The sequence below is a fragment of the Durio zibethinus genome, chromosome 5 (genome assembly GCF_047325235.1).
Source record: "Durio zibethinus cultivar Kanyao isolate XHJ-2024 chromosome 5, ASM4732523v1, whole genome shotgun sequence".
Taxonomy (NCBI): domain Eukaryota; kingdom Viridiplantae; phylum Streptophyta; class Magnoliopsida; order Malvales; family Malvaceae; genus Durio; species Durio zibethinus.
The window spans coordinates 20,611,485-20,683,573 of NC_143166.1; the positions used below are offsets into that span (position 1 = coordinate 20,611,485).

Genomic DNA, 72,089 nt, shown 5'->3' on the forward strand with positions numbered 1-72,089 from the left:
AAATTGATCTTAAAATTACTCTAATCATTTGATAGCAATTTAAGATAATTTCCTCACCTTAGGAGTATTCATAAAAATTAGCATCCCAATCTGAAGAAGCTTTGTCGTCAGATTCATTAACATATTTTTTAAGAAATTAATTATTAGAAAATAATTAATAAAATTTTCCAATAATTTGGTAATATTTTATTTTAATATATATCTCCCAATAGTTTGGTGGGATTTTTATTTGAAAACCTTTCCATGAAAAAAAAAAAAAAGAGAGTTACTAAATCTTCCAATCATTTGATAATACTTAATTTGAGATTTGAATCCTCTAATCATTTGGTAGGATTAAAAATTTATTTTTGACAAAATTTCATTAAGTCCTCCAATTGTTTGGTAGTATTTAATCCGATAGTTAAATCTTTGAATCATTTGGCAGGATTAAAAAGAAATTGCATTTCACTAAAATTCATTATGAAATTCTTCAATAATTTAGTAGAATTCATAATTTAAAATTTCTAAACCCATGAAAATCTTCCAATAATTTGGTAACAATCATGAGTTTATTTTGAAAAATTCTTTCTTTAGAAAAAATTTTAAATAGATAAAATTTAAACAAATAAATTAAATAAAAAAGGACCAATTAAAATCAATTAAAACAAGCAAATTTTAAATAAATAAAATAGAACAAAACAAAACAAAAATATCAAAAAAAGGATGGCTCAACTCAACTTGCTTGATGGCTTGACTATAAGAATGGAAACCGACTAGATCGACTTATAAAGTGGCTTGGCTCAACTTGTGGGATGATTGCTGAAACAAGTTGTAAATTGAGTTGAGTGACACAGGTTGGATCTACTTTTAGGGCAATGAGCAAATCTTTTAATTTATTTATGCTCGAAACGACACCATTTTATAAGGGTATAAAACTTCAAAACTTGATTTTTCTTTAGAATTCTGTTGGACTTTCTTTCTCTAAGCTTTTTTTTTTCTTGTATTTCACTCTCTAAATGAGTATGAACACCGGTTGAATCTTCGTTGGATTTTGGAAAAACACATCAAAATCTAGTGATTTTCACTAGAAACTTCAAAGTTGGCCAAAAAACTCAAATGAAAATCTAGAATTTTCAAAAAATTTCCAAAAGTTTTCAAAAACACACCAAAAACACCAATTAGGCTCCTTGGATCTTCCAATTGCCAAATCAAACTTACTACTTCCTAAAATTTCTTAAAAAACTTTTCTACCAAAATGTTTTTCTTTTATTTACTTTTTTTTGCTTTTCTTCTCTCAAATTTTTTTAACTACTCTAATTGCTCTGTACTTGTTATGTTGTGTGAATTGCAAGCCCATTTATAAGACCTTACTCTAGCTTAATCAGTATTCTACATGAAATTAATTTCTTCACAAATCCTACCTTATCACCAAATTGAGATGGTTTTTATCACCAAGAAAAATCCTTTATTAAATTCCAAGTTTAAAAGCACGAATTATCACTTAAGGATAAAATTCAATCCAACGTCATCACCGGCCAATACTCCTTCAATTAAGTTTTGGCCATTTACAATTTCCTTTTCGTTTTTTTTTCTTTTTTTATTAAGGTTATCTCTTTTTTTTTTTTAAATAACTAAACAGATAAAATATGATAAAAATATTTAAAGATAAATGAAATTAAAATTAAAGATAAACCATAATAAAATTTTTTTAAAAATATATAAAGAAAAGACTAAAAATAAATAAATAAATAAATAAGCAAGATAAATAAGATATATATACATGTGGATAAATAATGGTACAATCATAAAATAATAAAAACAAAAAAATGTAAAAAATTAAAATTTTGGATAATTGGGCTTAGATCAGGTCTGAGCCCAATTGTTTTGGTTTCAATTGGTTTGGGCCTCAGACCAGATAGGGTGTCTAGAGCACATCCAATGCAACCATAGAAAAGTTTGTTGCTAGAATTGAAATGAATATGATTCAAGAGAAGGAAGCATGGTGGATTGGTTTTGAAGCTATAACACGTGCATAAACAAAGCCTTATTCATGTCTTACCAAAAGGAAGAAATAGGCAAAGTGCTTTATGTTGGAAACTTTTTAACAACTAAAATCAAAGGCAATGGGACTATAGATTTAGAATTTACTTTCAGTAAAGTTTTAACTCTTACAAATATATTGTATGTATCCAACATTAGAAAGAATCTTGGGTCTACTAGCATGCTAAATAAATTTGTTTTGAAGTTAGCATATGATGGCAAGAAATTTGTATTCTCAAAAGGTGGCACATTTGTGGGAAAATGATTATGCCAATGATGAAATGTTGAAGCTTAGTGTATCCTAAATTACTTTTAATTATAATAAGAATAATGATTCTAGTTATATGGTTGAGATTATTTATTTATGACATTTTAGATTAGGACATGTACATTATAAAAGAATGTTAGAAATGTCTAAAACTAAGTTGGTACCATTTGTGAAAATACATAGTGAAAAATGTCATACATGACTGCTTACCAAAATAACTAGAATTTCATTTCCTAATGTAGAAAGGAGTACTAAGTTACTAGAATTAATTCATATTAATGTATGTGAACTGCATGGTACTCTATCTATAAGAGGAAATAAATATTTTATCATTTTCATAGATGATTTCTCAAGATTTTGTTATGCAAACTTAATGCATATAGAAGATGAACCATTATATATATTCAAAATCTATAAAAATGAGGTTGAATTACATTGTAGTGCTAAGATTAAAGTCTTGAAAACTGATAGAGAAGGTCAATACTATGATCCAAGTTACTTTGAATTAATCGGCATGATTCACCAAGTGATTGTGCCATATTGTCCATAATCTAATGGTGTGGCTAAACGAAAGACTAGGGTACTAACCAAAATGGTAAATGCCATGTTGTGCTACTATGGTTTAAGATAAGGTTTTGGGGGAGAGGTATTGCTAACAGCATGTCATATACAAAATAGAACTCTAAATAAAAGGAATAGGGCTAACCCATATGAATTATGGAAGAAAAGAAAACCAAATTTAAGCTATTTTAAAGTTTAGGGTCGTAAAGCAATTATAAAGGTTCCCAAACCTAAAAGAAATAAATTATGAGAAAAGGGAATATAGTGTATTTTTATTGGTTATGCGCAAAATAGCAAAGCATATAGGTTCATGGTAATGGAACCTAATGATTTAATACCAATTATTACGGTAATAGAATCAAAAGATACTATGTTTGACTATTTTACTTTTAAAATAAAAGATAAATCTAATAACATTGCTCAAGATAGTTCAAATTAAGTATTAAATTCATCCATAATTGAAGAATAAGAAAACCATATGCCTAGAATAAGTAAAAAAGCAAAGAAAGCTAAAGCCTATGGCTTGGATTTCTATATGTTTCTAGTTGAAGGAACAAAAGAAATACTTAATAGCTATATTGAATACTACTTCAATATAGAAGCGAATCCTAGAACATTTAACAAGTCTATGAAATCTCAAGATGTAGCTTTTTGAAAAAAAGCTATAAATGATGAAATGGATTCTATTATGGGTAGCAATACTTGGATTCTAATGGACTTAACTTCATGATGCAAACCAATTGGTTGCAAATGGATTTTGAAAAAGAAAGTGAAAGTGGATGGTACTATAGAAAAATTCAAAGCTAGGTTGGTTACTAAAAGGATTATACAAAGGCATAGAATAGACTATTTTGATACCTATGTACTTGTAGCAAGAATAGCTATAATCAGAATGCTTATTGTATTAGCCTTAATCTGCAAGTTAGAAATTCACCAAATGGATGCCAATACAGTATTTTTAAGTGGTGAATTGGATGAGAAAGTGTACATGGAATAACAGAAATGGTCTATTTTCTGAGACAAGAAAATAAAGTGTGTAAATTTATGAAGTCATTATATGTGCTTAAATAAGCACCTAAACAATTGCATCAAAAGTTTGATGAGGTTGTCCCAGCTAAAGGTTTTAAGATACATGAATAAGATAAATGTGTTCATAGTAAGTTTGAAAATGGCAAAAGTTTCATCATATGTCTATATGTTGATGACATGTTGATCTTTGGTACAAACTTAGAACAAGTTGAAAATACCAACAGATTCTTGTCAAACAATTTTGCCATGAAAGATACAAGTGTAGTAGATGTGATTTTGGGAATAAGGATTATAAAAAAAATAGTTTAGTCCTTATTAAATCAAGTTCCATTGAAAAAATCTTCAAAAAGTTTAATTATTATGGGAATAAGGATTATAAAAAAAATAGTTTAGTCCTTATAAAATCAAGTTCCATTGAAAAAATCTTCAAAAAGTTTAATTATTATGATGGTGCAACAATCACTACACCTTATAATTCTAACTTAAAGTTGATTCTAAATAAAGGAATGTCTATTGCACAATTACAATAAGCGAAAATCATAGGTTGTTTGATTTATGCTATGACATGCACTAGACCGGACATAGCTTTTGCAATTGGAAAGCTTAGTAGGTATACAAGTAACTTAAGTAACTTGCATTGGAATTCTATTTCAAAGGTTTTGAAATATCTAAAGAAAACCTTAGATTATGGTCTTGTCTATAGTAGAGAACTTTCGGTTCTAAAAGGTTACTCAGATGCAAGTTGGATAGCAAACATGGAGGATCATTTATCCATAAGTGGATGGATATTAATGTTTGGTGGGAGTGTGGTTTCTTAGGGATCTAAGAAACAAACTTGTATAATGGTTTCTACTGTGGCATCAGTGTTTGTAGCTTTGACTTTAACTTGTAAATAGGTGGTATGATTAAGGAACTTATTGTATAAAGTTCCATTGTGGCCAAAACCAATGTCCCAATATCAATACATTGTGATAGAGGAGCTACGTTATCAAAAGTATATAGCCCGGTCTATAATGGGAAGTCAAGACGCACTAGTTTGAAATAGTTATGTCAAAGAACTTATCAAAGAAAAGGTGATCACCATATACTTTGTCAAGACGAGTAGGAACTTGGCGGATCCCTTGATAAAGGGACTTTCAAAAGAAAAAGTGTCTAAATCTTCCAAAGGGATGGGACTCAAGTCCATTAACTAAAGTCACACATGATGGAACCTCAAATCAACACTTAGGTAGACATTTAGTGTTGAGTTTTAATGAGTCCAAGTATATCACCTAAATGTAACTACAAGTACTTAAATTAAAACTACCATCCCAACGAAAACAAGTACCCATAACTCATAAATTAAGAGTTGAAATGCTTTTATATAGTGGCATTTCTGATGGAGTTCATTTATATGAGTGGAAGTGATGCCGTTTCTAAGAACTAAGGGCTTGGTTCTAAAGCATTCAGGAAAAGATATAAGAGACATGGCCATAAATGTGTCAAGCATTGCTAAACTACTTTTGTTGAGACATGGTTCTAAAGCTTATGTGTGTTTTGGTGCATGACTAATCACATAGAATTGTTGGTTTAAGGACATAGTTCTACCAAACAATTCCTATTAAGCTCAACAACAACATATCACTAAGGGGAAGGTTTTAAATTAGGATTGATACCTACTCTTATGTATAAGATTTTCAAAAATTTTGAAAATAGTAGGGGACTGTTAAAATTGTTTTCAAAATAAGTGAAAGATCAAATGAAAGAATAACTTAATCAAACTATAAAATGATTTAAATAAAATTCCATTATATAAAGAACTTGAGAAAGAAGACTTGTATAAATAGCAGTCGATTGGTATGCTTAGTGGAACCGACTACTATAAGCTGGCCATAAGGAGCAGTGGACTACCAATGCCAAAACAGTTAACAACCACGCACTTCAAATATGTACTAAAGTCTCAGTATATTTTGATTTTAAAATTACAAAAAAGAAGTCAATTCCTAACCCTAGGGCAATTGATTGCTAAGGGTAGAGACAAATGAATGGTTGAAACATGAAGGTCTTCTGTTTTAGGAAAACACAAAAGCAATTAACTACTGTAAGCTGGAATATACTGTTCTCATGGCTGAAATGTTATGTATTTTCATAGAAGCTGATTGCCTTGAAAAAAGTCGATTTCTTTCGAGTCAGTAGCATTATGGAATTTAGGAAAGTCTACTACCTAAAGGTGGAGTCGACTATCCTACTATGACTAACATTTTGGGATTTAAAGAGGTGTCGATTACCTTACAAGGGAATCAACTACCCAAATGAACGAAACATATTGGAACTGGTAATTACAAAAGAGCAATTGATTGCCCAATAGGAGGAGTCAACACCCTACTGCTAATAGTTATATATTTTGGAAATGAAACACATTGTTTCATTTCAAATGGCAAATGATCTTTCATCAAGTAATTATTCAATTGAATAATTTCCATAATTATACAGAAGGGTGTGTTTCTAATAAAGTAACATAATTTTTGGATTAAATAATACAAATTAAAGAGACATGTCACTTGAACTAAATTTTTATAAATAGATAAGTGTAGAACACATTTGATATACCAATTCATATCTTCAAAATTATTCTCTCTCTTTCAAATTAGAAACAAATTACTTAGACTTCGTTTGCTATAGAAAACTTAGCGTAAGGCTAATATTTTCGATCCTCTACAAAGGTGTTTAGTTATTAGAATCTCACTAGTGCAAAATGATTTCTAATATGATCTTAATTGTATCTCTTAGACAATTGACTACTCCTGTTGCATCTCTCGTATTGGTCGCGGCAAATAAATCTAAAGGAAATTGACTTGTAAAACATGCCTTGAAGGACTCATCTCTCAAGTTTGGTACTCCATTCTTAAAGTTCACCGAATAGGGATCAACATAAGAAGATACATCAACAATTGTATCAATAACACCCATTATGCAGGTCAAGTTACGAATAATTTTTTTTATTTCAATAAATATTAGAAGATGAAAAATATTACATAAAAATTTGTTGGTTTCTACGGTAGTCAAGCAACAATCAAGGAAGTAGTTGGCCCTTAATTACAAACTAGGACAAAGCCACCTTGCCATAATAATTTGTTGATCTTCTTAGTATTTCGTCTCTGCAATTATATCAGTACTGTACGAGGATTTTCTTGGAGTCCAGATTTGTTGACTCTGCGAAATTTTCCACCGTGTCGTCCTTCTATCGCCTAGAGAAGCATTTGTGGAGAATGAAAACAAAAACAACTAGGGGAGCAAGGATGAATCTAAAAAAAATTATCAAACCTACAAAGCAGAGATATATGAATGATGTTTAGTTCAACTGTTAAAGGAAATAAAGCAGTTAAAATTGCAAGAACTGGAAGGAATTTAACTGGGAATCATACCAAATAGGAAGATCGAAAAAAGATAAATGATAGCCCGCCGAATTTGAGTAGCGGAATCTGCAAAAATTCACAATCAATTGAAATTAAACGGTCAACAGATATCGAAAAATTTAGCAAGCAAAGTTTTCGATGGTGTTCGAAAATTAGACTCAGAGATAAGATAAAGCAAATTAAACCAACCTTCTTCCTTTTTACATTGAAACGCCCTTGATTTATCAGTGGGAAACTGGCAGTAACCACCACGTGCCGTGCAATCCCTACACTCAACTGTCCAATTCAGATCAAACCCCAATTGCAGTATCTGCCGGATTGCTTCATAATTGGAAGGGAAGTTAAGCTTATCATCCGGATGATCTGTCAGGACCATGGAAATGATGTTGCAAGAACTTGGAATATCAGGATAATACAATCTGTAGTCAGTGTAATTAACGTAAATTTGAGACGTATTCCCACTCAAACAGGGTACTCTGCTGCTAGCCATATTATTGATTTCCTCGGAACATCTGACAAAAGTGGCATGGGGGTGAAGATACTCACTATTATACCGTCCATCACCCATCACTTCGTCGATTCCCAGAGACCTATAAGGAAGACTGCAGCTTCCGCTGGCTAAGTTAATGTCAACAAGGCGGATTATGCGTTCATCATAGGAAATTCTCTTCACGTAGTATAATCCTGCATGGAAATTCAGGATGGTTTTATTGTTCTCACAATACAGTTCATAGTCTGGATCACCGCAGTCAGCTGGATCTCCCTTGAGGCGAAAGGGATAGCTGATATTTTTTATATCTCCACATGAAGAAGAACATATTTGTGGAGTTTTTCTTGCTTGGATTGGAAAAATGAATAGGAAGATGAAAAGAGAAAACTTTAAAGCTATTGAGAAAGAAAGCAGTTGTGGGTTTCTCATATCTTCTACTGATTAAGAGTAAGCAAAGGGAAAGCTGGCTGAGGCGGTTGCAACATTTGGAGTGTGGAGGCCTGGAATGCTGAAAGCTTAGTTATATGCAGTTAATTCGGTTGACCTTTCAACACGCCGTGTGTCGATAGCTTGAATTTTCTTTCAAGGAAAAGTCCATGTAGTCAGGCCTTTGACAACAAATTTTTGCTATATCCAAACGCGTACATATCATGTAAGGTCTTTTTCATGGTGTAAAGATGTAAAGAAGTAGTCAAATCTGGGGGACTCCGCTGAATTCTGATTTCATCCTCTGTCCAACTCATCCTCACCGATCACATTATTTGCTTTTTATAAGTAAAAGGATACTGTTCAAATTAATTTGAACTTTAAAAAACAAAGGATAAATATTTATTTTTTATTTCAGGAAATTAAAACTATGAATCATTATTTTACTATACTTACAATAAAAAAAATAAATGAATAAAGTCCAATTTCAAGAATTATTTCAATAGCATTCTAACATGTATTTTACTTCCAAATAATTTTAATAAAGCTTTGTTCTTTTAATAAATTATATCAATTAATCAACAAAGTTTTAACAGAATATTTATATTTTGCAAGGTAAGTTTGTCATTGTAATAAAATAAAAATTCAAAATCGTAAAGAGTTTAGTTATTTTTATTTTTTTTACTGAATTTCAATAGTTTCTTTGAATATTACCAAAACAAACATACTAAGTTGGATTTTGTTACACCTAACTTTGTTTTCTTTTCTCTGTTCGTTATTTTCCTTTGCTCCTTTTAGCTTTTATTTTTACATTTTCTATTTATTTTTCTTCTCCTTTTGTTTTAAATTTTCCGTTTTTCATATTTTTACATTTGCTTGTTGCATATTCTACCACTTCATCCAGTCAATCATTATTATTTTATAGAAATTTATCCAGTAAATAATTAGAAAATAATAGAGTGGTTCAAATTTATCACATTACTACATTAAAAGCTTCATAGTTACCATTCTACCTTTTATTTTGGTCCAATGTTATCAATCAATTTTGTTTTTAGGCACAATCTTTCCATTTAACGCTTAAAAAATGGATAGTAATAGTTAAGACGATGACATGACATTTGTTAAAAAATTTTAAAAAAATAAAATAAAAAATTAACGGGTTAGACAATTAAACAAAAAATAGTGACATTTTAAAAAGGAAAAAAGTGAAGAAATTATTTTTCATGTTTTCCTATAAAATATTTTATCTACAAATGTAAGTTTTATTGTTAAAATATAAGAATATTTATAAATTTTTTAGAAATATAACGTACATATTCTGAAAAAAGATATAGGGGGTGATGTTTTCATTTTATAAGAAAAAATCCAATTATTTTATTTTTTTTACATTACAAAAAGAACGAAATAATTGAGATTTTTAACGAAATATTCCTTTTTCATTCTAGTAATAATAAAATTGCATAAAAATAGAGTAGAATAGTAATTATTTGGCACTAAAAGAAGTATAGTGAAAATTTTGGAGCTCCCAAATTAATAGAATGGTAAATTTGACTATTATCACTAAGAAAATATTATTCCTTATAATGAATTTAAGAATAGTACAATTAAATTAGTACTTTTATTATTGTTTTAAAAATACCTTTAAACACTTGTTCTTTTGATCCATGTTTAATTTACACTTTTAAATAAAGGTGACAATAAAAGGAGTTAGGATCATATATAATTCAAGTCATTTGGTTTTGATGTTTTGAGTTATCCGATTTGAATTTTTTTTTTATCTGTGTTAACTTAAAATAAAATAGAATTGGATTTTGATGGTAAATCTATAGTTATCAATTGTAATTAAATTATTTAAAATCATATTTTTGGCAACTTGTGGCATGTATTCATTTTTTTATTTTTGATATAAAAAATAAAATTTTCAAAATTCTTGAATAGTATAAAATGAAAACAAGTGAATTATTACTATTTTATAATTATTTTATGCAAAAATTAATAATTTGCTCTTGAAAAAAAATAGTAATTATTTTTTATTGATAGATATTTAATTTTTGTTTCATTTCAGTGACTATTGCTGGTGATCCTCCATGATTATTGTTACGAAGACTTGCACAGTCAATCATAATCTAAAAGTCAGAAGCGATGTTAATTAGTTTCTCGAATATTAGAATTTTATTGATCAGAAGAAAAAATATATATCGTTTCATTTAATTGTAATAAAAAAATAATTTAATTTGTTTCACTCTTGTGTGAAATGAATTAAATATCAAGATAATGTATCCAAAGTTACATAAAAATGTAAAAGGAAAAAGAGAATTTAAAGTTATTAAATATTAATAGATTCATAGTTTGTATTATATTTATTATTTTTAATTAGATTAATATTTTAAAAAATAAAACTGTAATCATGTTTAAGCTCGTGTTGGGTTATAATTGTAGTTTTGTTTGATTTGTTTATTAATGTAAGAATTAAATAGAGGTAGAGTCTACCCATAATGGGTAACGCGAACATCTCATTAGTGGAAACTGCTTAGAGAGAAGAGTCACAAAAAGGAAGCGAAAACGAGAGACCATTCGAGATAGGCAGAAATGTAATTTTGAGGGAAAATTTTTTGTTTTAGGTGTGAATGATTTAAGTTGTGTAAATGAATAATTTTCATATAATGATTTTATTTAATGATCAGTAATTCAAGTCAAATTTTTGTTTTTGCAAATCAAGTAAGTTTTTCACATTTATTATATATGATCATGTCCATATAGATTATCTTTCATTATTATCAGAGTAGGTTGACTTGAGTTTTAATATGTTTCGTGTGTTCTTATAAAACACGAAAAAAATGTTGATAAGCTCTTGTATGCTTGTGAATATTCATACAAGTTGACACAATTTGTGTGTTCTTAATAAAAATTAATATTGTTGTGATCATTTTTAGACAATTTGAGAAATATCATTATTGTTTATGTCATTTGGAATTTTTTTTTTTTTTTTTGTCTTCGAGATAAGGCATCCGAATGCTCAACTTAGGGTATTTGAATGTCCTAAGCAAATTTTTAAAAATTAATGGTTTTTTTTTTAACAAAAAGAAAGCATTTGAATGCCCCTCTTTTTTTCTTGAAAATATACTTCAATTTAAAAAAAAAAATTTTCTTTTTGAAATTTTTCTGTCCTTAATTAAATTTGAGAGGACATATCACATAAGAATGATTGAGATAAGTGTTAATTATTTTAAGAACTATGTTGACTCATGGATTCATGAATTTTTATCGTATTCATTACAAAAAATCAGACATTTGCTTGAAGACTCTTATCATTATGATGGTAAAAACACAATTTCTAAGTGTAATAAGGCTATTGATGGAATTGATGCAATACCGAATGGGTCCAAATGTTGATATTGATAAGCATATCATCAAGGTTAATAGCATGATCCAAGAATCAATTTGGTGTGATTGCATATGCAGATTAAATATGAAATGTTGAAGGGTACAATTTTAACTCCTAAATAAAAGAATATTTTTCAAGATATATGGATGTTTATGAAGAGCGATCAGAAGTATAAAATATTATTCAAGAATTTGGTGAAGGAACATGTGAGAAATGGGCAAAGAGGAGTCCAACTTGTCTCCATAATGGGAAACATAAAATTCATGAACCTCCATTGATGGGAAATATGAATGCAAAGCTATCAAAAAAAATTTTGAATTCCATCCCTATACTTAAACAAGTCATTCATAAATCACTTAGGGCATAGTTTAATTAACATTTAGTATATATTTTTTATAAACATGTTTATGGATGCAGTATATGCTTTGTAAGATTTGTTTATGCAAAAATCTATATATATGTTGGTAAGCCTATGGTTAGTGGGAGTTCTAAGATAATTTAATTGTGCTATCTTAGAATGATTTATTTTACACAATGAAATAAATTAGTGATAATTAAACACATTAAAAATGAAACTTGATTACAAAACTAGTGACCTTTTGGTTTTTTTTTTTTTTGTGAATGATTGTCATTATTTATTTGTGACAAAATGAGAAGTGTGCAATGCTAGGCATTGATTAGTATATATGTCTCTCGAATATAGAATTATAGATTAAAATAACTTCTACTTTTGAGAATATGATTGTTGAATTAAACAAGAGTGAGAAGTTGAATAGGGATAATTATGAGATCTAGATTATGAGAATTCAGCATATACATGAAGAACAATAGGTTTTTTATGTTCTAAAAAATGTACTTGATAAGCCCGAGAAATGTAATACATCATAACATTGGACCGAAATACTTTTAAGAGTTGAAAAAAAAAAAAAACTCCACTGCCTGCATTACATTACTTAGTAGTATAGATAATGATATTATACGTAAGTTTCAGTCTTATGAAATAGTTAAAGAAATATGGAGTGCCTTGAAAGCAAAGTTCAGTGTAATTACTGAACTAAGGTAGCTTACTATTAAGTTGGACATCTATAAGAGGTGACCTAATTATAATATAAGGTAACATGCCAGATAGATGTCAAAGATGGTAAGCTAGCTGAATAAGACTGGTCACACTCTAATAGATGAACAATAGTTTCAAGCAATAATCTATTCTTTACCACATAGCTGGATGCAAAAATGTGTACCTAACCCACAATGAGAGTAAAAGGACTCTCAGTGACATTTCCCACCATCTTTAATTGGAGAAAGATCGTATGGAAGCATCTAAGCCTAGTGTGCTAATGTTTATATGTAATCATCTAGTTTAAAAGAAGTTTTGGCTTCAAAAGCAAGCCATATGGTGCGAACAAAGAGAACGCTATTAAGATGCCAAAGAGTGTCCAAACTAGCGAAGAATAAAACCCCAAGGCTTTTTTAAGTAGAATAAATTGAGAGTAAAGTACTTTAACTATGGCAAAATGGGTCATTTTACTCATGAATGTAATGGGTCATTTTACTCATGACTGTAATGAGTCAAAGAAGGTACAAACCTTTAAAGTATATTTACGTAATACTGATAGTATTGTCTTTGTTTTTAATACTATTATAATGACTGAATCACATCCCTTATTGATTATAAACTCTAGAGCTACGGGCCATGTAGCACAAGATAAGAATATGTTTGTGGATTTTTGTTAGATTCCATACAGAACAAAATGGATCTATGTAAGAAACATTTATGGATTGAAATAAAGGGGAATTGGCATTTACATATTGTGCATGCATGGTATAAAAACCTTTATCCTACAAGACGTATTGTTTGCTCTTACCATTTGATGAAATTTAGTTTCAGTCACTATTTTTTTTAGTTTAGGATTTGTTTTCAATTTCAACAACATTGGTGTGAATTTATATTTGAATACTAATTATTATGGATTTGGATATCTATTAGATGATTTTATGATATTATATATTATTCTGTATAATAATCTAAGCTTTTCCCTTATAATTGATTATTATGCAAATATTAATGTGAATATTTGGCATGCTAGACTTGACCATATAAGTCAATAAATAATGGATAAATTAGCAAAAGAGGGATTATTACACCCTATTGAAAAGGTTAAACTACCATTGTATAAAATTATTTAGTACGAAAAATGTTAAGAAAACCATTTGATAAAGAAACTAGAACTGAAATTCAATTGCAATTAATACATTTTGACATTTGTGGCTCAATGAATGTAAGGTAATGGAAAGAAGGTTACTATTCATCACATTCATTGGTGATTTTACACACTTCAGGTTTGTTTATTTAATAGTTTGAAGCATTAGAATACTTTAGAAAATATGTGACTTTGGTAAAGAATCAATTAGATAAAAAAAAACGTTAAGGTCTTAAGAACATATCAAGTAGGTGAGTATTTGTCTGATCAATTCAAAAAATTATGTGATGAAAAGGGAATTAATAGGTAGTTGACCATTTCAAAGACTCTACAACAAAACGGTGTTGCAGAGAGAAAAAATAGAACTTTTTTGGAAATGGTCAAGTAACTATGCCATGAGGTCAAAACCTCTAGAATTTCTCTCCCAAATCTCAAAATTTCCTATTTTTCAATATGTTATCCTTTCCTATGAAATCTATTTCAAGTTGTCTTATAAAGTTTGAGAAGTCTACTACTATAGGTTCATCATCCTCCTCACCAAAATCTTTCATCCCAATATCTCTAAAAGAATAAATTGAATTACATCCCTCATTACTGGTAATTATTAGCAGCCATCTCTTCTATGAGCTCATTTGTTTCCTCAGAAATCTTGCTAATAATAACCCTTTCAGTATCTAAATCTAAAGTGGTTCTCATGGCTGGTGTGAGACCATTATAAAATATCTGGATCTAGAGCCACTAGGGTAGACCATCATAGAGGCATTTTTATAGCTGCTTTTTAAATCTGTCTCATCTCTCATACAATGTTTCACCATCAATTTATGAAAATATAGTGATCTTATTCTTTAGCTTTTCTATTTTTACTGGTGGGAAAAACTTTGCTAAGAACTTTTAGAGCAAGTCATCCTAAGTGATGATTGAACTAGATGGTAAAGAAGACAACTAATTTTTTACCTTGTAATTGAAAGAAAAAAGAATTAATCTTAGTCTAATAGCTTCATCAGAAACGATATTATAGTAAAGAGTTTCACATAATTCAAGAAAGTTAAAAGGTGGAGATTTGGATCATCGCTTGGTAACCCTCCAAACTATACAAAAATTTAGACCATTTGTATCATTAAAGCCTTAATTTCAAAATTGTTGGCTTGAATAGCTGGCCTTCTAATAGATGGTTAAAAACCATTTACATTAAGAACTGCATTGTCCCTTAATGTTATTTGCCCCTCATTATTTGCATTAGCCATTAGAGTTGGTGTACGTAGTATTGATTACTTTTTTTTTCTTCTTCTAAAAGTTATTTCAATTTCTTGATCAATAAGAGCCAGTCAATACTTTTGAATTTGCATATGCAAACAAGAAAAGATAAAAAAAAAAAAAGCAAAAGAAAAGTAAATAAACAAAAAAAAAAAAGTTTAGATTATAAGAGTTTAAGAAATCTATATTGGTATTACGAACACTACTATAATCATAGGCAACGGTGTTAAAAACTTGATTGCTACATTTTGTATAACTTGCAAGTACATAGATCAAGTTATAAAAAGAAGTATTCCAATATCATCTCCTTAGGGATTATAGAATGTAATGTTGGGTTGTTTACAAGTACCAAAGGTGAAACCTTTATCTTATATCTAAACAAATAGGAGTTTAGGGTTTGGTTACAAGGAAAAGTATAGATTAAATATGACGTATAGGCAGAGATCTTAACTTCACTAACTGTCACTTGGGAAGTAAAAAAATATTACTAAAAACTAGATCTAAAAAAACAAGATTTAAAAAACTAAAAAGTAAAGAAATTAATTACTAATTGCTTGAAGTCTCGAAACAATGCTTGCATGAAAACAACTTAAAGAACAACAAAGAACATAATGGTTGAATCTTGCAAGAAATAAAGAAAACTTGGATTGATCTCGAAAAGAAAATAAGGCTTGTCGAATTTAAAGAAAACAAACAAGATTTGCAGCTTGAAAACAAGAAAAGAAAGATCTTGAAAATAATCCTTCTTAAGTAAAAGAAATTAAAGAAAACAAAAACTTTGTGCTTATTGGCAAATTTGTTACCTCGGCTAATAACTCACCAAAAGAACTAAAGAAAGGAACTAAAGAAAGAAGAGAGAGATAGAATGAAATAAGATGATGAAAATGAGTAAATGGCTTCCTTGTTTATTGTGGAAGGTTCAACCAAAGAGGGTTAGGCTTTACAAAAGTTTGTTTCTAATTCAAACACAAATGGATAAACTTAATCTTGATCTCCAAAGCTTCATGGCCGAATGGGACTATTCATTCTTAGAGATTTTTGTCGAATAAGGGGTTTGATGGTGCAATCTTGGATCTTGATCAAATCTTGGATAATCTCCTCCATTAGATTCAATTAAGGTTTGGTAATTCAAAAGTAGTTTGATTTTTTTCAAGTCTTGAAATTCAAATGGATAAAATCCTACTCCAAGTCAAATTCTTCAAGGCTAAGCAACAAGTTCCATGGTCGACTTTAAATTCCACTTGGCCAAATGCACCTAGCCTTCATTATGAAAAAAGTACATGGTGGCTCTCTTGAATTGCCTTGGTCGAGCATGATTATGCTTGTAGAATCCATGATCTAGCAAATTGAGCTTCTGCCTTGCATGGTCAAATGAATAGAGTCTTTGTGCAACATATTTTCTTCATGGCTAGGCAAATGAGTCATGCTTAGATCAAACTTCTTTTTTGGCCGAACATGATGGAGTACCAATGCTTGCAAAACTTGATCAAATGTATTGCTTCTTGAAATTGAAATGGTCGAGTATGATGGGGTTGGAGTAATCTTATGCAGTTCAAACACTTGTTTTGCCACATGGATGGATAATGGAAAGCTATAAGGTTTAGCTACTACCTTGCATTGCATGGCCGAATATGCATCTTCATGTATGGATTGCATGAAAATCAAGTCCACAAGCATTAACCCTAAAATCATGAAAATAACATTAAAAGTATCAAAATCCATCAAAATTTTAAATTTAGCACCAATTTTAACATATAAAAACTCTACATAGGAGCTATCAATCCTAATTAAGCATTTTAGTATAAAGTATGCTAAAATTTTATCATAATCATAGGAATACATTAGGATTCAAGGAATAACAGAAAAAAGTTTCAAAGGTCGACAATGTACCTTTATTGCTTATAAATATCTAAGTGGAGAGACTTAATTACTTGTAATTAGTAGGTTAAAAGATTGACTTTATGCTTTGATATAATTTAATTATTTCTTAGAGTGCAATTATAATTTCATACTAGTAAAAATTATAATTAACAAGTTTTTTAAATTTATTTATGAGATAAATAAAAATTATAGAAACTTTGTTAGAGCTAAGATTTAACATCCCCTATTGTGCCTCTTTTATAAATATCTAGCTTAATCAAAATACTATATATATATATATGTTTTACAAGATCTCATCCCTCGTATTATTGAGAGTATTTATATATATATAAATATTCACAAGATCTCATCCCGCGTATTGTTGCGAGTGTTTATATATATTATTTTTCAAATAGTTTTACCTTATTTTGGAAAACTCTATCTTATGACATGTAAGCCAATGCTATACCCAAAGATTTTGGAATCTGTTACAACATTCAATAAAGGGCAATGCATGAAAATTTCAAAGGCAACCATTAGCATTGGCATAATATACAGTTTGCTTAGGAGTATAGGCATTTTCAAAAAAAATAAAAAACTTGTAAATTAGAATAAAAGATAACCAATAATAATGGTTTGAAAATTAAAAATAGCTTATCTTTTGAACAAAATTCCTCAGACAAACATAACAATAATGGTATCAAGATCGTTTACAATGAAAACGACTGCAAAGTGGAATACAAATGCAAGAATATGTGCATAAGAAAAAAGCATGATATTGTTATATGACAAATAAATATTAGTAAATAGCAACTTTTCTATTTATCCTAAGAGTCTGATATCTCTAATTTTACAATCAAATTCTTTCATTCATATTAACAACTCATTGAAGTTAAATTTTAAAATATATAAATGTGAAGAACAAAATATTAAAATATATAAATGAGAAGAATAAAATATCTCATTTACTATTAATTTTATAAAGCATGATTTATCTTTATCCTTGTAGATATCTATCGAGTCTTTTTTTTTTTTTTTTTTTCATCCTGTAAACATCTATTGAATCCTTTTTCTTAAAAGAAAAATTTTTTTCTCATTAGAAAGAATACAAAAGTTATATATTTTTTTAATAGAATATAATTAAACTAGTTAAAAACCTTTGTGCTTGACCAACTCCTAAAATCCAGGAACAGTACTTCATAATAAATTTTACTTGAAACAAAGAAAAACTTATCTCAAACTTGTTTAAATATAGGCTTGGAAAATTTTGAAAAAATTGAAGATACTAAACATCGTATGAACCTAAAAGTATCAACTTACACACACCAAAAAATAATTAACAAAAAAAGATAGATCATTTATACCTTTTAATTCAAATCACGATTTAAAAGAAGTTTTTCATCTGTAAAAAGAGATAAAAATAGAAAAAAGATCTAAGTCAATAATTATATAATAAAAAATAATAAAAAAAAAGGACATGGGTTTCTTTTTTAAATTAATTTTCAAAATATTTAATGACATTTTTTTAAAAATAAAAACCTAGGCAGATTGATCAACCTAAAAAAGTTTGCACTTCCTTTTCTGTCTTAACCACAACTCGTTTTCTCAATACCGACTACTCCACTTCTCAGTATCCAACCAAAACTCTTGACTTCCTCCGTTAACCACCCCCCTTACCTGCCTCCTTGGCATCTTTCTATCTTCAGCAACGACTTTCTCCACTTTGATTCGTTCCTCAACATCCCTGTCTAGATCAAAAGATTTTATATCGACGCCGCTCTGTCCAAGTTCTTGCCCGATGCAATTCCATGGTTCATCGATGTTGATTTTCCAGATTTCTTGATACTCAGTCTTCAAGTGGAAATGTCAGCGCCAGATTCTTTGAGGTAAATCGGAGTTCGATTCTCCTTACTCTTGTATGCAATTTTAATTTTAAAATCAAGTGAAAATTTATTGATTGCGATGTTAAGTACGAAAATCACATGAATTGTTGATGAACATTTTTTCGGTTTTGGATACATATAAAAGAGACTCCATTTTTTGCGCTCTCCATTGATCGATGACTTGTCAATACGTAAAAGTTCATCAATAATGAAAATTGTTGAGATCTATTTAAGCTTTTTTTTTTTGGGGGGGGGGGGGGTAAGGGAGATGAAGGGATTTGGAATTCTGGATAAAATTTTGAGAATGTTCCCATACTGATATCAAGAAGGAAGTTTAATCATTTTTTTTTTTAAAAGCAGGAAAACATTAAAAATGTGGAACAGCTAGATCGTAAAAGTAGCCAGATTCTTTCAAAGAGATGAATGATCCTCCCCTAGTCATCTTTCCTGTCAACAATGGTTTTTTCATTGAATGTCATAAAACAAACCGTTTTATTATGTTTCTTTTGATGTTTCATTCATTTAAGTTTAACAAAGGGCCATCTTCAATTTCTAAAAGCTTAGGAAGAAGAAAGGGCCAATGGAAGGAATATAAAAGAACAAAATAAATGTTAACTATTAATAGCTGATGAAAAATGTAAGAAAGAATTGAAAAAGCTAACTTGACAAATGAAAGAAGCCTATATTGCAATGTCAGATGTCACAATATTAAAAAGAGAGTATGAAAGGGCATGAAATGAAGTTGATGTGGTTGATGCGGCAGCCTCCACATGTCACAATTCTGATTGACAAGGGATAAAAATATATATATAAGTTAGATATGTAAAAATAGAAAAATTAAATTAAATTAAATTAAAATACAAAGTAGCCAGCAAACTTGAATTTTTATTTTTAGAATTGGATTAGTATCCACACGTAAGAAACAAGAGGTAATAGGGAAAAAGGTCATTTTTTAAGTTGCTTTTTTCCATCTTATATGAGCTTTCGATGGCCTTTTACTTTAGTGCTTTATTTAAAAATCATCAAAGTTTCTTTTCTCTGTAATCCCTCAATCTTTGTAATATTTGTTTACATTTAATTAATTTTTTATTTTGATAAAAAAATTAACACTGTTAAATTTTTTATTAAAATTTCTTATAACATCAAGAAAATAAGAGAAAATTTGACACGTAGTACAACTAATACATAAAAATTAAATAAACTAAATTTTTTCCCTTTTTTTCCTTCTTGATTTTTCTTCCTTCTCTCTAGAATGCTTTTAAGTATTTACTTGACTGTAGTGCAGAGATTGATTAATTCAATTTTTCAATATAATTCGATTTTATCCAATTAAAAATTCAATTGAATCAAAATAAAAGATTAGAGATTTAATTAATTATAATAAAATATTAAAATTTAAATGATTAATGAATTATAATTCAAGTTTATTTTTCACCTTTTAACTTAATTTAGTTTATTCTTTATTAAAAGCACTTCTAGTTCAACTTGTTTTGTGGCAAAACTCTCCAGCAAGGTTTGAGATGTGTGGCTAAATTTCTTTTTTTGCTTTCTTGTTCTAATTTAGGGTTTTACATGCCTGGTTTGAACATTTTTTTTAGAATATTTTGGAGATGACTGGTTATAAGTTGACTCCATAAAATCAAGTTGATGGTTATGGTCAAGAAAGGATGTGGAAAATGAGTAAGCAAGCCTTGAGAAAGAGGAATAGCAAAATTGCCTCTGCCTTTGAGGTATTAAACTTCTTTTTGCTGCTTTTGCTAAATGTATTCTATGATTCCTTTTTTCTTTTTTTTTTCTTTTGTTTTTTAAATTCTTGACTATATAATTAGATGTTTTGTTGCCAACTAATAGATAAATATGTGTCAAAAAGAGAATCATTTTACAGATAAAGAGATAACATCATGGATAGATCATTCCACTGTCAGTAAGTATGACTCAAGTTATTGATTTTCTCCTGCCAATTACTCTTATCACTGAGTTAGCTGATATGCTTGGTTTTCTTTCGATGTTAGTGTTCAAGTGATAATGTACATTTATGTTTCACAGAACTCTATTAATGCTTAAGAATCTAGAATTCCATATCCTTGGCTGGTTTTTAATGAGAAAATAAAAGTGAAATCCATTTTCCAATAAGATTCAATAGCAGTCTTCAATGCTTCTCCTATTTGGTGGTAGCATCTCGTAAGGCATGGTTGTAAGATTTTCTTTCCTATTTATAATTGTTACTTATATTTTTTTTTCTTTAAGTCGTTTGTTCTCTATTTGTTTTTTTTTATCATTAAATTTTTTTTTATTGTAGTTTGGTGAAATCATTTGCAGTATATAGTGGTTAAGTGAAATTATGTTCTTGCTCTAACAGGATGGACACTTGAAGATGTTGGTAGAGTTTTTTGGAAATTTTCATACAACTTGCTATTGCAGAAAAATATCAAAGCTTGAGAGAATTTGTTGAACTGATTCAAAATAAAATAAGTTAAACTTAGAGAGATAAACCAGTTTTGCTTCAGCTAGCGTTATTCTTCTTATTTTATTTATGCTTTTTCCTTTATTTCCTATGTAAATTTCCCTTATGCCAAAATCTTTGATTTTCTACTTGAATATAAAAAATTTCCATTTTGGCTAACTTCTATATCTTAACAACTTTAATAAACTTATTCCTGCTAATCAACCATGGTGAATTTGGGTAGTTTTGGTGCCAAACTCCAAACTGAGGGGAAAAACCTTAAAATATAAGGCAAAGAAAGAGAGTGGTTAAAAGCAAAGGCTAGGAGTTTTCCCAAGGTTTATGCTCCAATACTCAAGTCAAAGTTTGGTTAAAGAAGAAAATATGAAAGAGAAAGTAGATAGTAAAATAGTACATGATATCTAGATATTGCCTAGATGGCCTTATTTATAGTTAAGGGTGAAAGGTTTTGGGGTAGGTTAGGTTGCCTATGGTTAGCCCAGTGGTCAAGATGACTTGGTAAGTCGATTTGACCTGAACACCGGTCATCCATTCAAGGAGTGACAAGTCAAGATAAAAAGGGGGGATCTTTTGGGCAAGTTACTGAGATGATTGAGCTGACATGGTAATGTAGATGTTAAGTCAGTCTGACATACCAAGTCAGCGTAAATGTCATAAATGCCTTTAGTTGTTTGCTGGCTGCCTTTAATTAAGGAAATAGATGATTTGGACCATTCATATGGTCCTTCTATTAGCTATATAAAAAGTTCCTTGTGGCCTTTTATCTCACTTTACAGCCTTATTGCTCTCATGTCGAGCTATTTTTTATCGATTTCCTACTTTCCTAATTTCTTTAAACCAACCTTCTCGTCTTCACTTAGATCGTTTCATTTTCTTTCCATTAATTATGTCTTTTGATTTAAATTCTATGAGTTTTAGGGTAGAGCCAAAGGAAGGTTAGCACGGTCACCAAAGATTAGATGATGAAGTATTCTTTGTAATTATGAGAAAGGATTATAATCGAGCTACTTTTTTATTAAATCCAATTTTTATTATTGATCAGCAACGAATTAAAGACAATGCTCATGTTAAAGGAGAGCAAGTCTTTTGTAGAATAGATGAGCTTTTTTCTACAATAGATCATGGTCTTCAAAATCCCCCAACCCCAAGGTTAGAAGTCAGTCCAACTTCTCTAATTGACCTTTATTCCTCAGTTCTTCCTCCTTTTCACCCTCACCCTTCTTCTTTTTCTTCTCTCCCTTACCCTTATTCTTCTTTTGTTCCATTTCCTTATCTTTAAGTCTTTGCTTCTGCTTTTTCTCGAAATCTATCTAAGTCGAACTTAGGCTCTAATCCTAGTCTGACTTCTAAGTCCGAGGAGTCTCCTATCCGTTGTTCATCTTCTTCTTTTGTTGCAATGAGGGAGATTCTTGTCCTTACTTCTGTTTGGGCATTGGCCCCCTTGTTTCCTCAAAAAATGAGTCACCAATGATTAAACTCTGAGGATAAACAGGCTATAGATGAATAGGCCAAAGAGGCTAATCAGGCTAAGGAATAAAGGCAGGTGAAAGTAAGGAAAAGGTCACTTCGAGTGGTGATGCTTATGACCTTGTCTCATTTTGTACCTCTTACGAATTAAGCAGAGCCCCAAAGAACATGATGCAGGGCTTAAGGGGAAAGGCTAATCTTATGACTACCCTAATATGTGCTCAGTGCATCACTCCCGTGGTTTGAAGGTAAAATTTAATCTTCTTAAAGTGAGGTATAGTTTAGTACCATTGACCACTAATGACCGAGCCACTACTTTAGACACCAATAAGGTTTAGCTATACTAAAAGTCCATAGTGGCCGATCTAAGGTTTCATTTACATTTTTTTTATTGTTAACTTTTTTTTTATAATTTAACTATCACTCAGCTCGTCCCAAATTCTTTTTAGTATATTATAGGTTTTATAATTCTTTATAGGGGGCTGAAGTTAGACCCTACCATTCCTTTGTTTAAAAAAATTTTTGTAGTTAAAAGGCATCCCCACGATACGAGCTAGTTCTATGTAACAACGTGGCATGTGGAGAAAATCTTTGCTAATTGTCCGAGCTCAATAAAGGGCTAGAATCTACTCTTCCTATGTATAGAGAAGAAGGATGACTAGGGAAACCGATGTGTGGGAAATAAATAATGGACTTAAGATTTTTTAGGACAATTAGGTCAATTTTTTTATGGCCACAAAATTGGAACTCAGAATGCAATCGTGAACCTTTTCCAGAAGAGGCAATTGGACCTAGATGCGAAAGAGCTAACCTCCCTTTTTGTTATCAAGGAGGTCAAGTTTTAGGGTAGGTCCAAGGTAACTTCACACAATGTATGTTCTCAAAAATTTTTCTAACAAGTAGTTTGGTTTTTTGTGCAGACGTCTCATCTTAAATGTGAGAATTTGAGTTCACACACTTCCTCAATGCCCCAAAGTCCAAGAAAATAGGTAAAGCTCCCATTTAGCTCAGGACCTCTACGAGGGGAGTAAAAATAATCAACCCTACTAGTCAGCCTCTTTCCAGCTTAGCCATGTCTCAAAAGAGGTAGAAACAAACAGCTTAGGGGGAGAAAGCCTAAAAAAAGCAAAGGACTGAGGTCTGTCCTACTGGTCCAAGCACCAAATTGCAACCCACCTCAGAGTAGGTGGCAATAAATGTGGAGTTCAACTTCACCAAAAACCCTTTTGAGGACCTTGAAGTGGACAAAAAGATCACCAGGGTGACCCTTACTAAAAAATGTCAGAGTTTTTGAGTTCAGTCTATTTTTATCTTTATTTAGATATCTATTTTTTCCATAAGTTTAAGCTCGGTTATTATTTTATGCAAGTTTTGAATAACACCCCTCTACTGTTTCTCACACCTCGAGACAAGGTATGCTTAACATTTATTGTACCCTCATGCACTACTATAAGAACGAGTAGGATATGAAAGATTATGCTTAGGATCTGCACCAATCCTAAGAAGCCTACAAGATGACCAAGGCTACTTTAGCCAAGGTTAAAAAGGATAAGGAGGAGACTGGTAAGAAAATAGAGGACTTAACTACCAAATTTGAAGATATGTCTTTGTAGAAAGCCACAGTTGAGTTACTCTTAACAACAGGTTAACCTCAAACTTAACAATGCTCTGGCTGAGGTGGCAAGGCTGAAGTCAGAGTTGGAGGTAGAGAAGAAGAATAGGCAACAAATAAAAAATAAATAACTAAACAAATAAAAAAAATTCCCTAACAATACTAAAAAAAATCCAAAAAAGAATTAGCAATACTCAACTTTAATACTCAATAAAAAATCCAACAAAATTATACAACCAACAAATTTTAACAAATATAAAACCAACAAAAAACTCAACAAATTGAAACCAAAACCCAAATAAATTTCAACAAATAAATAACTAACAAAAACTCAAATACATTGGTAACCAAAGCCCAAAAAAAATTCAACAAATTTATAACAAAAAATTAAACCCTAAACTCAATAAATACATTACATAAAATACAACATAAAATAAAATAATTAAAAAAAAACTTATCGAAGGTTTTAATTATGTAGAATTATGTTAAAATTTTCTTTAATTAGCTTAAGAGCTCAGTTTTGTTGACATGTGTGTATGTCAGCTTAAGAGTTCAATTTTTGTAAAATCACTCAAAAAATTACAAAAATTCTATAACATATACAATTGTGGAGTTTAGGAGCTCGGTGTAATTTAAAAGTGCATTTGTTGTCTCTTCTCGATTTCATGTTGCTTTTTACCCAGGTTATCTTGCTTTGCTTATTTCACTTTCCCAACCTTCACCCCTGTCATATCCTCATTCTATGGTTCTTCTACTTTGGTTAGTCTGTTGGTCTGCTTCCTAATTCATCCTTTCATTGTTGTCACATAACATTGTCGTGCCTCGAATTAATCTCTTATAACTTCTCCGATCCCATTTGGCGTCGAAAACTTGATTTTGAAATGATGAGTTGAGCCAATCAATCTCAAAATAGACTGGCTATGTCCGCCTAAAATCATGTTAAAGGCTAAAGGTACATCTACCACCATAAACTTGATGATCAAAATGATACTTTTTGGCTCAATACCTAATGTAATTGATAGCTTAATAGTTTCTTTTACCAATACCTATTCATTTCTAAAACCAAACAAAATGGTGGTGAAGGGTTTTAACATCTCCTTTCTTATGCCCATCTTCAACATCATGGCATAATATAGCACATTGGTTGAGTTCACACTATCAAATAGAATCCATCTCACCACATGGTTGTACATTGTAGCAGTAACTACAATACATCATGATACAAGAACTGAATCCTTCCTAAATCTTTCAAGCTAAAGGACATTGGCTCGTTTTTCTAGCTTTTTTTTTATTGGCCGAGGAGGCAATAGCTATAATCATCCTTGGTCAAACTTTTTTTTGGCTAAGGTCGAGCTCTTACCAATTATCACATTAATGATGCCCGCAATGGGCTTGTTATCTATATCTCGGGCTTTGTCTTCCTCTTACTCATTTCTCTAGTTTTTTTCACCTCAATTCATTTTCTGTCTTTTTTCTCAATCGTTTTCTGCCCTTTCTCTTTGGTTGTCTTTTCTATAATCTGGCTTGCTCTGACCCTACCTTACTCGATTCACAAACCTGTCCAGTTAACCTTTCCTAATTAGACTCTCCATTTTATTTTTCAGATCAACACAGTCTTTTGTATTATGATTGATGTCTTGATGAAAGGTGCACCTTTTGGTTAGATCTTTTTTTGTATTTTACCTTATTGGTTTTGGCCATTTAAGATTAGGGTCCTTTTCTATATGCATCAAGATCCTCTTTCTGGAGGTGTTCAGTGCTGTATAGTTTCTTTATCTGCTTGGGCTCTCTTTTAGGGGATGATCGTAAATTTCTCTTCCTTTTTTTGGTTGAAAAAAAGGGATGAGCCTTTCTCACTTCAGTTTTTCATTTTAGCTTCAGCATTTATGTATTTTTTTATGACAAATAGCACGTCGGCAGATGTCATTGGCAGTTCTAGGGAAAGTGTAAGCTTTATGTGGTACTTTCTGTTATAGAATTTACTGCTCAAGGCTTCAACTACGGTGATGTATTCTAAATCTTTCACTTGGAAGGCTTTCACTTTAAAACATGTTATGTAGTCTTTCAAAGACTCATTTCTATCTAGGTAAATTGACATTAAGCTCAGGGTAGTTTTTTTTTATTCTTCTGTTGCTTACAAATTGGGACAAAAAAGCATGACTAAGCTCTCTAGAGGTCATGATAGATCTTGATTTGAAACTGCAATACTAGGACCGAGCTATCCTTTGAGTGTGATAGCTAGTCTTTTGCGCATAAGAGCTTCATTCACCCCCTACATCATCATATTAGTTTAGTAAAGTTCTAGATAATCAAAAGGGTCAGAAGTACCGTCATAAGTTTCCAAGGTCGACATTTTGAATCCTTTGGGGAGCATTGTTCTATTAATCTCCTTGGTAAATGGCGAGATCTCTAAGAACTTAAGCTCGTGCTCGAATGCTATAACCTTCGTTTTTTACTTCATGGCTTGCATCCTAGCTTCTTGATTTCTATTTGGCTGAGGTTCTAGGTCAATTTGTTTGGATTTTAAGGTGGTGGCTTATGTTAAGGTGTGAGTTCAATAATGGCTAGCTGGGGTGGTGAGTTCTTCCTCATATGAGGTCGATAAAGCTTTAACATCCTCATAGTTTGGCAGCCTTTCAACTAACAATCTTCTAAGGGTAACCAGGTCAAGTACCTTGGAGGTCTATGAAAGCATGATGCTTTGAATCATCTCATTGAAGGATAGTAACTGTTGGGTCAAGGCTTGGAACTACTTCATTGTAAGACTTACCTGTGTAGGCGTAGATCAATCAAATAGTCGATCGGTGGGCTGGCTGGTATAGGTTTCATTTCCAGCTTAGGTAGCTGGTTCTCCTTCTTCGAGAACTCTCATTCTAGAAAGCATGATTTTAGCTCGATTAGATGGTTAAATGCCTCAATCTGACGTGCCAAATGTTGGTGTTGAGCTGAGGAGCAAAATCCTGAAAATACAAGGCAGAGAAAAAGAGTAGTTAAAAGTATAGGCCAGGAGTTTTCTTAATATTTACATTGTAACGTTCAAGTCAGAAGTCGATTAAGAAATGAAATAAAAAGAAGAAAGAAGAAAGTAGAAAGTAGAAGAGTATATGATATCTAAATAGTACGTAGATAACCTTATTTATGGTTGAGGATTAGGGGTTTTGGGGCAGGTTGGGCTACCCATGATTAGTCCTGTGGTCAAGATGACTTGGCAGGTTGGGCTAACCTAGATGCCAGTCGCCCACTCAAGGAGTGACAAATCATCATAAAAAAAGGGGATCCTTTGAGCAAGTTGGTGAGGTGGCTGAGCTGACATGGCAATGCAAATATCAGGTTGGTCTGATACGCCAAGTTGGCCTAAAAGTCATAAAAACCTCTGGTTGTATTGGCTGCCTCTAATAAAGGGAAAAACAATTTTGTCCTTTGGATTTAAAAATACCCCTAACTGATAGTTACTGAATCCGCAAATAATCTTACATATCATCATGAGCTCATTTCTATAGTATAGTTGTTAGCTTATGAGGATTAGTGTGATGGAAGATTTATATTTGGCCGTCAGGACCTTGAACCATTAAAAATGCCTGTTATGCTGCCACAGCTTTCTTTGATTTCAAGGATACAATGGACCCGAGGGTGATAATTCTAAAAGTCGGCTACAAACACTGCTCACTAGAGCAGGATACGCTGCGCCAACCTATAAAGACAAAGCAACTGAAAAACAATCAGTTCTGAGCCAATGTGGAGTTCAATGGTATGCAAATCATGAGGCAGCCTTGCAACCACAAGAAAACTGCAGAAAAAGATGCTGCAGCTGAGGCTCTGCAGTGTCTTATGGGTGGTGCCCAGACAGGCCATGAATATATCAATCACATGTTGATGTTGGTGAAGAAAAGCAAGAGGGATCACTGAACTACCATTGCTTAGTCTCCTTTTGAGGGTTTTGTGAGGAACAATTATCTCAACAAATGGGGTGTAACCTTAATGTTCTTCTGTCATGGTTATTGTGCTTTTTCCAGGGAAAACGAAATGACTGTATTGCTGCAAGGGAAGCCAAAAGTTTGACCCCAATTTTGAAATTTCCATGTCGCTGCCAATTCATCTTGATGTTTTTACTTACAAAAGCAGACTCATGTTGATGTTTTTGTCTCTGCTTATGACCTGGAGGCAAGCTTACTGACCAAAGGTAAAAGTGTATTTGCTGATCTTAGATTGAGACATTCGATTATGATTAGTCTGTCTGGGACAATATAACTTAGAGAACTACTCGGGGTCAGAAAGTGTATACATACAAGTAGGAAAGTCGGTTGATATTTCTCAGTACTTTATGCTTAGAATCAGTTTTTTTCTTTTTTTGTTACATTTATTATCTGTATATAATTTGATAAGATGTTTTTGCCAGGCTTGATATTCGTTAGAATTAATCATCTCATCATTATTAATTCATTATGTAATTTTCATTATGTGAGAGTCATGCTTCAACGTATTTATTTCCATTTTATGCTGGATTGGTGCCCCTTCAGCTTGTTCACCCAGGGGCAGTCTCTCTCCCTGCCGTGATGTAAGTTTATTTTACACTTGTCTTTCAGCCTCTCAGATTAGAACTTATATCCAATAGGCAACAAACCTTAATGAATTTGATTTGGTAGTCCTAATCCAGAATAAGTGAGGAAAGATGAGTTTTTGTTCTACGTCGTAACTTGGCGTGGTTATAACTTGTTTGTCATTAAGTTTATTGTTGTGGGAATGTGTATGAAATTGCACTGAATTTTGCAGTGGATTCTGGTTAGACTAAGAAAGCAAAGACCCAATCTTGTTTCTCCACATAGCGCTTTAGCATCTAGATGCTTATCTTGTTTGCACGATTGAATGATAAATTTGAAGTCTGATTTGGGCAGTTGGTAAAGGAGATAAAAAGATACGATTGAATTTGACTACCAGAGTTCATTTGTTTGTTTTCTTCCCCCTACCGTGTTCAATTTCTTTTTTGGGAGAAAACTACAAATCACAATTTGGTTATGGGTTTGCGGGTAAGGGATGTGACCCCAAGAGCAAGAAAATTGTGAAATTGGTGGGTCTGAATCATCGGTCAATAATGACTTGCAAAATAAATTCTGGAGTTGTCCAAGCCTTTGTTGGGTTTTCCAATTTTAGATGTTTGGATATTAGAACTTTTGAAAGCTCATTCATATTTTTATTGACTCATTTAAAGGTATAAATGATATATCATTATTAATAAATTATTTAGATTTTATTTTAATAGCATTTAAATTAAGTTCGATTATTATCAAATCGAGTTTGAATAATTTAATTTATAAAATAAATTGAGTTCGAACATTCTAATATTCGACATGAGTAGTTTGTAAATCTAATCAAATTTTTATATTTTAATATAATGTATTTTTATTATTTTGATTAAAAATTTTTATTTTCTCTTTTAATATATCAATTTAAGCTTAAATTTGAATTCAAATATAAATAATCAAATTAAAATTGAGCATAAGAATTGAGTTTATTTTTTATTCAATAAACAAATTTAATTAAGTTTGGATAATTCAATTTTTATCTCAAATTAAGTTTAAACTTAAAGATTAAAATTTGATTGAGTTTTAAATTGAATTTTAAACAATAAATTTTGAATCAAGCTCGAGTTTCTATTTGTATATTATACACTATATTGAACTAAGCATTTTTCAGTAGGTAAAAATTGAATGTGTTTTTTTTATCAATTCAATTAATTTTAAATTAAATTATTCAAAACTAAATTATTTGAATTATATTATTTTATTTTCATTAATTGAATCAAATTTATTAATTTCAAAGATCAACTTAATTCAGGTTCGGTTAATATTTTGGATTAACTAAATAATAAATATATTTAAGTTAAATTATATTTTAAACTCTTAAATTTTTATATTTTAAATAAATTAAATAAAATTATCTAACAGATATTCAAATACTAAAATTTTATATTAAAAATTCTAATAACTTATAAAATAAAATAATACATTTCATATTTTTTTGTTTTTTATCTGGATTTTGTTATATTTTAGTTAATTGGGTTTTTAAATTAAATTAATCAAAAATTTTAATTCATCTAAAATTATTTTTATTAATCGATTAAAATTAATTTAATAATAAATTGATTAATTGAATTAAATTAATTGATTAATTTAATTAAAACCCGATTATAAATGTCCGTTGAAAACCGGAGGGAAACAAAGACAAAAGAGGGACAGCGTACATGTATTATCCGACCCGTGACCCAAGTTGACTCGCATGTCATGTGACTGCCATTAGTAGCAAAATATTTTATTTTGTTGGAGTTAAAAACCGCTGGCAATGAATCTTTGATCATATTTAAAAGGCCCCAAATAAAATTTTGAATTTTACTTCAAATATAAACAAGTTTTTTTATCTTTTATTATATGAAGCTAAAGTTATTAACGTTTATTTTATTATAATTATATTTGTTAAATTTTAAAAATTGATAAATAATATTTAATTGACATAATTTTTAAAATAGTATTATCTCAAATAGTTGTCATCTTACAATCTAAATAAATTTAAGCAAGTATTTTTTACAAATTAAATCATTCAAGTAAAAAAATTAGGCTAAAGGGTAAAAAAAAAAAAATGCTTGAACTATAATTAAAAAATTATTCAAGCTCTTTTTTTAATTACAATGAATTAATCTCTCTAATATTTATTTACATCCAATTAAGTTTTTTTATTTGAATGAAAAAGTTAATACCATTAAATCTTTTTCAATAAAAATAAAATTTCATGCAACACTAATAAAATAGATGAAAATTTACCATGTTGCATAATTAATATAGATGAAAATAAAATAAAATAAAATAATCTTCTTCTTTTTATTTCTTCTTTTTCTCTATTTTCTCTTCCCACTTTTTTTCTAAGATTCTTTTAAAGGTTCAATTGATTGTAGTTTAAGGATTGCTTGATTCAATTTTTTCACGTTACTAGATTTCATCCAATTAAAGATTTAATTAAACAAGAATAAAAAATTAAAAACTTAATTGATTTAATAAAATATTAAAAACTTAAATAATTATTAAAATTATAATTTAAGCACATTTTTTACCCTTTACTCAAAAAAGTATACTAACAAAAATTTAATTACAATAAAATAAAAATTTACAATCTTAATTTCATGTAACAAAAGATCATACACTTTTTTTTTAGTAAAGTTGCATGCTTACTCATTTAGGTATTATCCCTATTTAAAAAATACTCAGGAATTTCCTTCCCAAGGCCAAGTTTTCTATGTCTTTGAAGGAACCATAATGAATATGAAAAACCTTCTTCAAATCAAAGCATACAGTTCTTAAACCTAGAAATCAGACGTTGAATTGAAAGCCCTTTGATATTTTCTACAAAATCCAAGCCAAATCCAAATGCCAATTTATATACATCCCACCGAATTGAATAATGTCTATGTAGTATCAGCAAAAAGTATTAGTATATATTGTTAGCAGTAGTATAATTTAATATATTAATAATAATAATAATAATAAAAAAAGTTCCCCGAAATGTGACATCGATATTGTCTTCGATCGGGATGTAACAATAATAATAATAATAATAATAATTTAGAAACAAGAGGAATCTGGGCATAGGTCATGAGACAGGCTGTGAAAGGCTGCTTCTTGCGCTTGCATGTCCAGATTCCTTAGAACCAAAATTTTGGGCTTCATTATATTACAGACAGAGGAAATTGGAGTCAGAAAGTGAGAGCTGCATGCTGTATGTTATTGTCTGGAATTTTAGATTTTTGTTGTTGTACTTTTGGTGTTAGAAATGTTAGGGAGAACTATAAGAATATTGCCACAAAAATTGATCCCAATGTGACTCCAACAGCGTAACGACGAGTCTTTATCCTGTATTATTGCCGGAGTGTCAACGAATGATGCCAATCCAATTGTTAAATTTAAATTGACTTAAAAAGTTAAATATTTTTGCTGTTTTCTCAACTGGAATTGACATGAATTGTTGGTTTGAGGACCCCCTTTGTTTCACTTCTCAGCTCAATTTGTGCGGATAGTTTTGCGGTTGCAAAATTTTGGGGGAGGCCCTCCCTTGGGCCACCCTTTGTTACTTGAATTGCCGTGGACAATTAACTAGGGCCAAATGCTAGAGTTGGTCAATGTTCGGCACTAAATCCTTTCAACATATGGGGAGCTTTGTCCGGGGAATGTATGCATCTTTGATCTTTCAACCTTGATGGATGGAATTGCTTGGTCACTCTCACTTCGCCGATGTGAACGTGGTTCCTGTTTTCACACAACTGCCTCATCATCCCACTTGCCTTCTTTAACCCACCCTAGTGGCAATGCTTTCAATTTTTTTTTTTAATGCTATTATAATAAAATATTTAATATGATATTCGAATTTAAAAAATTTTTAATATGATATTTAAATTATAAATTTATTATTAACAAGATATTTATACCTAACATGATTAATTTAAAATAACAATATATAACTGATAAATAATTTTTTAAATATTACATTAGTTAATAAATTTATAAATCAAGTATTATATTAAAGATTTTTAAATTTTATATATCAAATTAAATATCTTAATATAATTACAAATCATTAATAAAATCTGTTTTCTTTTAATGCTTTTGGTTAACATCCACCTTGACTTCGGCTTGGAAACCCTTGATAATTGGGCCAAGAAAACTTAGTGGGAGAGTAAGTTTTAAGAGGAAGCAAAGCAAGAGTTTAGGCTTAAACTTAAACACCATTGCATGCATGTGTAATAATTAGAGGCAATTGTTTTTCAAGATAGGGTTGGTAGTCATTGTATTATTCATAATCATTAAAAGAATGATGCGAAACAGTAGAAATCCCATATTGGAAGATGGTAACTTTAAAGCTTTAATTTTGACCAAAAAAAAAGCTTTAGCAGTCAAAGGAATTAATGGAAAGCATCTTATAATTGAAGTCATCATTAAAGATATAAAGCATTAGGAATTTAATTAAATGCTAAAGTTGGAGATGGAATAAAAATTATAGTGATGTGTCAGCTGTAGACGAAAGTGTAGCTAAAAAAAAATAGTTTAATTATTCATACAATTATTTTTTAAATATAACATTAAATAAATTTAAAATTGATATTTCAAAATCTATTATTTCTTTCTTTTTCTCATACTGTACTATGATTTCCTTTATAAAAATTAACTAAAAAAGGGTTTGAAGTTCCTATAGGTGGAGCCCTCCCTCATAATTATTGATCAGGCTTTTTTGACATAATACAGCACAATATTTCGTTCCCCCAGCTGGATTATTCCACCAACATTACTAGGTTTTCCTTATTTAAATTGATCAACATATTCAAGTACAAAACTGAACAGCATATGGGTAGTGTCCCCTAGAGAGAGAGAGAGAGAGAGAGATACATATCCCACAGCCTTATTAATGGGAACATATAAACTTACCGATGATATTAATTGAATTGTGGGTTGACAATTATTGTCTACTTGTGTTTGTCTTTGGTTTCTACTCTCCCCCTATTTTATGTTGTGCCCATTTGTAATTAGGTTGGCCTACTTTCATAACGGTGGAGGACATTTTATCATTACAAAATAATAGTATTCGTGCCTAAAAAGCTTTTTTTTTTTTTTTTTTGCTTTTTATTTTCATATCCTCTCCTGTTTTGTGGCCTATATTCCAACGTTTATCACATTTGATCTTTGCATCAAATTATTTAATTCAGTTATTGATACATGATTTTTATTCAATTTCTTTTTTATTTTTTTAAATTTCAGAATCTATTTTAGGTTTCTTATCCTTTACACTTATGTAATTGAAAAAAAATTTTGTACATGTGTTTTTTCCGAACTCACAGTTTTAAAACGCCAACAAAAAGCTCACGCCTTAAATTCTCTTTCTTAAATCAATTATATGTATTGAGCTTAACTTTTTATCATCATATAAATCTTAATCCTCTCTCGTCAAGATCTCAAGTGAAATCTTTAAATCGAATGTTCCGGCTTACATTATTAGCAATAGCATAACCTGAAAAAAATTTTAGAATTGTCATATATCAATTCATCAATTTATATTACAAAAAACATATATATTACATTAAATCCAAAAATAGACAAAAGAAAACGTATGAACATATTTGTTATACAAATATAAAGAACTTTTTAAGAATTTTTTTGGAACTACATATTACTCATTGTCATTATATAAAAATAGATGAAATTTTTACTTATTTTATCTTTATTTAATTTTAGTGGGATCGAAAAAGAAAACTACAAAAAATCTGCTCTTATATAAGTTTAAATTTTTTAGAGTTGAGTGGAGTCCCACTAAATAATAATATGTGATTGGGTCACTAATTTGAGAATATTGAGATTTCATAAAAGTATGTGAATTTAATCTAATTATTTAAATTTATTTAATTCGTTAATAAATTTGGTTCGCTTTCTTTTTGTTGTGTGAAATATAATATTTATTCAGCTTGATCATAATTGTAATTAATTCTTATTTGTATATATAATTTTATAAAACATAAATTTATAAAACTGTATGTCACCGATTTTGTTAGCGTCAAGAATTTGAGCATCTCTTAGTAATTTTTTTATAAGATTCAAATCAGGTTGAAGATTGCAGTCCCTATCGGTCATTTTTTATTACATCAATCTTAAGTTGCTTTTGATTAGAAAGAAAGGATAAGAAAGTGGGAGATTGAGCATGCATCACAATCTACTTTTATCATCCAAATCTATCTTATTTGTCTGCTGCTCAAGATTCCACATTTATGTGATTGAGAAAGAAAATTAGTGACGGATATAAGAATTTAGGAAGTATTTATTCATAATATAATATATATATATATATATATAAATTATTGATGAATTTGTTAATTTTGTTGAAGAGATAAATGATGAGAAAATTTTAAGGTGTTTAGAAAAGTTTTTTTCTTCAATTTTTTTTTTTTTATTTTTTAATTTTTGAAGTGTTCATAAAAAAATTTTAAAAGTGTCCAACTTTTTTTAATTTTTTAATTTTAAAAATTTTGAAATATTTATGGACATCCTACTCCCCAAAAGAAAACAATCCCATTTGATTCAAATTTGATTGAATATAATATAATAATAATTAAGAAAAAGCTTAGCACATAGATCTCATAATTTTCCCACATGGTTCTATAAACACAAAAGATAGATGCTTTTTTTTTAATTTCCTCCAACAACAACAACAAAAAAAAAAAAAAAAAAAAAGGATTGTATAAAAATTTTTTGTGCTCGGCTGACTGTTTGTGGCCCCTTGTTCCACAGCCATCGTCATCCAATATAACTAAAAGAGATGAAATGTTAACAGTGTTTCTGTCCACGGAGTTAGTAGTTGGGGTAAATTGCTGATGAAACATAAGTTTTAAGTATTTAAGTGTAAATTTTTATTATTAGTTGGGGTAAATTGCTGATGAAACATAAGTTTTAAGTATTTAGTTGTAAATTTTTATTATTTAAATATTAATTTGACAGTAATGATATAGTTTGAAAATCAAATTATTAGTTAAACCTGGTAGAAGATATACATAATGCTTTTAAGACTTTAGAGTAATTAATTTGAGAATTAATTTAACGTTCAATTATAAAAGAAAGTCAAAGGTCTTAAGGTCATGTTTGGTACATAATATTATGATATAATGTATAAAATAATATTATGAATATAATTAAATAAAATAATGTTATCATATTTTATATTTGATGTTTGTAAATATTATGATAGTGTAATTTATTTATTTGTCAAAATTATTCTTCTTCAAAGTTTATACAATTTAAATTATTGATATAATTTTTAATGGTATAATTAGATATGTAAATTTAATCCCATAAATTAAAAATAATTATCTCCACTTTGAAGGATTAAATCATTTTATGCTAAGAAGATATTAATTTTTCTTGCAATCCCTATCTCTCTCTTTAGATACTAATAAAAAATTATATAGAATAATTATCATCATATCTTATCTATCATCTTATACACCAAACATGACCTAAAGATTTTATTTCTTTAATTTATTTTATATTGTTGATATACCCTATAGGATATGTTTCATTCTATTAGTCTTTATGGTGGATATGAAAATTTTATAAAAGATGAATGAGATAACTTTTCTATACATTTATCTATATACTTGATTAATTGTTACCTTTGATTACTTCGTTGGGGGACATTTTTTAATATTTATAAAATTTTTTATTAAATTAACTTTAAAATATAATTTTAAATTAAATAATATTAAATAATATTAATTTATTTAAATGATATTAAATAATAATTGTTCGTTAATAATTTAAGAGTTAAATATGTATAGAAGTAAACAAACAAAAATAAATTATTTATAATAATTAAATAAAACAAATTAAAAATAAAAATAAACAAAACAAACAAGAAAGTCAACATATCAAACTTGAAACTATCAAAATGACGTCATTTTGGATTGGGTATAAATATTCATTTTCAAAATTTTCCCTTCATTTTCTTTATATCCTCTCTCTCTATACTTTTGACCTTCTCTCTCTAAAAACCAAGATCCATCAAAAACTCAACTTTGCCTAAATTTCAGTGATTGGCTACCATGCCAGATGCTATTGACCACCTTCAATCGCTGCTCCTTAACATTGGTTAGCATCCAAAATTTACCAAAATGTTCCTTGTTACTTGTTTTTTCTCTTTTTCAAGCTAGATTTTCCTAAAAACCCTTAGATTCTCCTATATCTATAAAAAGAGTTGAAGATTTCAAACCCTAAAACCTCTAGTTTTGCTACTTTGATTCACATAAAAATATGATATGTTCTCCCATTACCTAGTTCTTCCTCTTAGTGGACTTAAAAGCCCAAAAGCTTTTTTGTCAACGTGGATCACCATCACCAGAACCATCAACCACTATCAATTAGCCACATTCTTCCTCTTTTTTACCTTTTTCTTACTTCAATTTTCCTAATGAAAACCTAAAAGCCCATAAATCTAAGCCCTAAGAAAACTAAAATCCCATTACCAATTTTTGATGTACTTTTTTATAGTTTATGTTATGTTGATGTGTGTGGTTGCTGAAAACTTTCATTATGTATGTTGGTATTGAGAATTGTTGAATGAATTACTGAATGAATTATTGAATTTAGATATATTGATTGTATTGCTTGAAATTTGCATTTTGCCAAATTGTTTATTGTGTTGATTGAGATCGTTGTCTCCCTTATTGTTAATCTTTTTTTATTTTTGTTTTTTATAGTACTTTCTGGTTTATTTTTTATAAATATTTTTAGGCTTGAATTAAACTTAAAAAAAATTAGATTTTTTTTCAAATAATTTATATATTTTTTAGTCATAGAAACTTTTAGTTTTTTTAAATGCATTGATTTTTAATTAATGAGTAGAATGATTATTTTATAAGAATAGGCAAATAAGAGTTGAAATGACTATTTTATGATATTGGACAACTGTAAATTGATAAAAACTTTGGAGATACTTTTAATATAAATATTATAGATAAGCTATTGTCCTTGACTTAGCCTAAGCCCTTCCTTTCCCTTTGATTACCATGTTCTTAATTTTAATGATTGCTAAGTATTTGTTAGTTTGTTCATGTCATATTAGTCATGTTAGGGTAATGCCATTCATCATGGTACATTAATTTCATGCATTAGGTTAGTATCATGTTTAATATAAAAATCATCATGCATTGTTAGCCATGCTCACTTACATATTAATCTTTACTTAAGGTATGGAATCATGATTATTAATCTTGCCTCTAAAGTCCCATTAGATATAGGAGATTTGTGAGGATGTTTAGTAATTATGATTTCCAAAATCCTAAACCTACCCAAAACCCTAATTTATCTCACAAAACCTAAGCCTAACCTAAAACCCTAACCTTAGCTTAAACCCAAAACCTAAAGTCAAACCTCAACTTAAAGAGTCAAACCCAAAAAAGTGAACCATTTTTCCAAACCTTAAATCCATATTACATTTCCAAGCATTTGCATTTTATTTATTCAATATAATATGTTGCATGCATTTACATTTTTAATTATTATCAATATAATCTATTTTGTTGCATTCATGCATTTTACTTTACATTCACATTATTTATTTTGTTTCTTTCATATGAATTTTTCATGATAGTTTCAAAAATGAGAAAAAATAATTTAGAAATAAAATAAGATAATATTTCAAGTAAAAATAATTCTTGAGATCTTACCTAAATATTGGAAGAATTCTTAGTAGCTATATTTTATAAAGAATATTATCTTTGTTTGATGCATTATCATGAAAATCCCAAGGTAAAAAAATATTTTCGACATTCCACCTAGATATTAGGGAGTTTAGAAAATGTTTCGATACCAAAGGATTCCATTTTAATCTAAAATAAAACAATTTGCATTTCAAGGAAATACAACATGAGATTTAGGAAAAACAAATGAAATTCAATGAATTAATTTTAAATATTAAATTCAATACCATTTCTATTAATGTCTAAGAATAATATACGATTAATTGATACCATTTTTAAAATAGGCACTATGAAAGTACTAATCTTTCTTATATATAATTATCTCTCAAACTCAACTCTATTTTCGATTATCAAAATTATCTTTTTAATAAATCTTACCTAATTTTAGGATTTTATTAAAAACATAAATTTTATGTACAAATCACACCTAATAAAAAAGATTGGTGTTGATTCTCTGTTTTGATTCTAAAATTTGTTTAAGTGGTTGTGTTGCCATCCCTTCTTGTTATGACACCTCCAAAATGCAAAGCACTTTTTCAATGTTACATTCCAATGAAATACTAAGTATGCCACTTGAGCTTAGCTTAAATAAAAAGAAAAGAGAATTTGGATAAAGATCTTTAAGACTTTTTATTTTTCTATTTCGATGATAGAAGGGTTTTCTAAATGCTGAATTAGAGAATTTATTAAATGTCATTGAGAAAAAAATTAAAAGACATCCAAGGTAATGCTTCAGGATGCACTTTGATAGTTAAGTCAGTCAAGTATATGAGGAGAAAAGAGAAAGCAAATAAGAGAAAAAGGTAATGAAAAAAGTAGCAAAGAATATGTAGAGTAGAAAGTGTTCATGACCGATTTAATTCTCCTTTTTATATATCATGGATTATGACATAGCTAGCAAGACAAGTGGTTGTTTACCTTGACGTCATGTGTGGACATTGATGATGTGGTAACCAAAATGTTACGAGCATAGCCACTCAAGTATAATAGAAGAAACCAAAGTTCCTAATCTCGCTGGAGATACTCTACTATTTTATTTTAATACAACTTTGTCAAACATTCAAATTTAAAAGTACATTTCACCATTTAGTTTAAATCAAGCAAGCAATTGCATGATTGTATGTCCCATGCTATTAAGCATGCATCTAGAGATATATATGTGGGTTAGCAACTTTGGATGATATTTCTATAATTAATTGTGATGCAAAAATAATAATTAAAAAATAACTTGAAAAATAAATGAATAACATATTAAATAAAATAAAAACAAAGAAAAATATGCATCCTAAACTATATGGTATGTTAAAACATGAAACTCATTTATGGCATATTTAACAAAACATACCTAAATTAAATAACATTTTAAAAATTATCTCCAATCATGCTTCTATATGATATGCCATAACAATCAACAAAAAAAAAAATCCATATTAAATATTAAGTAAAAGTAAAACCTATAAAATGGACATGTTATACATATTATGCAACTCTAAAATTAAATTTGTATGCCATGTTAAAATATAAAATTTTCAAGTCAACATGCATACCTAGGTCTATAATGATGAATGTTTCATGGTCATTATATCGAGAAAAGGTTTAGATTTACCAACATGAACATGTTTGTATGTTCAAAACAACACCTTTCTATGCTAGATTGATTTGGGTAGAGTTTTGGCTTTACTCCTTGTTGTAGATTCAGAAGAAAAAATTTACAAAGTTTGGACTATGTTTGGACAATGTTTTGATTTTCAATTAGATGAGATTTGGGTATTACTCAGTAAAATTATCATGAAAAGAATTGGAATCAAATGTACAAGGAACGAGAAAAATTGAAACATTCATTGTAAGGCAAGGAAATAATGTTGATTGGTATTGTAAGTTTGGTTTACTAGAAACAAAATTGGATTTCTAAGAGGCTAGAGGGCGTTTTGAGGTTGTGGAGGCTGCGACTAGCTATTAGGATGCACAAATCAATAGTTGCATATAGAAGACTTCTAAGCATAAAGAATGAATTATGAGAAATTGTATGAAGAATTGGTGTAAAATTATGTCTTGAAACAAAAAGTTGAAAGAGCTATTTATTAGAAAAACTAAGGTTTAGAGAGTTAAGCTTGAAGATAAGGTAACCTCTCTTCAGGTTTTAATAAATGAAGTGGGAGTATTTAGAAGAGAATCTCTCAAGAATAATTTTTGGAATAAACATGTATGTGTCGATCGACAACAAAGGTTATCGACTAGCATTAGTCAGAGAGTCCATGGCTGAAAATCAACACATGCTAAAAATTTTATTGGCATCATGTGATTGTTGATCGATAATAAATAATGCTTATCAATAAAATGAAGCAAATAATTGGCATTAAAAAGTGTTAATTGGCATTATTGTTTGAATTTTTTATATTTTTACTTATTTTTCAAGTTAAAGTAATTTATTAAAATTTGGTTTCAAGGTGCAAAATTTGATGCTTAATTAAAGGATCATTCCAAGAAATTGATAACTTTTTCTTAAAAGCCATTTATTAAAAAAAATTTTAAACAATTCCATAAGGAAGATTGCAAGCCAATTGAGACTCCTATTTCAAAAGGTGAAGGCTTTAGACAAAGAATATATCCTAAAACTCCATGAAAAAAGGAATAAATAACAAAAGTTTTTATTCAATGCTATTGAAAGCTTTATTATGCTATATGTGCACAAGGCCAGATATTTGTTTTGTAGTTGGACAATAAGCTGATATTAATCAAACCTAGGTCAACCCCATTGGAAAGCTGTTAAAAGGATATTAAGGTAACTTAAAAATAATATGAATTATTCATTATCCTATTAAAGAAATGATCTGCATCTTATTGATTATATTGATGCTGATCAAAGAGAAGAATTAGATGGAAAAACACCTACTCTAGCTTATGTTCTTTATTAAATAATGGCACAATCTTTTTGAAGTTATAATAACAAACTTGTATAGCTTTTGTCTATTATGAAAGTTGAATTTGTAGCATTTTCAAAAGTAGTACAAAAAATTGTTTAGCATAAAAGACATTTGAGTATTTTAAAATTTAATAAGGTGTATCAAACATAGTATTGGTGAATTACAATAGTCAAGTAACAATCACATGCACAAAAAGATCCAAAGTATCATTTAAAGGCCAAGTACATAGATAACAAGTATAATTTCATGAAATATATGATTGCACAAAAGGAAGTGAACATCTAGCATATATTTATACATATCCTTTTACAAAGTCCACACTTAAAGATTCATATAATGCCCATATTAAATATCTAGGATTGCATAGATTTGATGTACTTGTTAAAAAGCTTTTCATGAATAATTTGTAATTATTTTGCATCTATGTTAATTTGGTGTTAATTGATAGTGATCTTCATAAATACCTTTTGAGTTTAATACTTTGTTTTACAAATCATACATATATGTTCATGTTAAATACATTGTAAAAGGTATGTCAGATAGAATATTGGTCTCTTCCATAGATAATCACCTTTATGACTTAGTGCAATGGCAAAAAAAAATTAATTTTAAGAATAATATGCTACAAAAATAAGAGAGCTTTAAAAAGAATTCACTTTGATAATAAATCAAAATGAGGTCATGTAATAATGATTTTTGTGTATGAAAATAAATAATCTCATAATTCACTTTTCTATATTTGTATTGTAGGTGAAAGTGGATTTAAATTATTGAGCTTATTTGAACTATTATCTAGATAGTGTTGAAGCTATGATAAAAAAAAATACGTTTTCTATGAAAAAGGAGAATATTATCTTAACATGTGTTTTACTCCACATGTGTGTTAATCAACTAAAAAGCGTAATTAAAGAATTGATCTCTATTATTAAAAAATTTCAATCGAAAGTTTCAGTTTAATGTTAATTATCTTAGAATATTGCTAATAATTATAAATCATTCAATATAATAGGACATATTTAGAGTAGTCAATTTTTGAAATAGAGAGATTCTAAAAAAAAGAGAAAATCATTTTAGTATCACATTTAATTATGTTCACTGGTTGGCCAATTATATTTTATATGGTTAAATATAATTGTGAATACAAAGTTTATTATGTAATTGATACAAGGGAGATTATGAGAAATTTGAAATATGACTGAATGGATCTAAAGTGCTACATACTCTACTTAAATATAAATGTGTCAAATGGATTGTGCTTGGCTAACATGGCTCATTAAAAAATTAGCCCATGTTAATGGGTCATGCTGATTCAATACTATTATTTAATATTTCATGCCAGAACGGTCTATGAAAACTAAAAGCATGACCTAACACTGCTCATGGCCCATAGCTCAAATGGGTCATGCCATACTTAGCATGGTACTATTTTTCATCTATATTAGGCAAAGTATGGTCCATTAATAGTTTCTTAAATTTTTATAATTTTTTAGCAAAATTCTTTTCTTTGTTTTTCAATTATATTTAAAAATTAATATATGAAATTAATACACTAGACATACAATGCATATAGTTCGATAAAATATTTTTATCTATCAATAAAAATAAAAAAAATATACCAAAACAATATGAGAAAATTAACAAATACTAGTATTACATCTTTAAATTTCATAAAAGAAACATAGATATCACGTTATTATTTTAATTTTCATTTTCACTATGTGATAATTCATTTATATCATTTGTTTTGTCTTATTCATGGTTTTTTATAATTAATCTTTAGGTAATATACATTTCATAGTTTTTTTTTCAAAATGATAATCAAAATGAAATAATTATAATTTTATCTACTAATAATTTAAATATTTTATAATAAATTTAAAGATATAATTTAATTTCTATAAACTACTAACATAAAGCATCAAAAGAGTAAAAAAAATCCATCATATGATAAAAGTAACATAAAATTCAACTAAGGACTAATGGAGCAAACTCATTTATAACATTTATGGGCTAGCATAACACAACATATTAGTGCTTGTGTATCGTACTATGCCAACCCAATAAACCCAAAATCTCTAACCCAATATGAGACAAGTATATGAGTCATGCTTGACAAAATTTGTGACTATACGACACGAGCACAATCCATATGATGCCGAATCATGTCGTATCATAAGCTACCTAACACATTTGACACCTTTACTTAAACATTTGAGTTGTTATATATACTTAATAATTGTATAACAACAAACTCTCGAGATTATAAAATAAACTGGTTACACAACCTTTTTTTTTATGAACTTTGCAAAAAGAAGATATAACGTTGTCTTGAAATTAATCGAAAGAGTGTTGTACCTATTATGTGTAAGTAAGTTATGCTACCACAAAGGGAACAATAATCAAAAGTAAAATTCAACACTTGTAGATTTTAAGCTGTGAAATTCCAAACAAAATTTCATAAGTGATTTTCTTGTTGACTAATAAATCAAGCCAATTTTTTTACACTTCAATCTATTTTAATTCCATAATTTTGTTGTTTATAACAATAACTTTCAATTTCTTTTTTGTTTTTGATCATTTTTTTTAAATTTATAATTTCTAGTAAAAAAATTAAGCAACTAGTTTGTGTTTTTTTTCTTAATTGTCCTCACAAAAATTATAATTCTTTCAAATATTATAAAACTATTATATATTTAATTATAACAAATTCAATACTTGCAAAAACACACACATGTATTTGCTATCATAATAATAACTTTTGTTATTATTTTCATACTTTTAAGTTTTCACAGGTTGAGGCTAATAGAAGCATAAAGTGTTAAAGTCATATTTGGTGCATAAGATAATGGATAAGATAGGATGATGATCCTTTTATATTATATTTGATTTGTATCTAAATAAAGTCATAGGATTACAAAGAGAATTAATCATCCTCTTAGTATATGATGATTCAACTCTCTCAAAGTAGATATGATTATTTTTAATCCATGTGATTGAACTTATATATCTTAATATACCCTTAAAAAATTATATCAATAATTTAAATTATATAAATTTGAGAAAAGATAGTTTTGATAAATAAATAAATCAACCTATCATAAACTTTGCATACGTCAAAGACATGATAGTATAACATTTTTAATTTAATACTAATTATAATATCATCTTATCCTATCTTATCAAAATTTTATAAATGAAACACACCTTAAGGTCAACATATTAATTTGGATTTTTTGTTACATTTTGCAAGTTATGCCACATTTTCATTAATATATAAAAAAAATTAAAAACCAATGAACTTAATGACATTATGTTGATTCAATAGGTGAAAAAATTTTGATTCAATTGTCTTTTCTAAGTGAAAAAAATGGCATTACTTTTAGATTAGTCATATGATTTTTTTATTTACAAATAAATTTCAAACTTTTTATATTTTTGGCTTAGTTTAGTATTACTGTTGTGTTTGAAAAAATTTTGGACTAAAAAAAAGTGTTTAAAAAGTATGGTTAGAAATTTTAAGGTGGTGTTTGGTTCATAGAATACTGGATTCCAAGGAAAAAATAATATCTAAGAAAATGTGATTCCCGGGAAAAAGTGTGATTTTCAGAGCATCCCATTCTCAGATTCCTATGTTTGGTTAGGAGGAATATGAGTTTATTAAATCATGTATTTTAACCACAATATCCTTAACAATATAACAAACACAATATTTTGTTAAAAAAATAATCAACAACTAATGCAATATTCGAGCGACCAATTATAAAAAAAATGAAATAGTGATCAATTACTACGTTTATTTTCAAATGAATGCAGTATTTGATATTTTTTAAAAAATTTAAATTATACAATTACTGTATTTATATAAAAAAAAGTAGTAATTTATATTTTTTTTAAAAATACAAATGAACAATTATTCTGTTGTTTTTTTTAAATAAACACAATAATTGATGATGTTAAAAATATTATAATGATCAATTATTGCATAATGAATAAATAAATGCCATAATTGGTTATTTTAAAAAATAACTTGACTCAATTTTTGCATTTTTCTTTAGAAACACAGTAATTGATCATTTAACATATTTTAAAAGATTACAAGGAACTATTATTGTGTTTATTTTAAAATAAATATAGTAACTGATCTATTTAAAAAATTTCTTGACTAAAATACTATGTTTATTTCAAAGAAATGCAATAATTTATATTTTTTATACCATAAACCCTATTCGATTTTAACCATTTTATTTATAATAGTTTAACCACCCTTAACCAATAAACATAGCTCCAAAACTAGAAAACCCTTGACCTATCGTTCGACCACCCTTATTGTTGGGTTTTCATCATGGCCACCAAGCTTAAACCATCACCAACATCGCTAAGCCTAACTCTGGTAAGTCACTTTTTTTCTTTTTTCTTTGTGGTTGGATGCATTTGGTTCACTTATGGCATATGTATTCGCATGATTTAGTATTTCAAACTTCAAATGTATGATCGGTGTGTATATAATTTTAAGCAATGGCACATGTATTTGTATGATTTATATATAATTTTAAACTATGTGTATATTTTTAAGACACTGTGTGAATTTGTATATAAGCAATGACTTATGTATATAAGTATATAATTTTAAACTGTGTGTGAGACATTATGTGGATTTGTATATAAGCTGGATTTAAGTTGTGTGTGCATATAATTTTAAACTGTGTGGATTTAAGCAATAACATGTATATAAGTATGTGTGGATTTGTATATAATTTTAAACTGTGTGGATTTGTAAAACACTGGCTAAGAATTTTCATTTTGGCACCTTATATGTATTTGCCTATGACTTATGTATTCGTTTATGTGTATTTGCTTGGATGGAAATGAATTCGCTTATGGCTTATGTATTATAATGAATTCGCCTACTATTTTGCTTTCTAACATTGTGGTTTTAAGGGCTATCATTTTAGAACCTGTCATTGTTCAAATACTTTGTTTGTGTATTTTTTGTGTATTTCTATAGTTGGCATTGGTAGTATTTTATGCTAATCTCATTTCATAAATAAATTCTTATAGATTTGTTAATATTATGGCTTCAAAAGAACACATGCCTCCCTTTACCAAACATAAAAAAGAACTTTCAATTGACACATCCTCTTTGAAATAAAATCTAGGAGACGTCGTAAAGTGCTTGAAGCAATTGGAAAAAAAATTCATATTGAGTTCAATAAAGATGGATAACCTATGTTTAGTGGAGAGGCAAATATGGCTAGCCACATTGGACGTGTCATCCACAAACAATGTCCATTAACTACCCTAGTTGGAAAAAGGTTTCAGATGATAAAAAAGACAATATATGTGATTCAGTTGTGGTAAATTATAATAATAAAATCCAAACTAATTCATATTTATTGTTCATTATTTATGGAATGTTATTATGATGTTGACATATTTTAATTTAATATTTTATAAATACTGTTTGACATCCCATCTGAGTATAAAAAGCTTATGTTGTAATCTGCTAGATTAAAATTCAGAGAATTTAAACTAGATTGACTACCAAATTTATTTTATTGTCTACTGAGAATGCTGAACTATTGGTTTATCTTTTAAAAACATATTTAGATGTTATCTAATAAGTAGATAGGTCACAATTTGTTTGAGATCGTCTATCAACTAAATTCAATGTATGCATAGCAATCTTTTTTTTTTTATAATATATTGTTAAAGCTAAGATGTTTTTTAATATGTTATTGATTTTATTTTTTGTAGAAAGTCAAAGAAGCCCAAAAGAAGATACGGTCCTAAAAAGTGTATCATATTCGAACATAAAAAAGAAGGTTATGCAAATGTGAAGTATGAACTTATAAGTATTTAAATGCATTTATTATAATCACAGTTAAGATTATGAACTTTATTTAATAAAGATTAGAAACTTATATTTTCATATGATTTCAAGAAACATCTAGTTTAGGCACCAAAATACTAAGATGAGATGTTTAGAAAAAAAAAACATATTAAAAGAGATAGAATGTATGGGAATAAAGCAACTGAACCAATGGCTAAGAAGATTGTAATTTATTTCATTTTTATATCACGTATGCTGAATGGGTTTTTATGCATGAATAATTATTGTCTTTAGTTACATTTACATGTTATGTTTGAAGAGGACTTTGCTACAAGATATGAATCTGATAAGCTGCAAATTGGTTATAGTGAAGATCTTTTGTCCTTAGCTTTAGGTTTAAAAGATAGACCTGATCGTGTTCGGAGGGTTATGATCTTTATTTCTCCAAAATAGTATTTCAAAAATTAACATAAATCCTACATAATAAAGAATGCTAAATATGAAGCCATAATAGAGCAGTAACAACAATAACTTAATGAATAAGAGCAATGAATTAATAAGCAACTACAATGACTTACTACATTTGAGGTAATGTTGGCAGTAATGCAACCTAACATGGCTTGGGGTCAATCTGTTATTGACATTGTTGGAAATGAATTCGCGAATCAAGTGTTAGAGCAAACCCCTTCTCCGATAATCATCATTATGGTATTTTTATGAATTGATTGATTTTTTAATTTGATTTTGGTGATTGATTTTGCAAAAAAAAAAATTTGATATTTGTTTATAACAGGATATTCAACCTCAGATCATCCTACTTATGCAATTTAGTATGATTATGCTATCCATTTATGTGCGTTAGTGTTTAGTATAAGGATTGTGCATTACCTTAGAGGTTAAGTATGGATTATTTAATTATCCCTTGACTATGTGTATAGGACAGCCAGAAATCAATACATTTTGTGAGATGAAGGAGATATTAGTTATTAAAATTGTTTCGTATATAATATTAGCTTATATATTGATTTAAATATATACTATAATTATATTTTTTATATTGCGTATAACGGTATGATAGCGTTATTGATTTTCATTATGCAGCTTCTTGCACAGAGGATTGAAAAAGAGATAATTGACTAATATATACAGATTCATTGACCAAATTGTATCAATCATGGTTCTGGCACTCTCATGGTTTATACTCGTGTTATGGGTCAAGTATTGCAAAAGTAATCTGAATATTTTTTAGCACCTTATAATTTCGAGAAAGTTTAATTTGTAATAATTACTTGACTACGTATGATATCCAACTTTTATAATCGTTACAAGTATTATACTTTAACATTAGATATAATGCATATTATTTGCAAAGGTCATTGGTAGCTAGTTGTCATTTATATGAATAGTTTGACTCCTTACTTATTCAATTCAGGACATGAAGGGTCGAAGCTTAAACCTGAGCTTGCCAATATAATAGAGATATTACATTTACATTTAAGTGAACAAATTTATAAAATGTTTTATTATGTATTTACTATAATTTATGTTTATGAGTTCATTTATGTTGTTTCAAAGGATTGGATAATGTTGATAAAAATAGAAAGTTCAAATAGGTAACATTTCTGGTAAGTGTAAAATATATTATTTTATGTTAAATTTGTTTAAAATCACTTTGACAACTAAATAAATTTCATTTGCAGATTCCTTATCAACTAAGATGTGTAGAATGTGGATATTATGTCTTTCATTTCATGAGAGAGATTGTTATATATGATCTAATGAAAATACTAGACAAGGTTAGCATAAATACAATCTATTAACTTATATGTTTTTATTAAATATATATATTAAATGCAAATTGATTGACATTGAGTCTTTATTTTTTGTTAATAGTGGACGAAGAAGGAACATTTCATGCAAGATGAAATTGATGAATTTTGTCAAAAATGGTGTGACTATATATCCATATTTGCACATTAAGGATTGATGACAACCATTCAATTGTAAATTTATACAAGAGTTCCCAATTCCTTGTACTTCATATAAATGTATAGTTTTAATTAATAAAAATCATATAAAAATCATAATTGTTTCAATTAATACCATTCATAATTGTTTCAATTAAACACTATCACAACCATTGTTTTGTTAATTTATACAAGTAGAAATTGTATCATTCACAAAAGTATGAGTTTTCTTCTATTAATACAAATAACAAAATTGTCATAGATACAAGATTAAATATTACATCAAACATTAGAAATGTATTTAGAAAATGCTAATCTATTTGCAATAAAAAAAACCTTTTTATACTAATTAACTGTATATCAACAATACATAAGATATGAATGCTGATAATATATACTGCGTTCTATATGTTTCTACGAGGAAAAAAGTCAAAGGATAGGCAATAGGCATTACATTTGTTTAACTGTCTTCGTATTTCTAAATACATGTGACAGTGCAAAGAAAAACTTTACTTTATGATTTTTTTTCAATATATACTCACCAATAACAAGCATTTCATCAGTAGAGAAACCATCAAGTTGCATAATTTTATTGAAAAGTGATATTCTTCTATCACTACTATTGATTTTTTTTTCTTGAAAAAAGCTAAAAATACCCTTTATTTTGCCCACAGCCTTAAAATATGTAGCTCTTAGATTACTTATGTGCTCAACCAATTTAGCAATTGGTCTGGCTTCGCTTATACAATGCTTTTTTCTTTACAACGTCCTAGTGGAGGTTGAAGCAACTGAGCCTATTTTTTTTTCGTCCTCTACTCTATCTGCATTTCCTTTATGATAGGGATCAAACTCTAGAGAGAAATAAGCTTCCTCATCAATATTCATTACTTTAAAAGCATTAGCTGTTGTTTTAGCTCTCTAACCTATTGTTTTGTTGGTTCCAAAAATCACTTTAAAATCATCAAAGAAATGGAAATGTTTGTTCTTTAACCCTTTAGCATGTGGATCAGTCTACACAAAAGTTAAAGTAAATACAAATCAAATATAATGAATAGAAAAAACATAAAAAGTAAGTTAAGCGATAGTTTAATGTTAAACACCTTACCTGAACCTACTCATCAAAAACTAGTTTCTTAGTAATGATACATTTGTCTCGATCATTTCACCCAAATCCATTTATATTTTTCATATCACAAATAGTGTAATATTGTCTTTTTAGTAGCTTAACTTTTGACTAAATGTGTGGGGTGGTTTTAAGTTAAGAATGGGAATAAGTTGCTCCAGCATCCTTTCAAGATACCATAGATATCCAACATGAAATATTTCATTATCGACTATGCATATAGGATCATTTGCCAATGCATGTAGGCATTAGACGAGATATGAATCCTTTTTTTTTGTCTATGAATGGTTACCTACCTTTGAGCTTTCTATTCTTCGTTTGGATGGGCCTTTTACAAATTGAGAATGATTGACATGAGTGAAGACTTGTTGATTTTCTAATCACATGGTTAGACATCATGCAACAATATTAATATATAAAATCAAAAACTAAAAAAGATTAAAATGTTTGTATTATGGCATGAAGTAAACCAATATATATGGAAAGAAAACAAAGATTATTGAAAACAATTATCAAATACATTGTACATTCATCAAGAAAAAAAATACATAAATATATATTCAACAAAGGTAGAAAACAAATTGTACACTCAACCACTTTTAGAAATATAAATTAAACCAAGAAAACATGATAACAAATAAACAAAAATCTATAATGTCCTCATCCCTGAGATTGCAACCAATTTGTGAATATCTCTTGTGTCAGATTGTCTCTTAATTGAGTCCAAGCATCAATTGGTTTAAAATGTGTAATCAAATCTTGATGTTCAAATCCATCTGATTGGCTACTACTTACTTCAACAATATTACTTTTAATAGGGTCAATTATCATTTCAAACCTAATAAAATTATGAAGAAGGCAACAAGCAATAATGATTCTATAATATGTTTTTATTGAATAAAATGACTTCTCTCTTAAAATTATCTATCTAGCTTTCAACATACCAAAACATCTTTTGATATAATTTCTTGCATGAAAGTGTTTCATATTGAAATATTTCTGAAGGGTTGTCGGTTGGAGTTTTAGCCTTCAATCATTTAGATGGTATCTTTGACCTCTATAAAGTGCCAAAAAATCTTCTCCATTTATATATCTTACATCACACAAATACCTATTCTAGTATAACAATATTAATACACATAAACAAATGTGTTCCATGCTAAACTAAAAAAATATTAAATCTAATACCTTATGGGATCTTCAACCCATTCCTATGTGTATTAGCATCCCTTAACACTCTATCATTTATTGTAGAACCTTCTCATTTCGGTAGAATATATATGAATTACATTTCTAAGGTGCAAATACCAAGGACATTGGTAATAATTTCATTTTTTAAGTCTTGTATCTAGTATTGTCAACTATGTCTACATTGACCTTGATGTATGTCCCATCTAGATACCTAAACAACCTTTGAACCATTTCATATGTTATCTGTTGAATTCTTTAATATTGATTTGAGTTTTTTAAACAACAGGGTATGTAGTTTTAAAATAGAATTCAACATAGCATGAAATTGCCTACTAATTATCTTTTCAGATTTAGCTACTTGATGTTTCATAACTCTATTTTTTGTATGATGGGTAATGATGTGGAGGAAGCTAATAATCAGTTCTTCTATTAACATATATCTAAATGCTTATATACCATTTCTGTTTGAAGCAAATAACATAATTTTGTAAAAATTTTTCTATCTATTTTAGTATTATCTACACACTGTCTATTGCTTTAAAAAATCATTGCATCTAAATTTAATTCTTTAATATGTAACCTATCATAAAAGGTTCCATTATAAGATACTTTACGTTGTTTTTTAAGTTTTATTGCAATTAATGTCACAACAACAATAAGTAATAGATACAACAAAGTCTCTATTGGTTCAAATGCAAAATAAGCATTGTAACCAATTGCATATTCTTTGTTAGTGATAAACGAGCCATAACTGTTTACAAGAAAGATTCTCGTTAATGTGGAAAACATAACTAAAAAGTAAATCTTTGCATATCATAAATGGAATCTATCGCACATCCAAAACCAAAACATATACCATCAACAAAATATTTGTGGATGAAAGAGCTAAAACCAAAATGAATAACACATTTGATATATCAATATTTTTTCAATCAATATATAAACAAGATCTAAACAAATAAAACAAGAAAAAATTTGAATCAAACAAATGATGTAAAACAGATAATTATGTAACAGATAGTAGACACCATTTATTGAAAAAAATGTAGATAAACTGAATAGCACGAAGATTAAATGATGGACATTGAAGCTGATGTTAGTTGAAATAGAAAAGTATTTGCTTAAAACTCTGTTATGTTGAGATAAAAAACAGAAAGTGGTTTTTGTTATTTAAATATGATGAATACATCAAGTACGGTATTTTTTATGTAAAAACGTTGTAATAGTTATGAAAAAGATATTTTCTGAAATTGATTAGACATTACAATGTTCATAATGTTAGAAACACGATTCTCAAGAAGAAAAAAATTTATGTTTATTTTCAAATAAACGGAGTAATTAATATTAAGAATTACTACATTAAATAAAAATGCAGTATTCTAATTTTAAAATTGAAATAAAAACTTACTGCATTTTTCAAATAAATGCAGTAAATATTATCAATTACTTTGTTTCTTTAAAAAATGCAATAATAGGGTTTGAACAAAAACCACACATTGGATAATTACTGTGTACTTTTTAAAAAATATAGTAATAGAAATAAAAATATGGAATATAAACCACACAAAAAACAAATACTATGTTTTGTTCATTACAAACATCGTAATTGAGTTAAAAAAGTTTTTAATTTCATTGTCAAATGTTGTTTTTCAAAAGGGTAACATAAAAAGAAGTAATTTTTTTATTTAAGTTAAATGTGAAACTTAAGTAACTTTTTATCTGAAATCATAAAATACCATAGAGAGATGTAAGTTTTTAATTCTGAAATTTTTAGGTACTATTGATAATATGACATTTTTTGAAAGAATCAGATAATCCTGAACCAAACGTGAGAATCAGATACACACAATCAAATTTTTGGAAAAAATTTTTTAAATTTCCTTGAACTAAATGTCTCGCAAGTATTTGGCATTACTATGAAAAAGTATTATGAGTAATTAAAATATATAAAAAGATATGTATAAAAAAATATAAATAATAAAATATTAAAAATATATGGATAATAAAGTGATTTTTTTTATTATAAACATATTTTTTATTGTAAAACACATCTCGAAGAGTTTTTTATTTGAGGTTAGAAAACTAAATTTTTAAATTGAAAAGACAATTTTTTTATTGATTAACATTGCATTTGGATCAAATGCAATTTTTTAACGTAAAAATTATTTTCAATAGCAATACTAACGAGGCCTTTATATATTTGAGTTTTAAAACAATTCATTTGAAAACCACTACAGGTACAATTCAATTATGAGCACAAGAAAACTATCCTTTATTAAAAAAAAATTATCTTATACGTCAAGAGGCAGAATTTTGAAATTTTATAAATAAAGTTAAAATGCTGGCATATATTTAAGAAAAGGTTTCATTTAATGTGTTAATAAATATTGATTATAGGTCTAATTGGATGGACATTGTGATTAGTTTTAACGAAAAGAAAATAGTAATGAATGTGAGATTGATTATCAATGGTGAAATTAAAATCAATAATAATATTAGATTGAAAGTTGTATATAATAAAAAATTTAAATTATTTAATATTTATAAAATTTATTTATAATATAAAATTTGTTAATAAATAATAAAATTTATTTAAATTATTTATTAATATATTAAATAATAAAATTTATTTATTATATTAAATTAACAAATTTGTTTTACACCTTTTAAATAAAAATAAAAAATTATAAGGATATTTTTATATAATAATAAATTTTAAAGGATAAAGTTATAAAAAAAACCCCATTGGCCAATCACCAACTAGACCAATATTGGCTTGTTGATGACCGGCCATTTTTCAATTGCACCGAGGTATCATTTGGCTACAGGAGTTGAACCGAGCACAATTTCTCGTTGCTCACTAGCATTTAACACTAATTTTTTTCTCTTAAAATGTTTTAAATATATAGCACTTTTTTTGTCATAAATAATGTTTGAGTTTAATATTTTGTACTTTTTTTTTTTTTTTTACTTTTATTCATGATGTTTTTATTTCAAAAAAATATGATATTTTAAATATTTTATTAAATTAAATATCTATGAAAATATATTTGAAAGTATTCATAAGGTAGACGGAGAAATTATAAAAGAAAAAAGGGGCATTTTAATTTTTTTTTAAAAGAATAAGATAAAAAATTTTGAAGAAAAGAAAAATCAGAAAACAAGCATAAAAAGATCTACTTAATTATTTTCCATCCATAAAACGACAACAAGAATTGGAGTAAAAAGATAGGTTAAATGCAAAAGCATCCCTCTAATATATATATTAGTTTAGTAATTAAAGAAACAACATTTTTGTTTGGTATCCAAATTTTTATTTCTTTTACTATTTTGATACTTTAATTGTTAGTCAACTTATTTATATGGTCTTAATATCTAACAAAATTATGATATTTGGCATAAGTGTTTAGTTTTATTTATTTTTTTGTTATTTAAATAAAAAAATTTATGATATATTTTTAATTCAAAATTTAATAAAAAAGAAAAAAAAAGATTTAAAGAGATAAAAAATAAAAATTTTGGTGACGTAAAGATGGTTAAAAATTTATGACACGTATCATGAATTTATTAAATATTTATATCACATTAATTATTTAATTGATAGTAATAATACGAAATGTAAAATTAATTAATGAAATAATTGATGAAATATCAAAATAAATTTTTTTTTTTTAAATATTAAACTAAAAAAAATATAATACAAGGTATTTTACATGTTAACAGTAAAAAATAAATAAAAAAAAGGGTGTACTTACTTTTTTTTGGCCAATAACCAAAAAAAAGGTGTACTTAAAAATGGGAAAAGGGTAAATTAGGGAATATGAACATTCAAAAAGAAAGCCCAATGGGCAACGGCAATCCGCAATCCCATCTCTTAAAGTGTTTCGTCTCTCACATTCTCACCGTTGCCGTATCTCAACACAAAACATCTTCAACTCTCGCTTTGACCATAAAAAAGTACCATTCAATTCTCTCTCTCTACCTATCTATCTGTCTTTAATATTATATTAATTTTTATTCTTTTAACAAGAAATTTTCATCCCACTGACAGAAAAATAAAAAGACCAAAACCCAAAAAAAAAAAAAAAAAAAAAAAACCTGAAACTCTTTCTTCCTATCTCCCTTTTTTTCTTATTTTTTTAATTTTTTTTTGTGTCTGCTAAAACAACAGTGTATCTATTAGATTGATGTGTTTGAAAGTGTATAAGATTTTATCGGTAGACTTACTGTTTCACTTGTTCTTTACTTTAATCATTTAATTCATTCATTCAACTTTCAATCCTATTCTTTGTTTTTCGTCTTTGTTTTCTGGGGGCTTGGAGAGGGAAAGAGGACGGGATCGGACGGCTGCCGATCTTCTGCTCAGGTCCATCGTACAGTTAGGTCCTTCTCTTTGTCAGCTCTTCTCCCCACGTAAGTCTATCCATCTCTCCAACTCTCCATCTCCAGTTTCCACCACCTGAACTCTGCACAATCAATGGCTAAAAATGCACTTGCCTTTTTAGGCCAACTTTTCATCTCTCTCTTCGCCTTTTCTTTTTCCGTTTTATATTATTATATAAAATTTATTCAATCATTTCCTTATTATCTCTCTTTCTGCACTATTGCTTCTCTCTCGCTCTCTACGTTGTTGTCTTCCTTTAATAAATCTGCTCTTGCACTAATCCGATTAATTGTTTCCATTGCCTACTTACAATTACTTTTCTTTTTGTTTTTAATATAAGGTTTTATTTTTTTTTTCTAATGCTGTTTTTATTGCATGCAATGAAGCTTTCTGAGATTTTTTTTTTGTTATGGGTTGATTTATTTATCAACACTTAAAATTTTCTTGATTAGCTTAATATTAAAGCAACCGTTTTTATTCTTGAATTAAACTAATTTTTTTTTTTATCCTTTAGAAACTTTTAGCATGAGTTTTAAACTGTTATTTGTCTTAAACCCTACAGTACTTTTATTTTATTTTTTCCGAAAAAAAAAAAAAACAGTGTAGCAACTTCTGAGGATCAATGAGTTTATTTATATTTTTAATGGGTTTATAAGTTTAGCTATGATCTGCATGTAAATCGAGTTTCACTTTGTTCAAAAGCTTTTATTTTTTTTCGGACTTAAGATTTGTTGATTCTCTGTATGGAAAGTGATTATCAGAAAGGAATTTGCATTTGTTCTTTTTATACAGTGCGTATGGAATCCTTAGTGGGTGTTATTGCATTTGTTCTTTTCATTTAGTTATTTTTTATGTCTGCTTTGATTTGATATTAATGTAACTTTTATGGTTGTTATCAGGAATGGTTTTAAGCCTAGATTTCATGGTAAAGCTCTTTGCTTTCTCATGGGTTTATTTTTTGTTTGCATTTAAAGTTTTCTAAGACATAAATTGAAGCCTAAATGCCTATTTACAAGCTTGATATTGCTGTTGTGGGTTATGATTTAATGATCTAAAATGTTTCTATTTTAGTTCAATGTGAGGAGTATTCAGTTTTTTTTAAAGAAATGCTGTTAAAACCATTTTAGTGGTCTCCTTGGAAAATTCTCTTCTCAAAAGAAGTTTTTGAGAGGTACCTTAAAGTTTGGATTCTTTTTATCTTGTCGTGCTGGTGAAATTTTTTGCTTTTGATGATTGAAATGACCAATAGCCTTGAATATAATAAGAATATTAAAGCAACTATTTTGATAATTATTATGTGGTAGATAGATTACAATGTAGAATATCACTTTTCTATGTGGGAAAGTGGGTTGTCACATCATATGAACTGGTGTTGTTGAATATGAGTCTCAATTCTTGGGCAAGCTGTAGGCACCACTGCTTTATGGAGGCTTTCCTGGTCTGCTTCTATCCTTTACGTTTTCAATAGACTAGTATACAGTTTGTCTTTCTTAATTGGTCTTGCATTTTGCACATTCCACTCTAAACATGTGGCTTGTCTTGGCTGTCCTGGAAATTAAATTTCTCCATTTTAATGTTTATAGCTTTTGTAGTAACCAAATCATCAGCTGGAGTTAAGATGATATAGAAAACTAGCTGTGCCAACACACCAATAATAATGGTGTGAGGGCTTTTATGTATTTTTCGTTTGCATGATGAGAGATTTATATGTGCAGTTACCTGTAAAAATGATATAAAAGGTTTTGGTTATCATGGGACTTACATTGTGGCTGTACACCCTCCCATTGAATCTGCATGGATTTATGGGGAAAAAAGTACTTTCTGTATATAACTTAAAAAAACATTGCTCAGTAAGAAATAGCATGGTAACTAACTAAAGGGAAACACTCCCTAAAAAGTACTTGAGAGAGAGAGAGCCATATATCCTTAGGTGATATTTACTGAATGTTGAATTATATCATGGTATCAGACTTAAAGCAAGTCCTTTCCAAAGTTTTTTTTTTTTTTTAACAAAAAAAAAAAAAAGAGATGGAAGTACCTCTTTCGGGGAATATATCTGATGGTAAAAGTTTGCCATCTTTTCTCACTTTTTAAAAAAATTTTTTTTATTGAATTTGTTGCATTGAAGATGTTATACTGCTTAGCCTAAGGTTGTCCCCCCCCCCCCCTAAATTTGGTTAATTAAGAATAGTTCTTTTAATGATAGATCTAGTGAATGAATTTATTTTATTTCATATTCATATATGTTATCACCTTCTTTGGGCTTAATATTTTTAGCGCTGGTACTGCTCTTTTTTGTATGTACAGTATCTTATTTAGAGTAGATTTTCTTACTTAGTTGTAATGTCATGTTTAGAAATTCTCAATTACAATTCCCTTAATCTTACGTATGATGTTGTTCTGCAGTGAGCAAGTTGTAATTCTGAAACACTAAGAGCCTATGGAACCTAATGGTGATAGGAGAGTGAGGAGAAGGGATCATCTTGCCCAAAAAAATGGAGATGCTTATTTATCTTGTTCCGTTGATGAACTAGATCCATGGACTGCATGGGCATACAAACCTCGTACTGTTTCATTATTATTTATTGGTGCATGCTTTCTTATGTGAGTGCCCTGCATAATATATACTTTTAGCTGAAATTCAACTGTAAATTCTGCATATTTATCCCTTATTAGATTAGAATACATCTTTTGTATTGTTGGTCACCTATCTTTCCTTGTGCATAGAAACTTCTTTTTGGCTAGAATTTATATCTTTTGGTTTGAATTTATGCATATGTTTTTGTTGCAAATGGATGTCACACTTTTAGATTTCATAAACCATATAATTGTCCACGGGTCCTAATTTTGGAACTTGTTTTTGTTGCATTTACTATGTTGTGGAAAAATTTTGTTATCCTAGATTGCCCAAGTAGAGCTTAATTATCATTTTGAATTAGTTTTTCTGCTAGTCTCCTTCCCTTATAGATATTGTTATTGCTGCTATAGTGTCACCAACATGCCTAGCAAATCAAGGTTTGTGAGCAAGGGGATGGGGTCTGTGTTTTAAAAAGGACACTATGGTTACAATGATGCTATGGTGTTTGAGAGTATTTTAAAAATTTTAAGAAAATATCATGGCAGCCTACATATATGTTTTGAATCTATATCATTAAACAAATGTTATTTAACTATAGTTGTTTCTTTTTCTTTTTCGATTTTTCCCTTATAAAAGGAACTGTTCGGTAAGGCAAACAATTGTTGCATTATCTATTTTTCTAAATGCTGCATCCTGATAATTTTACAGTTTTCTTCCATTTAAATAAGGTAATTTCTTATAATAGTGTTCTATAAATGTTTTCTACCAGGTGTACCCTGTACTGTGTCCTTAAGTTACATATCCCACTCTTTAAATTATTTTTCTGGATACATAGCACAAAACAATAAATAACATGCATATTTCTCTTTCTTTTTTTTTTTTTAAAAGGAATGAACCTCATTCACTTTTATAATTTAAAATTATATTTCAATTCTTATATTAGTATTTATTTGTTGTCTATATTTGTTTACCAGATGGGCAAGTGGAGCTCTTGACCCTGAGATCAGCGAATCTGGTGATCTTGTGACATCTGTAAAAAGGTTTCTATTTGTTTCTAATGGCATTTTACTGTTTTCGCTTTTTTACTTGCTGACATATTTTAAGTGGCTCCTGTGGGCTGTTTTTGTAGGGGTTTATGGGCAATGATTGCAGTTTTTCTTGCTTATTGCTTGCTGCAGGCTCCTTCTACGTAAGTTATTAGTTTGATTTCTTCTGTAGAACTTTGTCCGTTTAATTATTTTCCATTGGATTCTCTAGTTTTAGCGACTCTAAAGATTTTTGCTTGTTCTTGGCTTGTGTATCTAGTGGGAATAGCTATATATATATTTTTTACAGTAAGTCAACTTAGTTTCTAGAGAATTTACAGCTCTTTTGCTTTATATGACGGAAGAAACATTGAGTTCAGTTTTAAAGGAGCCATATGTATCATCTTGTCTCATGGTCCAAGCATCAGATTTTCCTTGTTTATTTGGCCCTTAAAACCATTTTAATAATGTTTGTCTACTTTGTTAACACGGTGCAGACTAAGGTGGTGTAGTCTCCCATTTGACTGAGTAAATTTACCTTGTGCATTTCCTTTGGTTGGTTGCATTAGTAGTAGCAGGTTTAAATCCCCCTATTTGGTATTGATTTTCCTTACAACTCTTTTGGTACATTAAGAAACTTCCTGAGAAAGCTAGAGGATTTATTTTTGTGTAACCTTTTAGAAACATAGAAATTTGAATTTTCCTTATTCAGAATACATATCTAAACAAAACACTCGATCCGTCGGAGGTTTTCATGATAAAGGAAGGTTGAAATTACCCAAGAGAATTGTCAATGACTTTCAGTTGTTTTCTCTAGGCTGTTAAAGCAAATGTGTTGTCTATGTGGCCTGTATATTCTGATGGTTGAAGAACTAAATCATCTATAGCATCATTAAGTGCTTTTACTTTATAAATATTCACAGTTTTATTGCCTGAGTGGCTTTATGTGCATCATTGTTTTACATTTTAAACGTGGTTGAACCTTATAATTGGGGGGGGGGGGGTGGGAGGTGAGATTTAAAGTTGGATTATGTATTTGCATTTCTATAAGATCCCTTTGATCTGTCCTATAAATGGTTTTGATGATGTCATAGCAATTCTATTCTGATTATCCATAAATTTTGTTTATGGACAACTTTGAGTTTAATCTGCATTCTTTTTGTTTTTTATAATCTGTGTTTTAATCACCAGCATGTCATATTAGTGTGGTTAGTGGAGTGTTAGTTTTATTGCTCTAACAGATTAAAATTTTAAACTTCTTTGCAGGGTCCTTATTCGGCCACATCCTGCAATTTGGCGTTTAGTTCATGGAATGGCTGTTGTTTACCTTGTTGCACTCACATTTTTGCTTTTTCAGGTTAATTTCCTTGTGTTCATCTTTGATTTTTTGCATTGTTTATTTATTTTTATATATTACACATGCATATTTGCATTCATCTATGGTAGCTTTTCTATTTTTTGTTGGTCGACATTATGTACTGCACCTGGACTTATAATTGTTAGCATAAACTCTTGCCCCCTTTACAATTTACAGCTTTTGGTACTGGTAAGTGTTAACATGTCATCAGTTAAGAATATCACATGATGCTCACCCTTGTGAATAGGATCTGAGGTGCACTACTTGCAAACATCAAATACATCTCTCTCTCTCTCTCTCTCTCTCTCACTCTCTCTCACACACACACACACACACATGGAAAAACATGGAACATACATGTATATATGCATAAAGGGTTGTAACTCAGTAATGTTCTGGAATGATTCTGTCCACACACAAAAGTACAAGTTGTCATCCAAAGTTGAATTAATGATTAGTGATGGTTGCTCTCAATTCTGCTTTCCAGAAGCGTGATGATGCTAGGCAATTCATGAAGTTTCTCCATCCTGACCTTGGTGTAGGTACTGTGGTTCTGGCTGTGAAACACTTTTAGTTTCATATTTGTTCTTCTATTATAATTCTATTGAAGTTTCTTGATTATTTTGTTTGCATCTTCATGCAGAGCTTCCAGAAAGATCATATGGTGCCGATTGTCGCATATATATTCCTGAAAATCCCTCTAGCAGGTTTAAGAATGTTTATGTATGGATCTTCTTGCACAACCTGGCTACTCTACTTTAGTCTACTTTTTTTAGAATCTTTTTCTTTAGGTAATTTTTTTATAGTGCATGCTTGAGCCTGTGTTTCTTGATGCACTTTACTATGGATTTCTATTTTCACTCTTTTAATTCTCTTATGTTTTAAAAATATTATTTCTAGGAAACGCTGTTTGATGAATTTGTTCTAGCCCACATCTTTGGTTGGTGGGGCAAGGCCATTTTAATCCGCAATCAGCCACTTCTCTGGGTCCTCTCAATTGGATTTGAGTTGATGGAGGTTAGTTTTTTGACTGGACATGCTTATCATTTTTCTTGTTCTGATTTCCCATATAGATGTGTTATTATTGGAAGTCTATGCGCTCCTGTCTGTTTTGCATCAGAAACTAACTACTATGATGGCACATACAGTTTACCTTCCGACACATGCTACCCAACTTTAATGAGTGCTGGTGGGACAGCATTATTCTTGATATTTTGATGTGTAATTGGTTTGGTAAGATCCTGCATTGCCATTTTCTTTTTCCTTTGTTTTTAAATTTTCTTTCCCTTTGTTTAAACTTGTACAGGCTGTGGCATACTAGATTGTCTGCTTTTGAATCATTAAAAGTGATAATGCCATGGATGTGTGCACAAACAACTGAACAATATACATTAGCTGACTGACCTGTTTCTGGGAATACTCTATTTTGAGTTTCATTTTCTATCTTCCAGATGTTTGTTAGAAAGTTTATATGCGGTGTGATAAAATAAAATATTTTGTTGGTAGGGATCATATTTTCTGCTTTGATATTCTCAAGTAGCATTTCCTCCAATTCAGATTAGTTCTGGAGTTCACAGCCCCATTATTTGGTCATTATTTGTTTCTAGCTGTATGGCAAAGGGAATTTTGCAGCCACCCTATTTGTTATTTCTGGTTCTGCTGATTTTTTCATGTATTTGTTGATGCTTCTATGAGAAATGTATAGACTGGATCATGAGGTTATGATGTATCAAGGCATTGAATAGTAGCATATATGTACACTGACTACATGGGTGAAAGAGGGGAAAGTGGAAAGGCAGTGTTTTTTTCTAAGAAAAAGGTAGTTTTAAAACCAAAAAACACTTTAATTGAAATAATAAATTTAAAATGGATTCCAATCATGGTACTTAGGAAGACAGATGACTAATAAAATTCTATTTAAATATGTTATTTTATTCTTTTGTTAGATTTATATGTAATTTTAATAGCTGAATTAGTTTTACTTAGCTACTTACACCAAACTCAGTTACTCCTCAGATATAATAGTATAGATGTGGGTGTGGAAACCTTTATTTAGCCCTACTTATGATTTTAGTCCTCGGTCTGCTTTAGTGTTAATCTCTTAGTTAAGTTTTTCAAAACATGCAATCTAAGTTTGAATAGCAGTTTCTTTATGTCAAGGTTATCAATTATATTGATCCCAAGTGCTTAGTTTGTGCTGCATTTTTTTTTTTGGGTTGGGGGGGGGGGGGGGGTTGAGCTTAGTCCTTGCTGTCGTCATGAATATAGACTTCACTTTATTTTGTTATTAGTTTCTGGTCTGGAAAAAAAGAGTTAATGATAAAGCCTATTTTGACAACATATTTGGTTTGCTTGTAGGTATTTGGGCTGGAATGCATACTGTTAGGTACTTTGACGGGAGAACTTATGAGTGGGTTGGTATAAGTCGCCAGCCTAACATCATTGGCAAAGTATGTTTCTTGTTGTGTAATTACATTTTATAAATGTTAAAACTACTGCAATATTTAAACCTTAGTCTGCTCGGAAGTGGAAATATGGTCACTTTTCCTTTTATGTATGGTTTCTTTTTTTTTTTTCTTTTGACTTCCTGTTTCTTATATTGTTCACTTGGCTTGGAAGCTTAGCCTTGGGCTTCATATTTTAATGTAATTAAAAATTAAAGTCATGCAATGGTCAATGCTCTTTGCTGTTGTTAGGTTAAACGAACATTAGGACAATTTACACCAGCACATTGGGACAAAGATGAATGGTACCCCCTGCTTGGTCCATGGCGATTCATTCAAGTTCTCAGCCTTTGCATTGTTTTCTTGACAGTAGAACTTAATACATTCTTTCTAAAGTTTTGTCTCTGGATTCCTCCTCGAAACCCTGTGATTGTGTATAGGTTGATCTTGTGGTGGCTAATAGCAATACCAACAATTCGTGAGTACAATTCATACCTCCAAGACCGGTACACTCTTTCTTTCTCCATTTGATTTGGATGCAAAAATACATAATGATAGAAAATGCTAATAACCCAATGAAGATATTTCTTGTTTCACCTAAAAACACTAGTCAATTTTTTTCAGAAAACCAGTGAAAAAGGTTGGAGCATTTTGTTGGCTTTCCCTTGCAATTTGCATTGTTGAGCTTCTCATTTGCATCAAGTTTGGACATGGTATGTTCCAATAACATGCAATATTTTAAGATAGTTGGTTTGAATTTATCTTAATAGTTTATATGCTAATGATAATGGTTTCGAGGTTGATTTCTGTTTTCCATTTTCCAGTTGCATTAATCTCTTATATTTTTCATAGGTTTATATCCCAAGCCGATGCCAAAATGGTTGGTAATTTTCTGGTTGTCCATCGGAGCGGCTCTTGTTTTATTCATTCTCATATGGTCTTGGAAACTGCAGCAGAGCTACAGCAAAAAGAGACGATAATTTTGGAAATGCAGAACATTATTCTTTGGTTACTTACTGTTGATGTGAGTACCCCTCAATTGTCTGTAAATGCGAATATCACTGCATAAATTGTAAATGCTTATAACTTAGGTATTGGATCTCAGATTCAAGTTCAAGATATTGATTCTTTGTTGTTAGGATAGTTAGAGAAATGCTTGTATGTTGAAGCTCGCAAGTTCTGACTTTGCCACCATTTACCAATGGGGCAAAATTTTCCGAACTTGTCTTGAGTATCAACTGATTCAGATTTAGAAGCTTTTAATGATGTATTTCTCATTTTTCAGATGCCGTTTATTTTATTGGATTTTGCCACCCTTTCACTTTAAAGGTTTCTGCTGAATTTTCCAACTCTGCAATGGGGTTGTCTTGCAGGTTCCTAGAATTTTCATTTTAGAGCAAATTCATGGCAGATACAAAAAGGACTAGCCAAACTAGATTAATACTGCGGCTAAAATTACAATTGAAAGTAACTTCGTCGTTTAGATACCAAAATATCCCTTAAATATAATTAAAAATTATCATTTCTATTATCTTATTGTAATTAATTGAGGTGATATACGATTATGTACATTCGATTAAGTACCTCCGATAGTGGAAATTTTGATGTCGTTAACTTTCTTTGACAATTAAGAATTTTATCACTGCGAACAAAATTAATGGAGAACAAAAGAAAAAGAAAAAGAAAAAGTAAAAAGGTTGTGTTTAAAATTTTTTTTTGGTAGTGAAGAGCGATCGTATGCTTTACATTATATTAAGCTCGTGGTCTAGACATTTCCTTAAAATCACCATGCAAAAACTCAAGTAAGCCATTTGGAGGAGAACAAAGCAATTCAACTCAAAATTTGCTTTCCTGAGCCATAACTAAGAAATCCGCAAAAAAAAAAAAAAAAAATCCAAACATGTTTCTCTATACACATGCTTCAAAGATCAAACCCAATCCCTTCTCATTAAATTCTTACATTCATGAATCACTTGATAAAGAGAGTTTTTGTTATTTGGCGATTGCAAAATCTTCTGAACAGCTCGACAATGATATTTTTATAACCAAAATCTCAAGCCACCAACGTACCTATATAGATAACATAAATTTCGGTCCTAGTAATTGAACCATGATCCAATCTCCTCGTGAACCCGAAAAGCCAATCACCCCAACTATCCTTTGCATAAACCTCCTGCAGATAATCGACTCGGATTCATTTTGGATGCAGCATCAACATTCTGATTAACAAACCCTTTCGAAAGGCACTGCCAGGCAAATATAACAATTTGAACAAAAATTGATAGCCCTATATCCATAAACCCCTTGATAGAAGAAAAAACTTTTTGGTAAGCATTAGAAGGCTAGATAAAACCATCCTTAAAATTACTTTTATTCCTCCAAATCCATATATGCCAACATACAAAACCCAAAAAGAATAGAATATGACATATTATCCTCCACTAAAACTCCATTTCTACAACAATTAATATTCAATCAGTCTTTTAAAGATTGAGAATTGAAATGATCTAACTTTGCATCCTGCATCCAATGGGCCCGGATGGCTTGACATTCATAACAATCTCTAAGCACATGCAAAATATCTTCCATCTCCGCATCATATCTTGGACACCTAGTTGAATTCGAGTGTCGTTTTTTGACACAAGCAACTTGCTATGCAAAACCAACCAAAGAAAATGTAGGATCCTTGGAAGTAAATCAAGTTTCCACGAGTGCTTCCAATAGGAATCTGAAAAGAAATAACCCTTATGAATAATATGCTGATTTCACAGTGAAAATCCCCTTGGAGAAGCGGTCCAAATTGTTCTATCAACCTCATAGGGAATTGGAGGAATTAAAGAAATTTGATTAGCAACTTCTTTCTGCAAAAATTTTAACTGTGACAAGTCCTATTTGCCATTTACATACAAATAATCGCTAACCATATCATCATTCCTGTGCATCATACACTATTATCCATGCTCTCAGCCAAAGTTCTTCCACCAACCCATTTATCATACCAAAAGGAAGTACTCTGTCCATCACAGATTAAACGTGAATAGCCATTTTTCACCTCTTTACTCGAACAAATACTACGCCATTTGAAAGATGCTGTAACCTTTAAAGAACGTTGTAAAAAAAAAAAAGAAAACTGCCTAACAAATATTTGGACTGTATCACCCTAGCCCAAAGACCAGAATCGCCCTCTTCCAATTTCCACCCAAGTTTCAGCAAGGCAATATTTATATCGGCCGTTTTTCTAATGCCTAATCCACCAACATTTTTAGGTTGACAAACTTTACCCCTTTTCGGTAAAGGAACTCTCTTTCTATCCTCAACAGAACCCGGAGAAAATTCATACTAGGGCATCAATATCATTTGCCATTGAAGCTGGCAATTTCACTGTCTGCACGGTATAAGTGACTATTGTACTAGTCACCAATAGCACCAAGGTAGCCCTTCCTGCTAACTAGAGTTGATTCACTTTCCATGATGACAACCTATTGTTAATTTTCTCCAATGAGTACCGATAATTATTGCTAACAACCCTTTGAGAATGAATTGGCACCCCCAAATAAGTACCAAAATTCGTATAATGTTGCATACCCGAGTGTAGCCGAATCTCGTCCACCAAATCCAAAGACACATTAGGAGATGTAAAAAAATTTAAACTTACCAAAATTCACTTTTTGCCTAAAGATTGAACAGAAGGCATTCAAATAATCAATAATTACCTGGCGGTGCCTCACTAAAGCCTTACCAAATAAAATTAAGTCATCAGCAAAAAAGATATGGGATAATAAGGGACCTCCTCGAGACATCGAAATCGGTCTCCGTTCTCCTCTACCAACCGCCACCTCAATTATATCAGTGATTTTTTACAAACATAAAACAAATAGATATGGAGAAAGAGGGCCACCTTGTCTAAGCCCTCTAGTCAGCTTAAAATTAGATGTCTTCTCATCATTCCACAAAATACTCATCTCAGTAAAAGTAAAATAGAACGTAGTAAGTGCAATAACAGATCGAGGCCCATATTTGATAGCACCCGTCATAAAAAATCCCAATTAACTCGATCAGAAGCTTTTTCTATATCAATCTTCATGATCATTTTGCCCCTTTTCCAATGCTTCCTACACAGAGTGCAACGCCTCTTGGACAATTATAATATTATCAGTACTCCGTCTACCAAAAATAAAGCTGCACTGAGTTGGAGCAATGATATCTAACAAAAAGGTTTGAGTCTACTCACTATAATTTTGGATATTAACTTCACCGAGACATTACACAAACTTATAGGTCTGAACTGCTTCACCCCTTTGGAAGATCCATTTTGGGAATTAAAACAATCTGACACCTTGCTTAGAGATTCATCAAAGTGACCCTTCCTGAAACTCTCCCTTATAAAACTACACACTGAGCTCTTAACCACGTCCCAATTTGACTGGTAGAAACCCGCTTGAAAATCATATGGACCTGGTGGTTTAAACGGAGCCATAGAGCAAAGAACCCTGTGTATTTCCTCATCCTTTGGAACATGCATAAGCTCATTTAATTGATGTTCATCAAAATAAAATTTTGACTTGGGACCATACCTCTTCAAAATTATCAATCAGAGCATCTGTCATGTAAACCTGTTTAAAAATAGTCCGTCACCATTGTATACAACTCCCTCTGATCCGTACACCAAGAGCCATCATCTTTCTTCATCGCCAAGATTCTGTTTTTGTTCCTTCTCACCACCGTGGACATATGAAAAATTTTTGTGTTACGATTCCCGAACTGAACCCAATTCGGCATAGATTTTTGAAACCACATAATCTCCTGTTATAATAACATTGTATGGTATTTAGAAAGAAGCTTCTCCTTCAGTTTGTATAAAAATGGATTCGGTCTCTCCTCAGTCTAACCAGCAGATGTCTTTTCTCGCTTAAACACATTTCCAAAGGCAGAGGAATTCCACGCCTGCACTGCTTCTCGAAATTGACATAAATTGACATTTAAATTATCATTATCTTTCCAAACACCCTGTTAAAAATTAGAAAAGGATGCATGAGTTTGCCAAGTAAACTAAAATCAGAAAGGTCTTGAGCTTGGACGTGGTGTGAATAAACCATGCAACTTCACCAAAACTGGACAATAATCTCCATGCACGCGTGGTAGGTTACGAACAACAGCCTCATCAAAATGAAGTATCCAAGCAGAATTATAAGGAGCTCCATCCAATCTTTTTTTCTTATTATGCTTCCAACCGATTGCTTGTTTGTCCAAGTAAACTTGCAACAATAGCCTACAAATCAATAAGATTACGAGAAGAAATTGTTGGGCCTGAAGTGACAAACACAATAATGTAGAAGCAATATATCGTAATAAACCTACAGTAATAAATAACAATCAATAATTCAAAATATAAGAAAAATAAAGCATACTAAGATTTACATGAAAAACCCTCCAGTGTAGAGAAAAAAAAAACTATGGACTACTAAAAAAATCTTCACTATCAAATAATGGATATGCAAAATTTTTTTCTAACTAAAACTAAATCTAATCAACAACTAGAAAGATAATTGAAAAAATCTCACCAAATAGATGGCTCAACAAATACACTCTAAATTTGTTCTTAAATAGCTTTAAATAGGGTTTTCACTGTTTATAATGTAAAACTATAAATTATAAACTTGTTGACAAAATTTTAGCTCAATAAAACTACGGATCAATTTTCGTTCAACCAGCTCGTAATTCTCCTTTTTCTCTATTTTTTTTGGCTTTTCTATTCCCTTTTAGGTGCACTCTTTCTCACTTTTTCTCATGCCAAAAATAGCCCCTTTTTATTTTAATATGTTGGGCTCTTTTAGGGTAACCTAAAACATAAGGCCCATGGTCTTTGAGTAGTCAAAACCATGGGGCTGGACCTACGTTCCTAACAATTTCCCCCTAACCTCATTAGGAGGAGATTTATCATCACAGCAATTTCATTTGGAACTTACCTTGGCCAAGGAACTCATTTTAGCTAAGTTATTATAGAGCTTAAGCTTTTTCCTAGGAAATGTCTTAGTCAACATATTTGCTACATTCTCATTAATATGGATTTTTTTCAATTACATTTGTTGTTTCTCAATCACTAAACGTAACTAGTGATATCTAACATCAATGTGCTTTGTTTTAACATGGTACATGTCATTCTTACTCAAATCTAAAGCACTCTGGCTATCACAAACACCATATACTCTTTTTTATGCAAACCCAATGCAAGAAGAAAACATTTCATTCAAAGCATTTCTTTATCTATTTCGGTTGCTGTAATATACTCAGTCTCTATAGTTGACAAGGCAACATACTTTTGCAACTTAGACTGCCAAGACATAACTCTTTTTGCAAAAGTGAACAAATACCCTGAAGTAGATTTCTTACAATCAAAATCACTTACTATGTTAGTATCAGTAAATCCTTCTAGAATTGGTTGTAAAATTCCATAACTCAAGCATATTTTTGAGGTGCCCCTCAAATATTTGAAAATCTATTTCACTGCTTTTCAGTGAACCTTTCCTAGATTAGAAAAAAATTTGCTCACTATACCAATTGCGTAAGCAATGTCAGGCTATGTGTAAACTATAAGATATATCAAAAAATCAATTACAGAAGAATAATGAATATTAGACATAACTAGTTGTTACTTTTTAGTCATCAGACAAGATTTATTACTCAAATGAAAATGGTTGGCAAGTGGACTACTAACCGATTTAACATGTTGTATGTTGAATCTACTCAGTACTCATTCAACATACTTTTTTTTGTGATAACCACAACTTTCTAGCTCTCTTATTTGGGATAATATCCATACCACAAATCTGCTTTGCTGGACCTAAATCTTTTATGTCAAAAGACTTAGACAATTGTTCTTTAAACTTGTGAACCATACCAACATCTTGTCCCACAATCAACATATCATTAACATATAATAAGATAATAATAAAGTTACCATCAGGGAATTTTTGACATACACATAAGAATCCACTACCATTCCTTTATAGTTGTGGCTTACCATAAAAAAATCAAACTTTTTATATTATTATTGTAGAGCTTATTTTAAGTCACACAAATTTTTCTTTAGTTTACAAACTAAGTGCTTTTTCCCTTTCACTTTAAAACCATCAGACTGATCCATATAAATGTTCTCCTACAAGTCACCATGCAAGAATGCAGTTTTGACATCAAGTTGCTCAAAGGTGCGGTTCATCCTTTCAACTACATTATTATGCGATAGTGTTTCAAGTTCTATCATCTCATGCCTTGCTTTGAATAATATTCTTCAAAGTCTTTAGATGTGTATTCTTTACCATTATTAGTCTGAATACACTTTAAGGGTAACCCTATCATCATTTTCACCATGGCATGAAATTTTTGAAAGTACTACAATACTTGGCTTTTGTTTCTCAACATATATACTCAAGTCTTTCATAAAGTATTATCAATAAAAGTAACAAAATACCTGTCACCACCCAATGACTTAACCTCAATGAGACCACATACGTCATAGTGAATTAATTCCAATCTATTTTATTTTCTTTGAGAACTCTTACTAAAAGAAACTCTATGATGCTTGTCAAATAAAAAATGATTACATGAATCGAGAGACATATCTTTGGTCAAGATAATGAGAAACTGTCTTATCAAAATCTATAACCCCTTCTCACTCATGTGTGTCAGCCTTTTGTGCCATAAGCATGCTAATGCATTATCCTCGACGGTATTTATTTGGTTGCCGTTCAATTGTATCCATATCTTATACATTTTGCAGTATAGTTTTTCTCTTGCAACTACCATAGATCCTTTGAGAAGTTTCAACTGTCCATTATTTTATTGACTTTCATATCTTTTCTTATCAAGGACATTAATAACAAGTAAGTTTATCTTATATCTGAAATGTATCTGACATCCTTCAAAGTCAACATGTAGCCTATACTAGTTTATACAACAATATTACCAATCTTAACAATATGTGACACACTCTTATTTTCTAACTTGGTACAACCAAAGTCTTTTGCTTTGTAAGTTATAAACTTAGAAACACAATCATATGTTGCTCCTGTGTCAATTATCCACTTAATACTGGGATCATCAACATGATTGCAACCATTATGTATACAAATCAAAGTAACTGAATTACTATTTGAATTATTATCTGAATTCACTACTACAATATTGCCATCATCTAAACTCTTATTTTTTTTTTTTTTTATCTTTTTGCTCTTGTTTCAAGATTTTGTAGTATCGCTTTATATGACCTATTTTACCATAATGGAAGCATTTCATTTTATCTCTAGACTTAGATCTATATTTAGACTTACTATAACCTTTTGAGTTCTAACCTCTGTCGATGTTTCTACCTTTGTTCTCTATAATAAGACCTTGATTCCCAATGTCTAAATCTTTTCACCTTACTTCTTCATAAAGCATACTAGTCCTTTACAATCTCCAATGTTACCTTATAATCAATAGCTAAATTAAGAACAGTCACAATTAGAGTATTCTAGTTGTCTGATAATGAACCCAAAAGAGACAATATCTTCATTTCATTATCTATTTTAAGTTTCATAGTAGTCATCCGATTAAATATATCTTGAAAATCACTCAAGTATTTTGTAACTGATCCTCCATCAATGTATTGTAAAGTTGTAAGTTTTTTAACAAGCATAAC

The 72,089-nt window shown here is 29.5% G+C and overlaps 2 protein-coding genes and 1 long non-coding RNA gene across 9 annotated transcripts; 2 read left to right on the top strand and 1 right to left on the bottom strand.

Moving 5' to 3' along the window:
- Positions 1-6,839: 6,839 nt before the first annotated feature.
- Positions 6,840-8,264, bottom strand: LOC111282150 (putative RING-H2 finger protein ATL21B). The gene is made up of 3 exons (XM_022870118.2): positions 7,462-8,264; positions 7,282-7,338; positions 6,840-7,180 (listed from the first exon to the last, which is right to left on the bottom strand). Exons 1-3 carry the CDS (start codon positions 8,189-8,191, stop codon positions 7,098-7,100), a joined length of 870 nt encoding a protein of 289 aa, XP_022725853.1. The 5' UTR covers positions 8,192-8,264; the 3' UTR covers positions 6,840-7,097.
- Positions 8,265-18,053: 9,789 nt separating this feature from the next.
- Positions 18,054-28,999, top strand: LOC149518767 (uncharacterized). Of its 2 annotated transcripts, XR_016342182.1 has the most exons (3): positions 18,425-18,774; positions 20,370-20,501; positions 21,131-28,999. It is a non-coding gene; the product is annotated as an uncharacterized LOC149518767 (long non-coding RNA). The 2 variants fall into 2 exon arrangements; XR_016342181.1 differs by having other exon boundaries at positions 18,054-18,774; positions 20,370-28,999.
- A 26,491-nt stretch (positions 29,000-55,490) lies between these two features.
- On the top strand, positions 55,491-64,696 carry LOC111283034 (L-serine--phosphatidylethanolamine / L-serine--phosphatidylcholine phosphatidyltransferase). Of its 6 annotated transcripts, XM_089760847.1 has the most exons (16): positions 55,604-56,037; positions 56,908-56,933; positions 57,080-57,179; positions 58,415-58,612; positions 59,561-59,626; positions 59,716-59,775; positions 60,878-60,968; positions 61,456-61,510; positions 61,612-61,691; positions 61,869-61,985; positions 62,117-62,201; positions 63,327-63,418; positions 63,665-63,717; positions 63,853-63,918; positions 64,037-64,125; positions 64,265-64,696. In XM_089760847.1, exons 4-16 carry the CDS (start codon positions 58,449-58,451, stop codon positions 64,390-64,392), a joined length of 1,146 nt encoding a protein of 381 aa, XP_089616973.1. In that variant the 5' UTR covers positions 55,604-56,037; positions 56,908-56,933; positions 57,080-57,179; positions 58,415-58,448; the 3' UTR covers positions 64,393-64,696. The 6 variants fall into 6 exon arrangements, with proteins under 6 accessions (XP_022727134.1, XP_022727135.1, XP_089616973.1 ...); XM_089760845.1 differs by lacking the exon at positions 57,080-57,179 and having other exon boundaries at positions 55,605-56,037; XM_022871400.2 differs by lacking the exon at positions 57,080-57,179 and having other exon boundaries at positions 55,534-56,037; positions 63,665-63,918.
- Positions 64,697-72,089: the final 7,393 nt, after the last annotated feature.

What these genes read in the sequence shown, in the direction of transcription:
- LOC111282150 (XM_022870118.2), bottom strand. Translation starts at nt 8,191, where the DNA reads ATGAGAAACCCACAACTGCTTTCTTTCTCAATAGCTTTAAAGTTTTCT. An exon ending in TCAATGTAAAAAGGAAGAAG is followed by an intron (nt 7,339 to 7,461) that starts GTTGGTTTAATT and finishes GAATTTTTGCAG; the next exon opens with ATTCCGCTACTCAAATTCGG. An exon ending in TTTTTCGATCTTCCTATTTG is followed by an intron (nt 7,181 to 7,281) that starts GTATGATTCCCA and finishes TCTGCTTTGTAG; the next exon opens with GTTTGATAATTTTTTTTAGA.
- LOC111283034 (XM_022871399.2), top strand. Translation starts at nt 58,449, where the DNA reads ATGGAACCTAATGGTGATAGGAGAGTGAGGAGAAGGGATCATCTTGCC. An exon ending in TTGGATTTGAGTTGATGGAG is followed by an intron (nt 61,986 to 62,116) that starts GTTAGTTTTTTG and finishes TGGCACATACAG; the next exon opens with TTTACCTTCCGACACATGCT. An exon ending in AGCCTAACATCATTGGCAAA is followed by an intron (nt 63,419 to 63,664) that starts GTATGTTTCTTG and finishes TGCTGTTGTTAG; the next exon opens with GTTAAACGAACATTAGGACA.